Genomic DNA, 72,089 nt, shown 5'->3' with positions numbered 1-72,089 from the left:
AGAACAGTTTTTACTTACTTTGTGCAAAGATAATCCTGATTTTGAATCTTAACAGGAGCAAGATAATGGTGGTTTAATATTTCCTGCAGACATCTTAATCAGCAAGTCATTTAACCCAATCAATGTATGACTGAAGATACTTTTAAAAGTGTCCCATTTATGAATAGGCAAGAACCGTGTTTTTGTCACATTTTATCAATTATGCTTTCTAAAAGAGGAGGGTGTCATCACATTTGCAATAGTATGTTAGGAAGCACACCTTTTCACAATGACTGTTAAAATGGCACATGCTGAGGAAAACAGTGCTTATTAGGATTAATTTAAGACAATGAGCACTAAGCATGAATTGTGTTCATTCACTTCCATCATTAATGCATTATAGTTTCTCATCCTTTAAAAAGAAATAATTATATATTTAGGATTTTTTTCTTCCCCCGACATAATTTAAATCCCAGGCCCAAGGAAGGGGAGCGGTGGCTTGTGACATGCGGCACTGCTGAGCTGCAGCAGGACAGTGCAGCCGGCAGCTGAGGCCAGCAGGAGCTACGAGAACACTGACAGCCCTTCCCTTCAGGAGTTTCAAATAGTAGGCTGTGGAAGACAAATTGATGCCTGAGTGCCTAAGCTTGCGTTGATCACGCAGGTCTCCAGCACGCTAAGAGCAGAGGGGCTGAAAATGCTGCGTGAGAGGACACACTGCTTTTGCTGCGTAGGACGCCTCAACAGGAGATCATAGTGCTTCATAGCAGCTGAGGGGGCTGATACCCAGTGTTAGCAGGAGCGCAGGGCTGGAAACGATAGTGAACCTTCAGGGCACAGAGCCACCAGATCACCAGGGGTATGTTAACCTTGGCCCTTTTATATTCCTCCTGCTGAGATGGGTCACTGTAAAGTACAGCTTAAGGGGAACAGCTAGTGGGAGAGCCCTTGAGTGCAGAAATGCTGGGGATCAAGGTATCTGCACAGGGGTTGCCCCTCCATGCTGTGTTAGGTCTCCGGGTCTCTTAGGCACATCTGCATGGCACAGCAATCGAGGAACACCTACCCCACAATATCAGCAGAATACCACATGAGGCCTTTCTCATACTCATGTGACATCAGCACATTTGTACCACGTACAACCTACGCACCCCTGCCTTTATATAAAAAGCCTCACGGATTGCCACCCTTCTGATCTTGCTGCAGCAGCCTGTTGATCCCTTCCCTGGGACAGCCAGCACCTCTCTGGTCTATCAGTCCACTCTGGGATGATTCTCTCAGGCCTTCACTTCAGAAACAGACTCTGAGGGGCTCTCCTTTTGCTTTACAGACAATATGGAGAAGGGTGTCACGCTTCCTTCTGGGAGGGAAGGTGGCTGCTCCTCCTCTGGAGTAACAGACGCAAGAAAGTCTTGGCTTGTAGCTGTGGCTTCCCAAGTGTGGAGTAAGACTGTCAGCGAGAAGGTGTTTCAGATGGCAGCTCAGGGGACACGATGAGGACATGTCACTGTAAACCAGAGGGCTGCGTGGCCAGACGGTGCTGAGCAGCCCTGGCACACGTACAGGTGCAGTGCTGCAGTATGAGGGCCAAGCCATATGGCCCTGTTAGACAGGTATGGGAGTGCTCCAGGGAAAGGCACTGCCGAGTGCATGGTCCAGGCTATATGTGTGTGGGGGAGGAAAGAGAAGGTTTCTGAGGAATTACCTCCCAGCATCCTAGCTGGGGCACTCCCATGGCATGAGGATATTTTACTTGCAGGGAGGCTGACTGAACAAATCCCATTTCCCAGTAGGAGCAGGAAAATTAAATGGCTTGGGGAGCTCTCCACTGCTTATTTGGAAATGCCATGCGATTACCTGTGCGCCTAATACAAAGTGTAGTATGTATCAATGTCAACTGCAATGCATCTTAACCATGGGATCCTTTCTTATTCCAAAGGTTATATGATTTTCAAAAACATGCCTTTGAGGCAGTGAATGAAAAAAATCTCAAGTCCTGTGCTCCACTTAATTTAGAAATTACAATTTTGTGGGTTTTTTTCTTTATTCTTTCTTCTTTTAGTGGGGAGGGGGTGTTGTGTTTTGTTTTGTTTTACACTGGGCTGGATTTGAAGGGACTATGAAAATAGGAACTATTCATGAAAGAGCTTGTAGAGGAACCCAAAATTTCTCCTTATTTTTTATTTTACTTCAATGGAACTATAAGAGGGCTGGCTTGGTCCAGATTTGATCATTCTCTTTTAGAGCCTGGGAGACTTGCAGAAGCATAGCCTATGCTTTACATTCTGCTTTATGGGAATATTATTTCAGTTTTCATTTTACTACTATTTAAAAGCACTAGAAGTTCCTGCAGCTGTTTGGTCACATAATAACAGACAGACGCTAATTTCTCATGCATAGCACCCAGCATGGTGCATCAGAAAAAAGGCCCCTAACCTGCTCCTGCATTCTAATGTGTTTGTGTCACTTTGTAGGAGATCAGAATCCTGTCCAAATTCTGCAAAGTCTAATAGAACAACAGTTGCCAAATGACAAATCCTATCAGAAGAAACAGAGTAAAAAGGCATGTCTCTGTTTCTGATCTTCACAGCTTCAGCACTAGCAAGAGAAATGTCAAGGTTTCCAAAATAAAGCCAGTTAACCACTGTAACTGCTATTAAACATAAACAAGGACATAAAAATAGAGAGGATGGAAGCCAGGATATGAACATTTGAAACAGTAGCTATGTATACAATTGCAGTTTTGTTGACATTGGCGGCTCCCGGGGCTGTGCTGGGAGCAGAGGCACGGACCTCTGGGGCCTGCTCCATCTCAGCAGCGACAGGGAACCCCAGCGGCAAAGTGGCTGTGCAGCCATGCTGTGGTGTGCTGGGAGGAGAACAGGGGCTGCAAGACATGCAGCCGCTTCCCCTTTGCTGTCGCACAGGACACACATTGCACAAGGAAGCAGCAAGGGTGCCTTCGCTGTCCTTCTCCCCAGCAACTTTCCTCATGTTAGTAAAGGCAAGCAAGTTAATTCATGGCAGCGGCTAGTTGTTCTAAAGGCTCATAGCCAGAAAAGAATGGATTGGATCTATTCTGCCACTGTGGCAATAAGGCAACGTGTACTGGCACCCTACACCAGGTAAAATCACTTGGAAGATAATATCAAAGTGAGAACTTAATGGTCATTAGTTAGCGTGTTAAAAATATTAGCATTTTTCTTGCATGGACACAGCCATCGAATAAATGCACTGCTCAGCATTGATCATCCATATGACATGGTAAATGAAGATGGCATATTCCTAAGTAAGAATTATGGTCTTGTCTGTGCACAAAACCTGCATCTATTTAATTTAATCAGTAAAGAAATGGATGCAGCACAGCCAACACGTAGATGAAATGCAGGAGGTAAAATGACATCGTATGCATCTATTCAAGACTTAAAATGTTAGCAGCTTTGTTTTCTGCAGGTACAATGCTGGTATTTTTTGTCTGAGCACAACACACAATGATCAAGATTCTGGATGTCAGGAAGAGGAGGAACAAAGGCTGTGATCCATGACTTGCTGGAGTCCATGCTGGTCTTTCAGGGAGCTGCTAAAAGAAGCCAAACAGGATTGTTCATCTGCAGAATTGCACTGAACTGCTGTCTGAGACACGGCCATTATTGGACTATTCCTGGTGCTTCAGTTATACAAAAGAAATACACGAAAATAATTAATTGATGTCATTAAACTACTGTGGTGTTGAACATATATTGCACTTGAACATAATGAATGTTGACAATTCATTATTTCAGGTTTTATGAAAATACCTCTGTCATAAATATTTCCACAAATTCTAGAAGTCAGATATAGGAAGGAGAAATCTGCACATTATAAATTGCCACAAAACTGAAGACTTGTCAAAACAAAGTGAGCTATAAAATAATAATATTCAGGCAACATCACTCTCATTAAACACCTAGTGATGCCACAGGCATTTTAGTGGGGAAACGCTCATGAGGATCATGAGGAAAAAATAAATAAAAGCCTTACCCCTAAAACTGCTTGCCGAGCTGTTTGTACATTCTGCCACAGGCAGTTTCTTGAAAAAGATGGAGACAATGACTATTAGATGCTGATGATGGTGAGGGCAAGCATAAGAACTGATGCTAGAGATTAAGGGGCTGCATTTTGCTTTCAGTTATGTCTCGCGTGTCTCAACATTTCATAGTATTTAAATGAATCTGTTACATAAGGCATTTCTCCTGTCTACGCCGCTCAGCAGCCATATTCTCCTTTCTGGTATGGATTGTCTTGGGAAGCTTGCCAAGCTGTGACAGAGCAGTGCATAAAAGGAAATCACGCTCATAAGCTGGGGGTGGGGAGAGCTGCAGGTGAACAGATTCAGCGCAGCAACACATCTACAGTCTCCTGTCTCAGAAACTCATGGCTTAAATGAAGCCGGAGCCGGGATACTTCTTTAAAAAAGTGCATAGGGCTGCTACAGCCCCCCAGGCATCCCATTCATTTGCTCCAAGGAGGGTGTGTGAGCAGAGTGCAGTAGAATTGCTCAACACTGCACTGACTGCTGCTTTAGCAGACTGAAAGAATAAGTAAGAATTTCCTCTTAAGGTGCTATAAAAGCCCCATCCAGTTTTGGAGCCCATTCCTGCCAGATGCTGAACATCTCCTTTACACCTAGGAAGGATCTGGACCTTTTAATTAAAGACAGAGCAAAACGAGGGTGGACCCAGCCTCTTGTAGGAGTAAGCTATTACCTGCCTGCCAGGACCTGCCCAAAAGATCTGGCGTTTTCTATGGAACTCAGTGAATGCACTCACTGTTGTTAATATTCATTCTTTTATTTATTAATAGCCAAGCTCTCGGGTAGTTTTTGGCCTTTCATCTCTAGACCTCAAAGTGCTTTACGAAGGAGATCATTATCAACAAAGGAACACAGACATCTACATTTGGGCTTTGGCATGTAAAGAGCATCTCAGTTCACCTGTAAAGGAGATTTGCCAGTTGAGCTTTACTCTGGCCACCTGCCCTGCAAACAGTCTCCAAATCTTAAATGACCGGGGGCAGGAAAAGGGATTTTCAGCTGAAGTTCAGTAACACAAACATCTCCAGGGGATTAGGCAATCCTGCACAACACTGCGCCTGGCTGGAAGATGTGGAGGTCAAGGAGACTCTCAGCTTGAAGCCTGTGACACTGGAGCAACCTCCAGGCATCTCCAGATCAGACCAGGATTCATTACTACAAGGTACTGCTGTGGGTTACAGCACTGAGCACTTTTAACTGCTCCATCCCTGAAGACAAGATTTAGTGTCCTTTCACCATCTTCAGTTATAGTAAAAGACAGGTGAAGAAATGTGCTTAGGCTGATAAATTTTTTGGCAGTTTTGCACTGCACACAGACTAGGATTTTTCATCTTAATGACCTGCAGCTGAAACAGATGTTTTGCTTTAGTGTTTTAAAGCACTTCACAAAACTTAACACTAATTTATTCTTTCACAGTGCAGGAAAAAAAAATGTTTGATATCGTTACTCACATAACAGAACAATGTGAAAAATGGAAACAGATGTTTCTCATTTAAGCATGAATAAGAAGGAAGTGAAAGAAAAAAGACGATGTAGTAGTAGTGATTACGAGAAATATGATGGCTTGGTTAAGTCAAGACAATTTCTTATGGATCTCCAGTCAGTCCTGAAAGATCTTTCTAGCACCTTGGTCCCTGATTCAGCAAGCACTTGGAAATGCTTAACTCCAGCTGTGGAGGTTGTCTCACATGCTTCATTTATAGTTTTAAAAGCTGTATAGCCAAATGAATGCTCTACAGTTAGGAGCCGAGGGATCAATGGCAGTGCTCCTGTAGACAGTAAAGCACTGACTGTTTTCACAAACTACAGACATCTAAATTTGAATATCAGAATAGAAATGAAGTCAAACTGAAAATACATTGCTTCCTGGAACATGAAGAAGTGCTTTGATTTTACTACAGCACAGACAGAGGATGGTGAGACTCAGAAGCAGCAACCGGGGACCCATTACGTGCTCCCCACTGAGGGTGCAGCACCCGGCAGGAGGGACCTGCTCTGCTTGGCAGCCACCTCTCACCTGTCCCGCTCTGGCAGGAAAGGTCCGACTTCAGCTGCAGGGCCTTTCCCACTAAAAATCTTTCAGAAACCTCCAGTGACATGGAGGGAAACACAACCAATCCACCGCTGAGAACAAAACGACTCGCTAGGGTGTGAACTGAACCTGGGGAAGGGGTGTATGTAACGTGCCCCAGTATTTCTGCATCGGGCAGGATTTGGGTGCGGACCAAAGAACCCATCTTTCACTGCTGGTACTACTTTTTGTCTTGAGCCTGCCTTGGAAGGTGAAGGATCCAAGTAGGCCAGCGCAGACCATCAGGCTTAGACAGGATTGTTCGCCTTCTTCCCTCCCTGCCCGTCTGCCTGCCTTCCTCCCTCCAGAGTAAAGCCTTGGTGAGGAGACGGGTCCCTGCTCCAGAGCCACCGCAAACAGCGTCCACAGCCCTCCTGGCTGCCCCAGGGCCCTGCCAACGCTCACGGCCAGGAGAGGCGCAGACGTCGGCCCCACCACACGGAATCCTCCTGGCCATCCCATCCCCCCAAGCGCCTGCTCAGACAGTTCTCACTCTGTTACCCCTGAGAAAACGATGCTCTCTCCAGCCTCACTGAATTATTTTTGGCCCATCTGCACCAGCATGTTCTGCCCTTTCCAGGGCAAGCCAGCCCCAACTGGCAGAAGTGACACTACCGATGTTCCCAACAAGGAGGAAAGGCAAAAGAAATGTTCACACTCGCCATGGATTACAGCACTGTTAAAAAAAGAAAAAAAATCCTTTTGTTTCCAGACCACACTAATCTATTAGGAACCACTGGCCAGAAATATGGAACAGTATAAAATTCCTTTTACGGAGGAGTACTTACACAAAAACTTGAAAACTAAGCTTCAGCTCCTCTTGTTTGAGTGTTAAGGACAGTACTTCAGTTCTAGGAAACTGTCACTTTCCACTCACCATTTTTAATATGAAAATAATGTTTCTGCAATTGTCACTGATTTCAGCATGGTTGCTCAGAGACATTTGGCCCTGTATGCAGTCCACAGACTGTGCATGCAGAATTAATAATCTCGTTAACATTACTATATGCAAACGCTCCCAGGATGCAAAGAAAAATTTGTATTTCAGATTAATATTTTATGGGAATTTTGTGTGTACATGATAAATGAATAAATGGAAGGACACAAGGGGACATGCAGAACATGTGCATCATGTGCGAGAACTGCATTAATTCTTAAATGTTTGCAATGGCCGCAAGATGGTTAAGGAACAAAAAGATTTATTATTGTAATTACATAGGAGGAGAGAATAAGAGAAGAAAAATGAGAGATCAAGGGAGCCATTTCATGTTACAGTTTCTCCAGCTGCAGAGCTGGCTTGAGAGGTTCTCCAAACCCTCCTGCCCCCTTCCTTTCCGGCCTATGCGCCTTCTCCTGCCTGTAGATTACCATCCCTTTAATTCTGCCAATTCAACCATTTGCATGTTCAAGCTTTAAAGCGGCTCTTAATTACAACATGGAACTACACCCTTTTAGTCTGCTTGGTCTCTCATTCGTTTTTAGCTGCTATATAAGGAGAGGCAATACCAGACAAAATCTCAGCACTAATACAGTGCTCCAGATACAAAAAAAAAGAGGCACGACAGGGAGACTGAGAACAGGTCTCTGAATTTGGGAGTTAAAAAGGAGAATGATTTGGAGAGAACCATCACTGGTTCCCCACTGTTTCAGCTTCTGGGTCATCCCCTTCCTCACCTCTCCAGTTGTCCTTATTCTATTGAAGTTTTATTGCTACTGTGGAATGACACGAAGCTCTCTCATGCTTTAACTATAAGAAATGTAATATTGCATTTGTCCAAAAACCTACATGAGTAAAAGAAGATCCCTGAGGGGATATTATCAACTGCTGGCTACTTATCATTGATGGTTATTCTCTGAGACAACTCTCCTGTTTAATCTTTATGCTCTCGACAATAACCCTTCTCTCTTTTTTATCAAGTGTTTAATTTTCTTGAAAGATTTTCTCAGACTTTAGTTATTATTGAAGGGGATTTTAATTTTACCCCAACTCTTTAATGGCTAAATCTTGCATATCCACTATTTCAAATAGGGGTATTTCAGTTACTCTAAGTAAATAGTTCAAGGATTTTGTCTTGATAGGTAGCTGGAAATTTTCAAATCAAAACACAATTGAAATTGCAGTTTCTTTTCCACTTCAGAATATAGTTTTTAGTCTCCCTGAGTGACCTGTCAGTGTACTAGAATAAGAAATGGATACTGCTAGAGTGCTCCAGAGCATACTCCCATGTCAGCAGAGTTTCGTCAGGATGAGTGGCAGCCCTGTATGTGAAATCAGTTAGCTGGTTATTTCATCTGCAGCTGATCAAAGATAAACAAGACAAAAAAGACAAACAAAGGGAAGTGGTGCTGTAGAATGCATTCTTACTTTCTTAGTCTCCACAAGCAATATTATTGCTATGTTTCCTCTAAATGTTTATAGTCGAGCTTTAATGCATAACAGGAGAGAAAAATAAAGAAAAAAAAGGTTGAGGTTCAGCAGAGAGCAAAGCCCAGAAACCCTTAAAATCTGCTCGCCTTCCCTTCTCACAAGCATCCTCAATCCTTCCCCACTGACACTGTATTTCCCCAGCCCAGTGGAAGTCCAGATCATGGGTAAGCATCTAATAATAGTTACATTATTTAGGGCAGCCCATAGAGCAGGGAAAGATCGCACCATGGCACTGAGAGATCTTTTTGGGAGGCTTGTTTTGTTTTGTCATACTGGGCACTCCCATTTCCACTGGCCGTGTTGTCCACAATAATTACAACAGTTTACAGTCTGCTGAGCCAATAAACTATTAGATTGGGCCCATGATTTTGCAACTCTAGCCAGAATTCCCAATATTGGCTTATTGTCTCTGCTCGTCTGATCTGAACATGTGTGAGTGGAAAGGACTGAGCCTGGGTCGGGTCCTTCCCATGCAGCTGCTCTCCTTTCCTGGTTCCCAGGTTCAAATGGGAACTGGGCACTACAGCCTCAAGCAAGATGGTCATTCACGCATCTTCCTCACCTCTTTTCTGCAATATCCCTCGCTCCCAGCAGGGACCTGTGCACAGGATGCACTCAGAGAGGTGCCAGGAGCTGCGCAGGACACGGCTGCTCCGTGACCAGGAATTCAGGTGAGGAAAAGACTTGACTGAAAGTGAGCAGGGCCAGATGTCTAGTTACTAGACACTATAATTTGCAGATCTAAATCTGTACGTCTGAGCTTTAAGTTTCCCCGTCTGTAAAAACAACATTGAAATTCCTATCTGTTTCTCAGGAAAGTCACTAGGGTTAATAAATTAATGCTTATGCAACACCATATTGTCAGAAAAATCTTTTCCCTAAATCAACACGTTTTCAAATATTTGAGTTGATGACAGAAATTAATTTTACAAACAGGTACAACACAGACTATAAACAGTGGCTAATAATCTCAAGATGATGCCCTTAAGATTAATCCTATATTGCAAAACCTTGCAGAGTATTTATTTCCCCTGTTGCATTTCTGTGGAAGCAGTTGGACTCAGCAGCCCCATTTGCTTTCTCAGTATCTGATGCCAGAGTACACAACAGTACGGGTGGAAAGAGCACAGTGAGACATGTAAACACCAAAGCAATGTCGCAACAGACTTAAAAAGAGCATAATTCTCACAGCAGGTCAGCTGAAGTGGCAGCTGGGCATTTCTGGGCTAGTACCAAGTGTCCGCTACCACCTTACAAGAGCCTTGTGGCTATCAGTCTCCATTGACTGAAATACATAAACATTTTCTAACAGCATCATCGCTTTTCAGAAAGCATAATACTGGTGCAGCCCCAGTATCAGACGAACTTTGTCCAATACTTCATTTTTCTAATCTCCAAGGCTCAAACAAGAGATGCTGCCCTTCACACTTGCATTCAAATCTTCCCTGCTTAATGAGCCATGGGCTGTTGCTCTGAAACAGAGGACATTAACAGTTCAGGAAAAATAGACCCCTGCAGATTAATCACCTGGCTTCTTCATGGGCCCAGTTCCAATCAGCAGACAGTGTGAAAGCAGAATATTTCCATATACACTGCCTGACTGATAAGCATATTAGCCAATCACTACACTTGGCTTTGACAATCCTATAGCATGAGAGTCTTATTTCACTGTTTATTCCAAATGAATATCAGAGGTCTCCAAATGTCACTATATTCACAGAAATTAACAACTGTGCAGCCTTTACATGGTTCTCTTAGCGTTTCCCCCCTTCTCTGTGCCAGTGAAATAATATCTATTTCATGCTTCTTGGTTTTTGAAGCGAATGTTTTATTGCTTTCTGAACAGCACTTAACTGCGAGGTATCTCTTCTGCGTCCACCATGCAAAGAAAAGGATCTCAATTCATATTGAGAACTACATTTTGCTAGAAACTGGCCACTGACTGATGGTATTCCTGCTCCTTGGTAAACCACTAATAGCTTTATTGTTACTTAGCCTGACCACTCCATTTTACTACAAAAGGATTAAGTGTTGGCCAAAAGGACGACAAACCCATCAAAAGCCCTTTACCCAACCTTGAACATAGTATAAGCAGAACACAGTGCTTAATTTTCTAGAAACACAGAGAAAAGAAACAACCAAATAACCAGTTGTGCTGTCAGCACGATTTCCCGCATCCCACAGCAAAGTAAGTTCAGAAAAGACAAATGGCATTAAACAGTTAAACAGACCTGAACTGCTCCAATTTATGTAATGACAATACCCTCCCATCACCATAACCCACCTCTTCACCCCTGCCCGCCCCCGCTCTCCGTGCTTCGGGAGACTGTTTGAACAGAGTGATTCTAGCATAACATGAAGAAAACACCACTCTATCTTTTGATCATTTCTTATTCGTCTCCTTTCTCTTGTTGGGTCAAACCTCAGTCCCACTGAACTCCTGATTTAGCCTATTAGCAGGGAACAGTGAACCCCCATCCTCATTTATTTCCTTCGCAGACCTACCAGCTTGTTTCCCATGTTTCCACTTTTACAGCCCTCAGAGGCTACAGGAGTGTGCCGCTTTGATTGCCTTTACCTTACCCTTCCTACAGGTCACGCAGGTCAGTGGCATACCTGGAATAAACTGCGACTGTTATTTCGACCGTCAGTCAGGCTTCGGCTGGAAGGCAGAGTCCTGTTAGCAGGGAGACTGCAGTGCTGCAGAGCAAAGCAGAGGACAGTAGTGTCTCTGATGGCAACTGCGTGCTTCAGCTCCCGCCTGCTAACAGGTCTCCATGGGCACCGCTGCTCCCCTGGCGCCGCTTCCCTTTGATCCTGTTGTGTTGCTGTCGGAGCATTTCAGTCACCAGGGCCCAGAGCAGGATGTATGTGCCCCTGTGACCATCCACCACAGGCTAGATCCTCCACCGATTAAAAATTAGAAAAAGTTGTGGTGTCTTCCTAAGTTGAGGATTTGGCCCTATATTCTTAATGTTCCTCTGCCACCAAGCAGGACCTCATCAGGCAAGATGCTGAGCAACATTGGATTCAGACCAGTGTGGAGTATGCGCAGCATCCCAGATTCCCCAGAAATGGTCCTTTACAAAGAACCACCTGAACGCTACAAAATGAGCCACACGTGGGGGCCCCATAAATACAATGGCACCTCAAACTGGATGTCTTTGTAGTCCTTAAGCCTGTGCTGGGGTTGCAAGCCCTGGATTTGGGCACATTAATTCATCACTTCTTCAAAGAGGCAAAAACACCGCTGAGAGAGATACCAACACGTTTGCTTTATGATGACGCATAAAGACTCTGCCTGGAGTCTCCCAGACAAGCCTTCCCTTTCCTTTAGTGGCATGCGAACAGTGCACACTACATGCTTTAAATGGGATTCGAGTCACTTTTTTCATTGCTACTAGAGCATGTACTGCTGGAGATAAAAGTAACTCTCAGAAGAGCAGGTATGACATCTGGTACATAGCACCAAAAATAAATCTTTAACTTCCTCTCATACCTGCCAAATCTGCTCCAAGGAAATAAACCTGGGAAATATTACAAATACACACTTCCGTCTGATTTCAAAGGAAGAACTGACCTATTTTTTCTTTGTCCATTTTAAACGTTTCCTATGACAATATCAGTTTGCTAAAACAATGAGCTATGTTTGGAATAACCACAATCATAAAAGAAAATTGCATGCATATGAAAAAGGTAAGTGGCCTGATGTTTGCACTGGAGGTAATTCACGCTAATACCACTATTTATAGTGCAGCAGCACCTCAGGGACCCAGCCATGCTCAGCACACCTACTCGGTAAGCACTATACAAACACGAAATCTGATAGTCTCTTCCCTGCAGTGCACTCATACTTGTGGTTTATGGAACCTGGTTGTGTAACATCATATAATTTGGGAGTGGTCCTTTGTTAAATTATTTTCTCTGGTCATACTTGTGTAATAAATATTTTCCATATCCTTTCAATAGCTGACCCGGCTTAAAGGCAGACAAGCGACTTGTGTATGGGCGAAGATGACCTACTTAAATCAGGAACAATTAAAGACCCAGTTCCCATTTACAAGCTTGACTGAGGAACCACACACACAAAATCAAATTGAAGAAGCCAAGAAACGTTTTTCAGTACTACAATTCTGGTCATAAGGGAGGGTCTATGGGGGGAATCAAAAAAGGAAGCGCTTGTGATCCATTATTAGCAATGTAAATAGGACACATTTGGAGGCTGTCACCATCCTGATCGCTCATCTGCTTTTATTAGTCCTCATTCTTTATTCTTATTGTCTTTGGTTTTCTGTGCTTGTCGTTAGAGTTAGTTATGTTATAGGCATCTGTTTAGCATATTCTATATGAAAATGCAAATGAAGATGAAAAAAACAGTAAAATAAATATATGCAGCTTCCATATCATGTATATATTTGACTGCAGCACGTCAAATACAAAAGAATTGTTTTTCACTTTGGAAGTCTGCTTGTTCATTACATGCATTACTTTTTTACCAGCAGATGGCAGTTTACCATTATTTTAAATAGGTTCCTTCGTTAATATCAGAGGTCTTAAAGTTCTAAGTGGTTAGTAAAAAGACTTGAGCTCATTTCAAAATTAATTTTTAATTCTATTTCCTTCTGCATCATCCTGTCTACAAGAAGTAATCAGGACGGAGCTGTTTGTTTCAGTTTACAGCCCTGCCGTTGACCGAGGCTAAACATTATCTATGCAGTTACCTGACAGCAAGTTCATCCAGCACCAGTGGGCATTATCAAGCCTCAAACATACACTGCTGCAACCATCCCCCTGAGACACACTTTACACTCCCTAATTCCCAGTCTGTGCTTGGGGAGTTGCACACAACATTACTTACACCAGTAGCAGAGGCAACATGAAGAACGTGACTCTCTACAAAGGGTCTAGTGGTTTATTTACTGCTGTGTTGCTTGGACACTGAATTTTAGGTAACAAAGAGTTAAAACTACCATCCAGGCAATGCTATGCTGCCTCCTGCGCTGCAGCCGAGGAGGACCAAGGGCACAGGGAGTCTGTGCCAGGAGACGTAGCCTGCAGGGCACTTTCAGAAATCCTGCTGCCACCCAAGGCCATCCTTTAACCCAGCTGGTGGTGCAACTACGAGACCTTCTCCCCTGGCCTAACATAGGGCTGAGAACAAGAGTTTTGCTAGCAAAAAACTCCAGCTGGGAGCACAAGCAAAATGAAGGGATGGGTCTGTCAGTTCAACGCTGCTTTAATGCCTGGGCACGGATTCACCCTGAGCATCACCTGCCAAGCGCAGCCCTCACAGGCACAGCAGTGCCATCCCCATCCTCGGGCCAGGCACCAGGGAGAGACTCATGCACCAAGAGCCTCCCTCTCCACTGACCCTGTGCTGACACTGCTCAGTCTGCGTGAGCCCATCTTTCCATCCTGCACCAACAGCTCCCTCCTTTGTCTCAGTATCAGCATTCAGGACGACCTGAAGAGGCAACGCAGTAGCTCGCGGTGGATTTATTCCCTCATCCAACTCTGACACTCACCACAGCGCACAAATGCTTTTGGCAGCATCAGCCAGAGAGGTTTTTGCTGGATTAAAGCAAGCCTGTGACTCCCGGCTTCTCACAGCAGCACCAAAATGGCAACAAAGCGCAGAAATCCTCTCACCTTTCACAATGTATTTCAGGCACACATCAGTTTCTGCCAACTCTCCAGCCACTGAGCATGACGATCAAGTTGAAACAGACTGTACAGAGAGTGGGAAGGAGGAAAGGGCTTCCCTCACCTGCCCACAGGCTGGGGATGGACTGGTTTTGTGGCTGGGCTGGGATTTTATTCATTTGGGTTTTGCTTTGCTTACATGGCAAACTGCCTTTTCCCTAGGGCTGCACAGCTCCTTTCAAGTCCTGCAACTTTGAATTTGTGTTCCTTGTATTCTTACACTGAAGTGGCAAACAGGAGATCCAGAAATAAGTTTGCATCTGTTAAAGACTTAAACAAAGCTAAAAGTTCCAAAACAAAGAGTACTGATACACACCAGCCTGTGACCTGTCTTGGGAATGCAGTGTTTCCTTTTACAAGCAGTCCCGCATAGTCTCTTTCTAATGATCTGCAGAAAGACTGAGAAATTCACCAGTGGCATTAAATTAGAAGACAAAAACAACAGAGAGAGCAAATGTGTTATACAAATACGCGAAGGAAGATGAAAAACACTGGAAAGAGAAAGGAAACATAACAACATTTGGGAAAACAGGACAGCATTACAGCATGGGGAACAATACGACGGATGTATACATGGCATCAGGTGCAGATTGACCAGGGGAGATCAATAATGTGCCAAGGGGAACAGTTTGGCAGTAGTGGGGGAGACACTGACAGGTCTTTTCTCTCTAACGCTGAAGATTCCTGAAGATGCGGTATGTCAGGTGCTCATCATGGTGAAGTCCTCATGGCCAGAACTGCACTTAAAACACTGATACTGTTACAACAGCCTTTTGTTGGAACAAATAGCAAACGGAAGCATTTATGAATCACATAATGACTCTTTAGCCTTTGATAGTTCCCAAACAACCAGGTAGCCAGAAAATGCATGCGGATCAACCTGTCTTCCTTGTGTGGGCAACTGCATAAGCAAAGCAGATGTTCAAGTGAACCTGACACCATCCTATCAACTTTTGTTTCATCTGAGAAGTACTTTAAATAACATTCAAAGTAGGTTTAACATCAGTTATTACTTTGTTAGATTATTGCATTCCTAAGATAATGGATTTCAAAATTGTATTTTCCAGTTGAAAATTAAAGAGCTACTTCTAGGCTTCCTACCTTCTTTAATAAAGTAAGATTCATTCTAGTCTCAGAAGTTGAACATTAATATAGAGGAGATTTGCTGTCATCTCAGTAAGTGTCAGCAGCAATCAGTTAGCATTCCCATGACTTTCCCACCCAAACCTCACCTACTCATCTTGAAAAGCAGACTGGATTTCCTATACCCACACGCCACACTCATCTTGCAGATACTCAGGGATACCTACTGCTGTTGGACCCCAGCTCTTCTGCTCTGCTTCACAGAGTGAAAGCAGGTTTGTGCCTCAGGGCAGACAGAGGGCAGCTTTTCACTCCTGTGATGCACAGGCACCCCCTGACCTCCTGAGCAGCCTGCTCACCCCAGGGAGGTTGCCGTGAACAGGAGAGCAGGGCTGGCTCCCCGCATGGCCGATGCGCAAACAGCATCCAGCCACGTTATGCTGTGGTACATACCTGGCACTGCAGAGCAACACACATTCCTTCAGCGTGCAAGGCAAGAAGGGAATCTTAATTGTCAGACCAAGCACATCAGCAAGCAGTGGAAGTCCATTGCATTTCTTGTATACCCATTATCACCTTCATATTGCAGACACAGAGCCCCAATGCCTGCCTATGAGTACAGCACACCCTTCCCAGAAACCAGGGTGGAAGGAAGACAGATGAGACATATCTCTTGGCAAGAGCTGGGCTCTCCCAACCTCACCTTGCAGAGCCAAGAACAGGTTAGCTCCTGGTCCCGCTACTGGAGAAAACAGAGGGAAAAATCCCACATCCTGATGAGATCCAGAGCCAAACTACACCCCATGGATTTTGTCTGAGATTCGGCATTGCCTAAACCAGGTCTTACTGCCACACAAAACAGGATGGAGAATCTCAGTTTCCCCAGGATCTGTCCCAAAGGCTGAGCACTGTTAGCTGCTTGTGCACTGAGTCATACTGAAAGTTAAATCGGGAGCAGGACTCAGCCTAGGTTTGCCACTCTGTGAATGTGCACTGCACAGGGAGGAAGGAAGAGTTGCAACCTGAGCCTAAAAGCCAGGGTGTGCATTTCCTCTCCCCACTTTCCCCTAGCTTTATAGTAAAAACAGAACAGCAACCAGGTGACTTGTCTGCTGTCAGCACCTTCTGTTTTTCTGACTTTCCTATCAGGGCACAGAAAAACCATGATACTGAAGAATTACATTATCTCTCTTTGAACCAGATTTTCCACCTCCATCTGTGACATACCATGCCGAAACCTTTGCCACTTAAGTGATAAGGAGAGCTGGAGATGAAGGCTCAAAATCTGCAATTTTGCCTAGAATATGCAGCCAATGTCTAAATAGAAATTAATATTTATGAGCTACGTTCCTCTACTATAATCTGTTCTGCCCCAAAGTATCACCACAGTGTCACTTAGAAGACAAGAAGGGTTGAGGTGAAGCCTCTTAACAGAGAAACATAGCAGAGAACCCTGTGGGTAGCAGGAGCAGGCTGGAGGCTGAGAGAACTGGGCTCTGCAAGGGTCAGGGACAGAGGAGCCCATGAACTGGAGCTCCAAGACATTAAGTACCTGGTGGCTGAGAGCTGGTGCAGCTGCAGCAACCAAGGAGTCTTCAATTGCTGAGCATGGCTGTGGGCTCCCTCCCGGCGCAGGCGGGTGGGTGATGTGTGGGGTGTCCCTGCAGCGGGCTCCGGAGGGCAGCAGCTCAGTCAGCGCAAGAACTGGAGCCAGCAAAAAAACCTGCCTGTCTCACAACACATCTTAACTATGAGGATGTCCCTGTGCAATGTCTCTGCCCTTGCCTGCTTGTTTCTGGGTAGAACTAACGCCTAGAAATGAGCATCTCAAACCCGGCACCACAAAATGGAGCTTCCAAATAATTGGACGCTTTAAAAAATTGCACTACGACGTGTATAACAAAGTTGGGAATTAAACACACGGCAGATATTCGGGTTTTGACTGTGTGTGCAAAGGAGGCCATATCCCATCGGAAGCCAACCTATGATTAAAACTGGGAATAAAACAAGGCCTGAGCTCCTACAGAATGGGGAATACCCTCAAATGAAGCAAACAGCTGAAACAAAAAGAACTGTTAGAGACAAATCCCCTTTCCCCTGCTAGGTCCTCAGACCTTCTGTCAGTGTGGAAAGGTGAAGACCAAACTTAGACAGAACTGTTGGGTTTTGTGGTAAGTTTTCTCTAAGAGCTTGGGTGTTTAGTCCAGCATCTGAGACCTTTGGACAAGCTGCACAGCACTACATTCTCCGCAGTTCTTCTACTTGGCTGGGTGTGGGACAGAGAACTAATTCTTCAGCCATGACTCATCTACTGTGGCAAATATGATGAATTAAGAATATACTCACTAGGTCAGTGGGTCCTATAAATTACCAATGTTGCAAGGGTTACTAACAAAAGAAATTGCAGGATATACTGAGTTTCATTTACAGCTTGTATACTGGAAGTAAAAATCCTTACCCTGGAGTGAATTTTGCTCAATGAAAACTCAAAGTTTAAGTAAATGCAAATAGCCTACACTGAAAATGTGAAAAATAAACAAAATATCATTTAATTTAATTTGAGCACCCAAGCAAGTCATTCGCAAGTCTGTTTAATGTTTAGGAAGAAAAAGCCTTAGTTCAGTCTCTACAAATGTTTTTAGTTACTTCTGTGACTTTCCATCTCTTGAGGGTAATCTACTCCTAATAAGGACAATTGCTTAGATTTATTACCCCACTGAGGTCTTGTTAAAGATCTAACAAAAGTCCTATTTAAATAAAAAGGACAATAGAATCTTTAAAGTCAGTGTAGAGTTTAATTAAAACCTGATACAGAATCCATGTCTTTATGCATAAGAAAAGCAAAACCAGATTTCAAAGCTGTTAAACCACATGTAATTGGCATAAACTATCCATTGAGCCAGAGTAAAAAAAAAAAAAAAAAGTAGGCTATCGTATGGAAATTGGAATCTATTAATAAATAACAAACCTGATACATGTGCATAGCACCATATTTTGCATGCATTTTTTAATTTGCCTAATTTGCTAGGCATATCTTAGAGCAAACATAAGACACACTAGCTGTTAAGTTGAACAAATCCAAAAGGGACAAAAAAAGACTGGCTGAAATCAATGCATTAACATGCACCAGCATTTAAAAATGTTTCATAACGTTCCCAAAGAGAGCGCGTTAACTGCAGCACTCTCAGTGCAAAACTGCTGTAATTTGTGTTCCCATGTAGCCATTATTCACACACGGGAGCATACAGTTTCCTACAGTCATTTTTCATGCATGAATAGTTTAAAACCCCAAATCACTGACATAAATACGTGAGGGGCACCTCCCTTTCGGAAGTTAACGTCTCATGAACTCTGAAGGGGAACGCGGAGGCAGACGCCAGCGCGGGTGCCGCGCAGGTCTCCGTGAGGGGGGATCTGCGTGCGGCCCCCGTCCCTGCAGGCGCGCCCAAGGCGGCCCCAGGCCAAGAGTCACCACCAGCCCCTCGGCCGCAGAGCCAAACCCCGCAAGGTCAGGCCAGGACAGGGCACAGAGGGGAGGTCGGCCCAACAGCTGCTTTGGGCACGTAGCTTCCGCTTCAGGCGATAACTCTGAGACCAAAAGTTAGAAAGAAGAAATAATCCCATAACCTATTTCTGCATCAAAGGCACCTTTCCGTCTCTTCCACGCGACAAAGGGCAATCAGCTGGCTAGGGCAGGCAGACACACAGACAGGCTCTGTGCGGAAAGGAAACGCACGTGAAGACGGACGGCTCTGTGCAGCAGGGAGTGCGACGCAGTGGCTGGAAAAGGAGGCGACAAAATGGTGGCCCTCCCCTCCGCTCCCCTCCCGGCTGGCTCAGTGAGGAGGACAAAGCAGAACAGCCGTGCGGACACCCCGGCTCTCAGGTGGCTCACACGACTCCCTCGACGGCAAAAATCCTGAGAGGACGGCATGCTAACCTTCCCTCTGCAGCACGCCAGTCTCGTTTGATTTTGTTAAAATAAACGCACTTCAAGCCACCGCAAGCAGCCATCTTGTTACTTTGGTTTTTCCCCATTTAAAGTTACAGCTCCTGCCTTTGCTTTGAAATTGCGCTTTTGTACGAGTGTTCAGTATTTAGGGCCACCTCTTCCAAGAGCAGAAAACCCTGCCCAGGGCGGCTGCGTGCTCAGCAAGCTGGTCCCCCCGAGGCCCGGGAGGCAGCAGCAGACCTCAAATACCCCACGGTTCGGTTACAACGTAAGCTTTGCAATACCTCAACTCACCCTGCACCCGGTGCTACTAACCCCAGGGTGGAGGGCACGGTAACACGCGAGTGCCACAGGATAATTCAACCCAAAGCGGCGCACACCCGGCGCTCACCCCGCGGCGAACATGGCGGCCGCCGCGGGCCCCGCCCGTCTCCATGGCGACGGCGGCGAGAGCGCGGGTCACGCAGGCGGGGCGCGGCAGCGGAGAGGCCTGTGCCGGGCCCGGCCGCCGCGGACAGCGAGGGCAGACAGGACCCCGCGCCGGCGGGTAACGAACCCCGAACTGCGCCCCCGAGGCCGGGGCGCCGTACCCGAGCGCGGGGAGCGCGGCGCCCGGCGGCGGCCCGGCCGTTAGTGCGCGGGAGGGAGCGGGCGGCACCGCCGCGATAGGCGGGGGCTCCGCTCGGCGCAGCGTGCGGGCGGCTGCGGGGTTCCTGCGTGCGCCTGCGGGGTTCCTGCGTGCGCCGCGCGCCGCCGGCGTAATTAAAAACGGGAAATGCCCAAGGTGAGGCCTCGGTGAAAGACACATGAAAACGCTTAGTGTGCGGTGCATCCCTCAATGGCCTTTTTAAAGAAATACGTTCTGAAATCTCCTGTCAGTGTCTGTGGGACGGCACAGATGTTTACAGATGTTAGCCAGTACTTGAAGCTTTATTACTGATTCCACTCGGTGGCAAAGAGCTCATTACCCATTCCATCCGCACAGCAGCTGGAAATGTAAACGTAATGCTGCTCTTTTTTCAGCTCTTTCACTAGAGATACAAACCCCAGCACATTTGCAAGGCAGGGTGGAAGGCTGTGAACCTGGGGTTAAATTTTGGAGCATCCCAAACACTTTCAACCTCCTCTAAAGCTATCGAGCAGAACTGCACCTTGGTGAGTTTTTACTAAACTACAAATAAAAATTACAATTGAGAATACATTAATAGCTGCCAATGGCAATTCCAAGCAGGATTTAGGATCTCGGTTTTATTAACGTTATGTAGTTCACTTGTCATACACATGAAACAAAGGCTATTTTCCAGTTTAAGGATGAGCGAAATACAGCTGTGGAATATAACATTTCAGTCTGCTTTGCTCTTTGCACACATACACTTTTTGCTAGCAATAACAGCATTGCCAAGATTCAAGCTTCTCAAAAGGCAGGGGGAGGAATAGAGATTACGTATTTAACTAATTTTGCACAACAGCCCTACAGAACCACTGGACTGGCCCAACAGCTGGTGGCACAGGGCAGGAGCAGAGCTTTTCTGACAGAACATGCCTAACACAGAATCACACTCTCCGTGAGTACTTTCATTACCAGTTAGGTTCCCATGTCTTCGCAAGCGTGTTCCAGTCACACTAACTTCCAAAAATGTCTGGCCAGCCAGCACAACCTTGTCTAGCAATAGAAAACATGGCATCTGCACAAAGCTTGTCCATAGGAGACATAGCAAAAACCAGGCGATTAAGGTGAGGAATGTCCCTAAGTGAACATGCCAGCATTACTCCGTAAGCCCCAGTGCTTCATGTAAGCAACAGGTGGCTCCTAAAGCTGTGCCTGTTAAGAAGGCAATACTTCATCCAGTACTTCTTCCTCCTGTTTTGTTTCAGATTTTTTTTTAGTTACAAGATGCACTGAATTAAAAGTCCAGATGTCCCACTCCCATATTGAAAGTTACAGGAAGGACTTTTTCACAAGAACACATCTATGAGAGGCTTCCATGTAATCTTACCTGGTTGGGGGAACAGATTGTTGTCCTTGTTCCTGGGCAGGCTGCTCTGAGGAGGGGGATGCTGGACACGTGGCCACGCTGTGCCTTCCCCGATCCACAGCCCTGGGACTCTCCTTGCAGGCCCGTATCATGATGTTTCCATGTGGGACACCAGCTCTACCTATGGCTGCAGTTACAGATTCAGTCAACACTCAGCTATACCACCTGACGCTGTCAGCTGAGCACTGCCAGAACATATAAAGGGTTTGGAGTAATAAAGATAAAGTACTTCCTTCTGTGCATCATCCCACCTCAGGAAAGGAAACAATTTCTCACAGAGCTTTGAGTAAGGAAAAGGTGTGGCCTACAATTATCTCTGGCCACAAATACAAATGTTTTGATAATTACCTCAATGGATAGATGAATGTTTTAGTGCTAACACCTGGAACCTTGAAATTGGATGACATTTATAAATCAGCCTCGGAGTGACAAAAAACCCAAAGGAGAATAAATGGCTACTTTGCAAAGTGTTAAATGCAGATTAAATCCAGTCAATAGCAGAAGTCAGAGTTACTCATAAACTCTTCCGGTCCTCAGATCGGCTCTTTCAGAAGAAAAGCACTTCAAGAACACGACAGACACTTTACTTTTGAGCACACTCCAGCAGACCTCAGTAGAGCTCGTACACACCTGAGTAAGCAGGAGTTCACTCAAGTGAGTGAACAGGCCTGTCTCACACCTGTTACAACTTACCCACTTGCACAACAAGCACACTATTATCTCTGTAAAGCTAAAAGCAAAAAAAACCAAAACCAGAAAAAGGCAAGGTTTAAGAGTAGTTAGCTTTTTTTCATCCTGTCCACAGGGACCCTGAATTAGCAATTGTCTGTAGGTGGAAGCTTTTCCTTCTGATAAAGCACATCCACGTAAGCCAGATTTCTAAGAGCAAATGTTATTAGAATAGCAGACAGAGTTATTCTTTCAATCATGAGAAGTCTGACCTGTTGGAGAGCTGCATTAAACAGGAAAGCCTGAAAATTAACCTCCCCATTGTGTCACTGCAGGGTAAATATTTCTTTCCAGTCTTACTTCCAATCTGAAAATTTCCAAACGGTTCACAGAGCATCACAGACACCCCTCAGCCCGCTCTAGGGAACTCTCCTCTCTCCTGTCACTTCTAAAGCTTTGTTCTGTCCCACAAGAAAAATCCCAGCTCCTCCATGACACTGCCTACAAGATCATGGCTCATATGCTTCCCTTCTCTGCCCCGCTTGGAGTGCCAGACGTCCTCACCCCTGAGCACTGCTCAGCTCCTCTCAGAGGAGGAGGCAGCTGCCTCTTTCCCCAGTAACACAGAAAGCAAGGGGCAAACGTGCCCTCCTTGCAGCCGCTTTTATGCCCTGCAAAAGCGCCAGCAGCACAGTGCAACCGGCAGCACTTCAGCAGTGAACTAAATGTTACTCACAGACACGAGCAGGGAAAATCCCAGACAGTGGTTAACATGAGGAACAACTGAAGAGGGACTTGGGTTTTTCTTTGAGACAATCCTTTTTGTTTAGAAACCGTAGAAAAGTCAATTTTTCTTGAGCACAGTTGTTTTTAAAAGGCAGGAAGTATTTTCTTTGCTCAAAATTCAAAGGGACACTCAGCCGCACTAAGTATAAACATGCTTTTAGCATTTTATTAGGTGAGCTGCTTCTACTGTCACTACAACTGGTCCTATCATACTGTGACCTTTCCCCTGTTACTTGCTAGTGCTGCATTTCATACACATGTGCGTGCAGATATATCCATCTACTAAACCAAAATGCAACAAAGCCTCTACCCAACTTTGGATCTGCCTAAACTGACAGCGAAGCCACATGGTATACTGGGACCTACCTGTAAGTATTCTCAAGAAAACAGAATTAAATAAAACAACCAAACTAGAAAAAAAATTACAGCCAGTCTTGTAAGAGTGTTCAGGCAAGAACTTGAAGTAATACCTTGTTTCTTTTCAGGTTACCATTTGTTTTCCACTAGGTTTAAATACTGAAGAATGCTGGCAGGAAAAATGTTTATGTTGTTATACTTCCAATGTTTCTCTAAGTACCGTAAGACAGTCATTTGCCAGCAAAACTTGTGCAGAGGTAGGCTCTGATGATAGAACGCTTTTAAAAATGATGGCCAGATGGTGGCACAGTAAACGCCCTTCTTTTGAAGGGCTGTAGGTGTCTGTTAGAAATATTCCTCGTTCCATATCCATATCACAGAGAATTAGACACATACATTCCTCACACAGAACAACCGCCTCCCAAAACGCGTCAGCAGAGTATTTACTACCAAATCCAGAAGGAGTTTCTGATGCTAACATTGTCCCCGTTAATGAGAAAATGTCGCTATACAAAAGCTCCTTTTTTTTTTTTTTTCCTTCTTATCAAATCCTTCCAACAGCTGATAACTAGCTTTTATAGATTGGAGAGTCGGATAGAATTCTGAATCTATTATTTTACTAAAACCCCAGGGGTCAACTTATCACCTGAAAACCATTTTATATGGACAATTTGACTTTCATGTGGAGTGTCAGAACATACCCTAGATGGAAATCTAAAATAAATTATATGGAATACTGCCTTCTTTGTGCTGAAATTTATCGGTCCCACACTACAATAATTTTGAAAATTGTATCCCTTAAGCTACTGTGCTGAGATATTATTAACTGCTTGAGCTGAAAGAGCAGTTCTGATTGGCTGCTATAAAGTCTGTGGACAGAGACTAATTTCTGGTGAACCACATGCTTATCCGAAGCTGTTCACCATTTCGAGCTGCCAACTTTATTTTCTACTAGAACACACTACCTATTTTATTACTATCATCTTCAGTATGCACTGTCACTTTTGTAAATCTGTTCCAGAAGCTAAAAATGCATCTAAGCTCCTGCTAATATGATTGCCCGAGACAATCACACCCGAGAGAGGGAAAGATCCACTTGTACCTCTTATCTTCTTAATACGGGTTATTTTCCTCACTGAGCAAGCCTCCAGTTTCTGAAGTGCATCTCTGTGATATATCATGACATAAGCCAATCTGTTTCATGGCCCACACTTTCTTAATCACTTCTACTGCCATACTTTAGAAATAAAATTATTTGATAATGTGTTGATCCTCTGGTGAATGCTTCTTTTACATCTATTAGTACAATTTTTAGAAATCACCCAACTGACCTCAGAGCCTAAAATCTTTATATAATTGAGGAGATACTGAAAATGTTAATGATCCAGCTGCTGGATGACTATTCTTTGAGTAGAAATTCCCAGCTAGGCAGAAAAACCTCCTCTAGGCATAACATGTAAGACACAAGAATGGAGCCCTGGGCTAAAAGTAGTTTATTTCCTGCACCCAGTAACCTAACAAGTCTGGACTACAACAGGTGAAGTATTACACCACAACCAGGAAGAAAAAAAAAAAAAATCAGAATCCTAGCAATGAACTCTACTGCCTCATTTTCATTCAGATAAATAGCCTTTATAAACTGAAAGAAATTGCTAAAAAGGAAGTTCTGACCTGCATATCCAAGCTTCTAGACAGTACTACTTCAGTTTTTTCTTCACAGTATCAAGCCTCTCCAAGATGCAGTCAGACTAATGACAATCCACTGTGGCAAATCCCTCTGAGCAGACCACCTATCGCTTCTGGCAATGGGATTCAGCCCAGTCAGGGCTTTGCCAAGCAGGGCTTTGCAAACCAAGGTTTCACAGGTCTCTTCCAAACTCTTTATTGCCTGACTCTGCAACATCTTTCTTTTATGTTAGGATATAATGTAGATGCAGCAGGAGCCTGTCAGTAAATGAACACTCCATCGCAAAGTCACAGCCTTTCAGGGAGGGAAGCGGCTGTTTGACTGGAACCCTGTGCTGGGTTTCTCTCACACGAGTTGACTTCCCAGGGGTGTTCCTCAGGGACGTGGGGAGCTCTGCCAGCTCCCCTGGGCGCACGGGGTGTCTGTTTTGCAGAGCTGGGCTTTGCTGGTGCCTAAGCTCTGTGTGAGTATTAATGCCGAAGCCATGCTGAATAGCGAAACATTCGAGTACAGCAATTAGATGACTACTACATATAATACAGTTCATTATTAAAATCATCTAGAGTTATCCTTCTGCTGAATTAAATATATTTTAGAGAATTTTGCAGTGAGCTGGAACAATTGTGATAAAATTGCATATATAGCTTTAGCTTTCAAATACTTGGGTTTTGTTTTGGCCAAGCATCTCAGCTGGTCAGTGGTGGCCTATGTCAGGCAGAAATTTCAGAAGCATGACCTTATCTTTAATAGAAAAGATAACCCGAGGAAACTATTTGGGAGGGCAAAAGTGATATCTCTGTGTCTGTTTTAATTATATTCTACCATTTATTAAAGTGACTAGACCATGTTAGCAGGGCTTTTTCTGTCTTACCCAAAAAATAGGAATTCCCCACAAATTCAGGGTAATGAAGATAAGGAAAAGTGCCAAGTTTAGAGTCGTCCACTTGTATTGATAAATATACTGAGCACTTTTAAGTGCTTAAGCTGTTGAAATAAATGTTTTGTAACCTGTTTCTACAAATGATAACTTAATTAGCTCAAAAGAAGAAATTCACTATTTCATAGTGGGCACAACTGATAGAGCCTGAATCCAGCTGGAAGTGTGATCGGGTATCAACATGCGGCAGGTTAAAAAAAGTTAAACAAGCTGACCTTAATATGTGTAACAATCAGGTTTTCACTGTAGAAATATATATTTTTCAATATCCTTTTCTGAGCAGAAATCATGTCATTTATATGCAAATCAGACTATATTCTGCAGCTCTTTCTTCTGTGCTGAAGCCATGGGAATTATTTGCACTTAATAAAGCCTCATAAATAGGTTTTGCCTCTAAATGTGTGTGGGAGCAGCAAATATACCATAGCCATTTACAGTTACAAGTGCCTTTTTATTTTGAAAGTTAGAGGCATCCTTTAATAGGAAGTTTCACAGTTCCAAAAGAAACATTGTTTCATTTATGTAAACAAAATACCCTTACAGCCTTCAAAACAAAATGTTTTGCATTTTTCCCTATGCTCAGCTATCTAAAAATGTAGAAATTGCCATGTAGCATCAATCAAAAGGACAGTCTGTATCATCATTACATGCTGGCTCCACGCAGCATACGTTAAATACAGGAAGAAATTCCTTGAGGGCTTGGACAGATACAATTTTATCTCATACAGGTTTAAAGAACAAGTACAGAAACATGGTTCAACCAGGGTGGCCCTTATCTCAGCTGAACAGTGGCAGACAGTACACCACTGCCCTTTTTCTATATTATTTTTTTCAGTCAAGCTGAACTTCATCACTGCAAACTATCAGCACACTGTACGTGCCTCAGTTTATTCTCATGTAAGCCTTCAATAAAATCAATGTGGTGTTAGTCCTCTGCAGGAAGTGAATTTTACCCCAACTAGTACCTCCTTTTCTATTTCCTTGTTAAGCAAAGGAGCTAGAAAAAACCCAGGCTTTCATGGATCTCGTTTCATGGATATAATTTAAAGATTGTGTCAGTAAAACAACGGACATGATACTGCTCTCTTGCTCCCACATAAAAAGCAGAAGGGGTGACATAGAGAGGTAATGCAAGATACCCTTCCTTTTAGAAGGGATACCACTGATTCTGTCATAACAATGCCTTGGAGAGGTATCATTTGTGCTCTACAAAATAACTAAACTATTTTTCAGGTGCATATTGGTTCCATATGGTGGCTTTTGTTCACTCTTTACCATTACACTGACTGCCTTTAACAGCACCAACCTTTATACCTCATGTAACTGCTGTGAAGACATATCTAAGTAAAAATACACCTAAATAACAGGAGTCTGACTTGTCACAACTGCTGTTATTACTTTAACAATTACTGTAATGTTTAACTCATTAAAGTCTTCAAATACATGAATAAAGTCTACATAATTAAAATTATCATGGGACATGCTGCATACAATTAAAATGACACAATACATTTAGAGTATTCTATATGCTACAAACGTACCTTATACACAAACACGTCTGGCAACATGTTTAAACACTATACTTATTTTTCTGCTAACAATTTTTGAAGATCATGGATTTTGAGTGCATATTGCATTTTCTTCAGACAAAGAAATGGCTGACCTCAGCTTATATTTTGAAACCAATATATGTGACAGCACAAGGAAGCATATAAGGAAGATGAAGTTAAATTAAAAGCAGGTATGAGCATGTATTTTATTATGAAGAATCAGACAAGTATGATGGTAAAATCTGACTTCCTGTCACACTGAATTTTCTTTCACTACTCCATTATGGGAAACAGTATTTTTATAATGTAAATTTTATAGAATCATCTCCAGACCAAAGTCTGGGGCATTCTGCTGTATCCCCAAATAATTACTTATACAATCCTGTGATTCAAACTCAAGCCACTCATCTAACGTTACAACTCTATGCAGAATTAAAAACAAGCATCGTTTCAGACTTTAACAATGTTTTTATGCATTTTAGTCTGTATTTTATCTATTAGTAATACCTTAGTGAAATTGTCTGATGTTACCCTGTGGAATTTAATTAGTTTGTTTTATCATCTGGGCAGCACCTGAAAGGAAGCTGCACGCAGCACCACCAGTGGAGCACAGCCATCTTTTGCTGTACAGAAATGAGATGATCCAAGTTAGAAAAGTCGAGTCCTTATGTGGATAAACGAACTCAGGCATCTCATGCACAAGAAAGGCAATATTCAGTGAGCTTGGCTGTGAATTCACAGCACACCAGCTTCTCCATGCTAACTGTGTGTAGTCACTTTCATCACAGGTAATTTGGTGGGTTCCACCAGAGAGCAATCCAGGTCCCCCCAGTCTGAACCATCTGACAGTGTCTGCCTCTTTCTAGGGGCTACACAGGGAGTCAAAGTAAAGTGGGTTTCTCACTTGAGGTGATTCAGTTAAATGACTAACGTCACAGCTCGTTGTAGCTATGTCTGTACCTACCTCTTTGGGTATGACCTGGGATTTTGGTTCCCCGGTCATTCGTTTAAAGCATCTGTAGAGAAATACCACAGTTCCTGACTGGGAGCCATCCCATTTCCATGGAAATCAGAAGATGGTGATGGGCAGAAGGTAAACTTCTGCATTCTTAAATCTTACCATGACATGGAACTGGGATGTGACTAGGATATACATGACAAGGACCACTGCGTTAAACACAGCAGCACAGTAATTTTGAGTTACCTCTGTCTGGAAGTTTAATTTAAAAATAATTCGGATTTGACTAGGTTTTTCTAATTCTGCAGTCAATTTGCTCTTTCTGCCTATATTTGTTTTGAAGTATAGTCACTGTGTACCTGCAATTAATAATTGCCATAGAGACCTACTATGGTTATCACTTTTGATCTTTCAATTATTACGATTTGAAAAACGAACCAATAACAAATGCTACCATATAAAGAGTTATTGCATCTCCTGAGAGAGAGAACACTTCAGCATATCAGTACTTCCAAACTGTTTTTCTGAAAGTGATTTAGACTTTAAAAAGTCATAGAGCTAATACAAATAATGAAGCAAAACAATGCCAAATAAAGCACTTATGTCTAGAAAAATGTTTTTGCACCAGAGGTTCAATATTACTGTCAAGACATTGCAGTATTGGAAGATTTATATTCTGAAATCTGTGAAATGCTGTCAGCAGCAATAGCTCAATTTTGTAATTTTCCAAGGATGAAAAACAGAGATAGGAAACGATCTTATAAACCATCTGCAAAGTACTCTGAATAGCCTTGAAAGTACAGAAATGCATTTGTTATCATGTGTTCTGACTATGGATCAAATTAGAAATTAAAACCTTTTAAAAATCAAAAGGAAAAAAATTTGAATACATAAAATTAACCAGCCTGCATCTTGAAGAAACCCAATAATAACTACTAAACTCCTGCACTGGGGAAAACTAAGAGGAAAACAAAATACCTGCCTGCAGGGATAATCTTCTTTGAAGAAATAGTCTAAAAATAAACCTATTCCTATAAACTGACTAAAAACAAGTGGTTATATTTAGACAATAAAAAAACACAAAGCAAAAATGGCAATAATGTCAATTACTTTCTAGACACTATATAAAATACCAAAATATTTCACAGAAAAATGGAAATACACCTAACACTAACTTCTAGGTGGAACAAAATCTTTGAAGTACAGCAACATGAGTTATAAGCTTGGGCCTGCTGGAATATACACAGTCAAAAACATATTGAATGGTGAGTGTCGAGGCTGCTTCTGCTCTGCCATTTCATATAGAGAAAGAGTTATATCAGAAAGCAAGTCAAAAGTGTAAGGAAACCTTGGAGTCAAGTAAAATATTACTAGCTGAGAAAAATACAAACAGGTAGTGCAGCAAAACATGGTTGCATTTGGTTGCACCACAAACAATGTTGCAAGAACAGACAACTGAGATTCCATGGGCAATTTTAACATTTTAATTACACACATTTTGAATAATTAACAGTGAAAATTAACATTCTCTTGTATTTTAGGCAATATCATGTATTTTTCTAACTATTGAACTTCCATGGTCTACTGTTCAAACACTAGAGCTACAAGAAGATACCCAAATCCAATGCTTGGTTGCCTAGATTTGTACTATGATGCATAAATGTCCATTTTATGACCTCGGGTGTCAAAGTGAACAGTCAAGCACAACTTTAGAACATTGCTTATAGACATTTCACAACTGGTTTGCTGAGTCTGGAAACACATTTGTTTGAAGGAAGTTGCATTTTTTAATTAACGAGTTGATAGCACTGTCAAAAGGAATATAGTCTAAAATAACTTACCATTCTATTGCTTTTACTTGTAAATCTAATTATTTTACAGAACCATTGCTATGAAAAATTCAGCATTACAGAAACTGAAAGACAAAATCAAACGATCACTGAGAAATTTCTGAAGAAAGAATCTTTCATTCATTTAAAGAGTCCTTGTGAGCAGGGCACATAATAAACAACTTGCTTTCCCTTATGTGATTTTTACTTTTTCTATAAAAGTACCTTCAGATTGAGAACTATTCTCCTTTGACATATTCCAATATTTTTCTTTGTAATCCTGAAAACACAAGGACAAATACTTAAATACTTTTCAAAATAAGATAATATACCTAGAATTCCACAAATCAGACATCAGTTTTGTTATTATCTACTCCATGCGGCAATCCAGCTATTGGTAAATAGGTATACAACAGAAATCAAATTCTCTTAACTGAATTTGAAGGCTTCACTCTGTAAAAACAACTGTAACTTTTTTTCCCCAGCACTTACAATATATTTTGTTATATATTTTACAAAAGGCCATCAAATATTCCAAGAAAGGGCTTGACATCACTGATTTCATCATCAAGAAGATATCTAAGGAAGATTAAGTAAACAAAAAAATTAAATTAGGTAGATCAAAACCTATGAAATCAGGAACATTATACAAAGTTTAGTCAAGAGATACCACTACAAGCAACATAATTTTAAAGTAAATTTTTCTTTCCAAGAAAAGTTAATTGCTACCATTATTGTTAAAACTAAAATTAATCTTTTAAAAATGAATGTTATAAATTAACACATCGCCTAAACATCTGTGTTCCATGAAGAAGTAAGCACTGGAACACTGAGGCAACAGAAAAACATACATAACCTTTTATTACCTGGGATCCACTTCTTTTTCATGTTCCTTTGTGAAAATAAAAAAATCATCTTTCCTAGTAAATTTAGAAGAGTCTGAGATTATTTTTGAGATCGAAGAACACTGTACAGTTTTTAGCTCTTGTGAAAGATTTGAGTGGGTTTTTTCTTGAAAACTGAACTGCAATGTAAATGTTAAAAATTGTATATGATTAAAATAACTAACCAAGAGAGGAACTGCCAGATTGTTGTAGTATGTAGTACAGATATTTATACTGTTATTATGGTATTTGACAAGGACCAAGAAAATGATAAATATAATTACACACTGGATGACTTGCAGAATAGCAATCAAATTGAGTAAATATTTTTGAAGTCTGCTATATAAAGTAAATTCAAGTCCTAGTTCTTTGTATCACGAATATCACCTAACACAGGATGCATGTGTATTTGGACAACACAGTAAGGTTCAGAAATTCAGTATGTCCAAACTAATTCATATGTCAGATATCATAAATATATTTACACAAGAAATTCTCTAATTACAGGAAATTCTGTTATCAAAATATTTTTACTCACCATATCTGCATTTCCACTCTGTACAGATAAATTCACTTTTGATGTGCTATTAATCACAGAAACGACTGAGTTCTGAATATTGGTCTCATCTTGTAATGTGCATAAGCTGAAAATATCAAGTTGAATAACTTAAGTATATTTACAGAAGTGCAAAATTATTTACTTCTCAGTTCAGGATTTTCTATTTATTTCCCTCCATACTTACATTTTTAAAAATTCAAATCATTCAACAATTCATACAGTTTGTAAGTTGACATTTCACTCACTTTTATAACTGAACAACCTTCTATACATTTAATCATACAAATACATGTGAAATACAGACAATATTTTTAACTGAATAAAATTGTAATAAATTATATAATGCTTACTCTATTGAAATGTCATTTGTGGCTTTGCCGCTTGGATATTGGCAAAGTGGTTCACGCTCATCTGGAATTTGAAAGCAGATATTTCCATGTTTCATAGAAGAATGAAAGTTTTAAAAACTGAGTCACAAAACAGCCAAAACCCCTTGTAAACATTTTACATAATATGATAAATAATAATTTGAAAATTATCCAAACATCTTAACACTTGAAATATTCCTTCTGTGGGTTTTGGGCTAATGTAAAGATAAGCAGAGGCAAGCAGTCAGATAAATTAACAAATACGCAGTTGCAGGCCAACCAAAAAAATTTTAATTATGACTTTCTCAACCCTCCCTTCTGTATTAGGTTTGTCCTAATATAGGAGACATTCGAGGTAGAGTAAGAAACCCGGTGGTCAACCCAATTAACCAAAAAATTTCAGGTAGAACGAAAAATTGTTCTCAAATAACAGCCTGTGAAACTATTTGTAAGCAGGAAAAAAATAATTTTGTTAAAATAACCTTACCTAATTCTCTATTGGCAAAGTTGCTAGCAAATACTAATTTCTCATCATCAATATCATCCCAAACATCATCTCTCAGTTCAAAGTCCACATTCAACGCACCTGAAAAAAGAATATCTGCTTTTATCTGTATCAGTTGAGTTATGAAGTAAAGATTTTAAACTTTTTTTTTTTTTAATGCCATTGTCTGTTGGCTCTTCTCATTCACTAATACTGAATGTTTCCAAGAGAAAGCTGTAATACATTTGTAATGGACAAGTACAACATAAACTGTTCTATGTTTTACGACCAGTTGTTTGATCTGTTGAAATGGTCACTTCTGTCAACTACCAAACAAAAGCTCATATTTCACTAACTTATTCCAGCAGAAAGGGAAAAGAATAAAATATATAGATATAGGGGTAAAATGCCATTTTTATTACAAGTGGCTTCAGTGGAAATACATTACAGTCACACCTTTAAAGAAGTACTTATAGATTTGGAGCCTCATATGTTTGATTTAGTCATTACTGTTTTATTTAAAAGTACATTTGGATGCTTAGATCAACATTAGAAATTGTTACTGTCACCAGAAAGAAAGCCAATTAAGGCCACTATATTTCCCTATACTTTCAGTGTTCTATAATGCTATACTGCTTGCTGTAGTGATTTCAGCAAGTCTGAGTTTACCAGTACATTCAAGTCAAAACAGTGAAAATAATAATTTCAAACATTAGCAATAACTTACTACTCTTTCCATAATTCCAAGATTGCAGTTGTTTCTGAGATACTCCTAAGCTATTAACATTATCTACCTGGTCCACTGAAGGTGATGAAGACAACTGTTTATTGCTAGACCTATTAAAAAACAAAAAAAAAACCCCCACAAACAAACAAAAACAGTGACATGTCAGTAAAACAGCAGCAGAAAGTTGCAAAATAATTTCATTAAGAAAATGGGTTTTAGTTGTTACAATGTATCATACCACCTAAAATAAGACAGATTTATTTTTCGTTACTTATATTAATCAGTACCTTGGCAATGCCGGCAATGAAGGTTTAGGAGTAAAACCAAATTGTTTGAGATCCACATTTGGAGCTTGATTTAACATCTGCATCTAAAGAAAGCAGATTATTGTAACTAATAAGACATAAACATATTAAACCCCATTGTTTTTTAACATTCTTAATGACATCATTAATACTGTATTGAGTTAGCATACTTTTAAAGATAATATATAAAATCTTTCTGATGTCTGGTTATCTAACATAATCAGTTAAAAAGGTTTGAATTACATGCTTCTAGTGGAGTTATCCAAGTACCCCAGCAAAGTCAGACTGTTTATCACTTTCATTACCTGTAGGGTAAATCATTCTCTACTGCAAACAAACAAGCAAACAAAACTGCAAAGAGGAAATAAACCACTCCAATATCTCAAATGCCATTCTTGCTGCAGAAAGAACTAGTTTAGTACCACATTCAAAGGGATAAAGTGTAAGCCATGAAATCTTTCAGAGGTTAAAAACTAACATGGTTGGTTTTCTTATAAACTAGTGGATCTACCTGTCAATGCAGAAAGATCTCTTAGTAGCATTACTCTGATAAATACCACTACTTGTTTTCCATTCAGGTCATATTTTGCCAAAACCAAGTTGCACTACATTACCTTCCAATGATGTCTCTGTACCTCACTCACCAAACACTATAAAAGTAAGAACAGAGAGTACATGCACAGAAGTGCATCACTGGAAGCATTCCTAACAGCAGCAGAACCTCTCAAAGATTCCTGGACCTTTGGTACCCTTGTACTTCTTAGCTTTTTGCATTCCCATATCTAGTTATAAGATTATCTCTGCAAACAATAGATACAACTACATAACAGATTAAAATAAATCTGTTCAATGGCAGACTGTATTCTAATGAACCTTTAACCGTTTTACTGGGGGTACAGATGAAATTGAGTTCCTGCTCCTTAAATCAGCTAGGTACAAAGAAACCTTTGAATCTCCGTTCATTTCAGACTTTGGAGGTACTCCAGTTTTACCTGAAAAAAAGGAATAAAAGTAATTTTCAGATTAGTTGAGATAAAACCTAATTCTTTCCAGATCAATGGAAACTTTGCCACTAAGCTTAGTATCTTCTATTAAAAGATCCTAAAAGATGTAACATACCAATATTTATATAAAATCTAATAGGCTTAACATCACTCTTGAATCACATGCTAGACGTTCTGAAAAATATTATTAATCATTTAGTGCCTATACAAGTGTTACTAACAAATCTTTTTATTACTGATTTTATGACTGCCTCATAGCAACAACTCAAGCCTCTCTTGCTTACATTGCTTCTGTTAACATAGCTATTGGTGTAAGTGAAGCCATTCTACATTATATTTGTCTGGATGTAACAGAAATAGTAGATTTAAGAAAACTCACAGCAGTCATGTCCACATGCATCTTTATTTTTACAGCGATGGCTGCATTCTCTGTTTCCATATTTCTTGTAAATAATCTCTTGTTTAGATCTGCCTCCTAGATAAATATAATACAGAAATGATAATTTTTTAATTTCATATGTACTGTTGAGTGAGTATTTCATGCAGTGAAGGATGGGCTGAAAGTAATCTGGGTCACTAGAGTTTTGTTGCCTTCAAGCAAACTTTGGGCTGCTCAAACAATGTAATTGGAAATAAATCAGTGCTATTGAAAAACAGAGGCACTACCACATTCCCAAATTCTAACAGTAGTATTAGATACCAAACACCCATGATTTTTCTTACTTTCAAATTCATCAAAGAATGGCACTGTAGTACTTGACGAGCAGAAGCAGTAGCATTGTATTTTTATTATACTTGAGAAAGAAACAGTATGGATAAATTAAGATCTAGCTCTCTACTGAAAGGAAAATTCGATTTTCTGTTGACTTTGGTATTAGCCAGATGTTGTGATCTGTTTACCTGTATCTACTTTTGCTGCTGACAGACTTTGCGGTGAGCCACAACACACATCAAGTGAAGACTCAGCTTTCAGTTTTTGATTTCTAACCTCTTTACTTCCCGCTGTTTTTGGTGTTAAGTAAAAGGCTGTATATACTTGCTGTATATCAAAGCCAACTTTGAAAAAAAAAGACAAAAATATTTAAAATTGCTATAAACTGTTTCTAAACTACTGATTACTTTCAGTTTTCTAAAGAGTTTAAGAAAGTATAAACGTTATTAAAAGACCATGGACATTTGCTAAAATAACGTACCATTAAAAGCACACTACTACATGAATGGATTCTTTATGATTCAGATTAAAAAACCCAAACAATTTCAGAATTAAAGACATGGTTACTAGATGAGTAGCAAAATTAGTCCCTTTAACAGAATTTTTCTGTGTTCTTTTAAAACTACACCTTTCTACGGCTTTGCACTGCCAACACAATTTTAACTTTAAAAGTGTACTACAGGCTGTGTTACAGGAGTATCAGCAACTCTCTACTGGCAAAGGCATAAAATGAGTATGTTGATAGCACTTTTGAAGCTGAGTGCTAATAATGGTTCTACTTCTAATTAAACCAAGTTTCATACTAATTTATGGGAGACAACATTCCTAAAAAGAGTAGTTTTGTCTTCTATTAGGCAAATATTGCTGGTAAACCAGACAGGCTTTAAAAAAAAAAAGATATTTCCTTCAAGTGTGAAACAGAAGCAGACTTTAAAATAAGTAGAGACAAGGAACACCTGCTTTTGGTCCAACTCCACTGTTACCAATTTGAGAGAAATTAACTGTTACTGAGCTCAGTACAACATGTAGATAGCCAAGTAGGAATAGAGGGACATTTTTTTCTTCATCTCTGGTTAGAAAACCCTCAATTTTCCTGAGCCACAGGTTTAGCAATAGGAATATAGACTATTCCAGGCTTGACAGTCTCAACATTCAATGTTTACCACGGAAGCACCAAATATACTTCAGTTAATCTAGCACACAGCAATCTTGCTTACAGGTGGGGCACGATGACAGAATTTATTTAATACAACCAGTCTGTTTTTAAATTGTATTTCAAAGTTCTGTTTCAAGGTCGTCACTGTCTCTCCTCATCAGCTATGATAGTTCCAATTCTATGGAAATTGACACTGAGGGGACCAATGTTTAAATCTACACATGTTAAGGCACAACATTTTCCACCGTAGAGATTTCTTGCTACTGAAGTGGAGATTAATCCATATCTAATACTTTTTTAATCACAATGCGAAACCTAACCATTCACAAAGACAGCTCATCCCAGCATAAATAACCTACCAAGCTGATAGGTTACCCTTACTTAAAGTTAATTCAACTTGAAGATGAAGGGCAAAACAGAATCATAATCTGTATCAGCAAAGCAAAATAATATTTTCTAGCAGCAGTTTTGGTGTTTCCCAGTTCATTAATATGCTATTACAGTAAATGAAACAAATAGATATGTAATTAGGACTATTAGATAATACTCAACCCAGTAAAAAAAACATGGAATAGAATTTTGTTTCCTAGATCAGTTAATTTTTTTTTCGGTTTGATACAAAGTGTTTTATTAATTTGTTCAAAATTCTTATGCACTTGTTTTTGAATTAAAAGCACACCAATAAACCTACCATAATCAGAACTGATTAAGTTTATACTAATGTCCTCTGATTTGTGAGCTCTTTTCACTTCAATTTTCTTCATCCAATTTCCAGTTTTCAGCAGAACAGAATCCCTGTAGTGTATCAGTGAAGTTTTGTTAGACATGGACAATGAAAACAAGACTCTATACTATGGCATTTGTAACCAAGTCAAAGAGCCTTTATTTGGTCTTAACTATTGGCTTTTGCTTGGTAAGTGGCCTAAGAATAACCTTCCAACAATATATGATTCATGGCCATAAGAGAGCCAGGATCCTGCAGATCAGTTTCAGTTCTGCCAAAAGTGCCAGACTTCGGCCAGAATGCACATGAAGGTCATGCAGTTGGAAAAAAAATGTTTCTCTTTTCCCATTTGCTCCAAGCATATCTTAGCTAGCTGGAGAATTTAATTGCATCTCTTGAGTGAAGAAACATTTTGACAGTATGACATAATTACAGAAATCTAGCTAATAAAAGTAACAACTTGAGAATGTCTCTTTTTAATAGGTATTTTACTTGTTTTATATTTATGTGGAAATTGTTATGACTTCCATAATATGACATCAGTGTTTACACATGCTCTCCATACTGACAAGCACACTGGCATGTTTTGGGGGTTTTTGAATCTTGTGCAGCATTTTAAATGACAACAATGACTGGAAAATGCTGTAGGATAAAGAAAAACTTTGAACCATCTGGTATCAGTAGAAAGTACTGCAAAAACTGCAAGTTACAAAAAGGATTAAAAGCCAACACCCTTAAAAGATGTGAGGCAAAAAACTGATCATACATACATAATTTTCTGATTAAAAATGACTTGGTTGTCAGCATCTCCTATGACCAATGTAACATAGTGAAAGTCTGTCGCTGTTCTCTTTGTCAGTAGCTGCTCATAGTTTGTTAATTTGATGGTTACTAAGATTTCAGCCAATGTATCACTGTATTTTGGAAGCTAGGAAAAAATGATATAGAAGAAGACATAGCTGCTAAAATATGCAAATTAAAATATATGTCCTTCCATAAATTTTTAACTGTTGGTACAAGCTTGATTCAAGCAATTTCAATTTGTGGTACAATTTTTATTTGCTATTCTGATACACTATTATACCGTACGAACTTGCCCATAGCTGAATATCCTATATTTGATTAAGTATTGAGAATAAAAGACAGTCTACATTAAGCCCTTGAAAAATTCTCCTCTGTTCAATGCAAACAGACTCAAGAAGAAAACTAGGTATATTTTAGTATCCCAACATTCCTCTATAAGATATTTATAATTGTTAAACCTTTATTCAGAGAATAACTTTAGCAATACACGTCTGGTATTATGTCAAATGAAAAACTAAAATAGAACTGATAATTATAACAACATTTTCACACATTTATTGAGTTTTTACTTCAAAGGTGTCTTCATTTGTACCAACTTCAGGAGACACTTTAAGGCTATTTTTCAAATTTTGCATTTCAGAAAGGTAGAGTGGCTATGTGACCTGTTTAAAGACAAAATGCTGTCAGAACCTCAAAGCTCTTGATTGCACATGGGATTGCACCCTGCCTTTGAAAGGGCACCAGCTAGGTTAATGTAATAATTTACTGGTTCTCTGTTTTCGTAAGTGTGATGTAGAAAATAAACGAGTTAATGCTTCTTCAGTAAGTTTTATATGTATGTTTTTCTTTCTCTAGGGTTTGTTTATATTCAAGATAGAAGAGACGTCTCAGACTCCCATATAATGCTGGAATGTGCCGGTTTGCATCTGTAACATAAAATACTATTAATGAGAGAGAGAGGCCAATGTATTATAGGGAATGTCCATTCCAGGGCTCTCCTTCGATGTTTAAGAGTTTGACTATACATGTTGAGATGGGAGAAGGCCACGATATTGTGTCATCTTCTACCAGTGAAAGCTCAAAATTTCTTTAAGTCAGCATTTGCTCTTTCGTTTAATAATATCAGCATACAAACATAAAATAAAAAAAAAAGTATTTACCTGTTCAATGTCAAGTTCATATTTTGGAAGGTGCAAAACAGATTCTTTTATCTGGTTTCCAAAAGGAGGATGTCTGTTTAAAATCTGCAAAGATTTAATTTCATTTCTGATACATTCAGCTGATGAGAGATGCCAACAAAAATGTAACTCCAAGGAATCAAAGTCACCAGAGTAACTATGCTATCAACAAAAGCCCTTATCACTCCTTGTTATCTACTTTCAGTGATGCCCAGAATAGCAACATAACCAAAAGAAAGTTCCAATACTTTTTCATGTTGCTATCACTTCTGTTCAGGTGAAGAGCCAATGAACTAGCCAATCACTTCAAAACCTGACTACTCAGGTTTTATACGAGATGACCCTTCTATCTTGCCCTAGCTTTAGTCAAAACAAAACAAACGACAGGAAAACTGCAAAAGGGGGCAGAAAATAGAATTAAAATTCCTATAGCCAAAACAGAAGAACCCAAGATTGATTTCCTTTAGAAATCTGTTGTATCTTCCAGAACGCTGGAAAAACAGTTTCCTCAGAAAAGAAGCCAAGAGCTAAAGAACTTGTCCTGGGATAAAATCTAAACTTTCCAAAAATAAGAAGTGCTTTATAGATTACTCAGAAAAATTTTGTTCTATTACTATCTTTAACTAAAACTAGCAATAAAGGAAATTCAGGATTCTCATCGTTAACATATATTAAGAGAAACTGTAAATATATATTCCCTTTTATGTTTTCTAACACTACCAAAAGGGAAATGCATATTGTGCTTTGTTTCAAACTATGTTGATGATGGAATTCTACATCCACATTACATTTGCTAGAACAAAACATCATACAGATTTTCAAGGAAAAACAGCCGTAGCCACATTTTTTAAAAATTCACTGGTATAAATGAATAAACCACTTAAAACACTCAATTTTGTTGACATTCATATAGCAGATATATATTAACCATAACACTTTCACTGGTAACAGTATTAACACTCAATATTTTCCTTATCATACTTATCTGTGTACAAAATAATAAATTACCAATTCAAGTTCCCTTGGATTTGTGTCTTCTATTTTTTGAAATGATGTCAGCCCAGCATTTACCATAGCGTTTGACAGTGATACACCTGTGAAAAATTTAAGTTTGATGCTGTTAGATGACAACAACTAATCTCAAATTATTCTCAACAACTGCATTATAGCAGGTAAAACCAAAGCAGAAATCATTTTATAGTATGTTTTCCCAGCTTTTCACCCAACAAATCACTAGATTTCTTTTCAGTTGATTCAAAATTTTAGTATTATTTAATTTCACTTATCCATTAGTAGAGAGGAAAAGAAATGCAATACAAATCAAACATGAAAATATTCAGTATTTTAATACTGACAATTTTTAGTTACATTTTCTAGAGTAAAACAGACTTCAGATCACTTTCTACAAGAGTCAAGAAACACGTTCTCCCTATATATAATGAAAAAAAGCATGTCACAGCATTCTTTGTCTCAGAATATTTTCCTTATCCAAGGAATTATTTAACTATGTTAAAATCATAAAGATTTCAACGGTTTCGAGCAAGCTAACAATAAAATTCACTCCAAAAAAAATCTTATTATAATCTTCTAGGAGTCCTTGCACATTTACAACAAAAATTCCCATGGCATATCTGCCACAAAAGCAGACTGGCAGAGAATTCCACATACAATGTTATTCCTCTTTATGATTCCCTGTTCTTTCAAACTTCCAGTGAGATTTAGAGTCATCACAGCATATGAGAAGGCATTTCCCTTACCTGGACCTATAGCCTACTACAATAACAGCAATAATTTAAGATAAAAGATAGTACCAAATGCTTAGAATGACTATGTGGATTCTTCATACCTAAGTCTGTAGAAACAGTAGAAGAGATCTGAAAATTAAGTAGGAAACCTCACATGAGACTTGAGGTTGCTTCTTGGCAGATATTACAGCAATCTTATAAGAAAAGACTCGCTTCAACCCAAGACTTCAATGATTTAGATAAACAGAAGACTTTTTGTCCTTTTATGTACATTTGAACAACTTTTGGGTCTCACTTAGGGAAAGCATCTTCTACCATCTCCCCTCTCCTTTGCAGAAGCTCTGCAAAGAGTCTGAAGACTCTCACTTATTACTTCTACAGCTGCTTCAGTTAGAGCTGTTGCCTTATTTCTTTATAAGTGAACCTGAAGACTAGTTCTTTTGTCGTAATTCCTAAAATGGCAGAAGGGTTTCTACCAGTCAAGAAAATACGAGATATAAATAAGACTCTCTGTCTTCAGCTATTTCTGAGCAAGAAAAAAAAAAACAGGTAGAAATGAAACTGAACAAGTAGTAAAGGTGATAAAATCCTGTACAGCAACTGATCTTTATCCTATCTGTCAGAACAAGCAAACAGAAATCAAGCATATGATACAGCAACGAGAGGGAGCATCATTATTGGACAAAAGTAACAAATTAAGGTAGTTCTAGAAGTGCAGTAAGAATTCAATTGAATCCTCAGTCTCAGTAAGACCAAATATCAGTTAAAGGACAGTCACTCTTATAAAAGAAATACTGACTACTAAGGTTTTTTTAAGATTAAAAAATAACATACTAAGAGTTTAAAAATCAGGGATTTCCAAATATGTTACATGGTATCAATAAATTTCTGTGAGCTCAAACAATTCATTTCACAAACACACAGAACAGGCTTTGTAGCCATAGCATGACAGAAGTCAAGAATCAGACATCGTAATACAGGCATCAATTAAATATTTGATTGAGGAAAAGAGAGTGAACTGTCAGCAGATGGTTCAAAAGAAGCCTGTGAGCGGAACAAATGGTACTTTGAAAGTTAGCAACTCTTTTTAATATATGCTGCCAAGAGCAATGACAGCATAGGAGAAATTCTGAACACGAGGCAGACTTCTCAGATGACCTCAGATGACATTGGCACAGATGCAGTAGTGGAAATGAGTTCCCACCACGCTGCACTGCACACAAGCTGACAAGCCCTGTCCCTTGTTTTGAATTCACATGAATGAAGCAACACAGCTTCTGCACTGAGCTGGCAAGGTTGTAGCGTACTGTACCATATGGATCTTTTGGCTTAGCTGTTCTCCAGCTTGCAGATCTCTGTACTATATTGTTCTGTACAGAGCAGAAGTGTCTTTAAAGAAACAAGAAATACAGAGAAGTGATTTCTGAAAGCATGAAGGTATGATAAGAGCAGACATGAGAGCAGAAAGCTATAGTATTACCTCATACAAATATAACTACATTTTTGTAATACACAGGGCTGCAAAATTTCTGAACTTCTTTTCAAATAATTATGACAAGTCTGTACTTCCAGCCAGAAGTTCATCCAGTAACAGGATAGAGTGACTGGAAGAAGATTACTAGAAACATGTGATTCTCCTGTGTAAGAACATCATGAACAATAAATTTATTTCTATTTCATGATTCCTATCCATGTCAATGCAAATTAAAGGGCTTTCATGCACATAAGTAACAGGATCTACAGTGACAAGTGTTTGGAAAGGAAGGCATAGCCTAGTCAGAGATAAGCAACCACACAAATGTGGAATATGCCAAAGATACTGAGATGAACATTAAGAAAAAACAACAACTCTGAATCACTTTGAAAGCTTGAAGAAAATTATGAAACCGATTACATTTACTTTTATCATGACAGACTATTCTGGCAACTGTGCTACACAATTGTGGGAAATGAATAATTAGGAGATTCATTTAATTGAGTAAGCAGACACCCCAGAAATTAGCAGGCTAATTATGAGTTTTGATTCTCTATCAGATTACACTTTTATAAATTCTGACTAGTACCTACCAATTTTTTCCAATTGTTTAGACACGTGAAGTGAATTTTCCCAAAGTTTGCACCTGAAACACTTTGCTAAAATCAAAGAGTTTAATAAAGCAGAAAAGTTGTTCTTACATGATGCCAGAAAGTCAGATAACCCTGTAAAAATAACATTGACTTGTATTAATCGAAGAAAACATGGTTTGTTATTATATGTACCAAAAAAGGATTAAATTTTACCATACATCTAGTAACTCTTAAGCCATTTCTAAATATTCTGCCAGTATCTTGTGTCAAAGTAAAGTCTTGAATAGGAATGCATCCTAGCTGAGCCTGAATAAGACTGGAAAAAAAATTTGGTATATAAGTCACACTATAAGCAAAGTGTAACAACATAGAAGTTTTTACTGGAAAATTCAGAATAGAAACAATGACATGCAAGACCTGGTTCTCTATAAAATGACAGAAATTTTAGGAGGGACTTCAACAGCCATAAAATGAAAGTTTTTCAATAAAAAGTAACAACACAATATAATATTTACCAGTTTATTTTCATTTCTCTTGTTTTTATCTTCCCCTCCATTGGAAACCTACACATGAAAATATACATATTTTCTGCTATTCATTTTATTTATTGATAAAGAGATACTTTCCTTTTTCAATGTATTTTTTCTACCTGATAGTTATTTTGTCCTTGTCTTTATTCAAAGTGTTCAGTATTTTCTTTTCATTTGTTCTTAACTTGACATCCAGAAATTCTGTGCAATTGGAGATCATGGTGATCTGCAACAATTTAACTTTTAATTTGCTTTGCCATGTTTTCTACCACTTCTTCCAACATTAAAAAAAAAAGATTTGAAAAAAATTGTCTCAACACTATGACCCTGAAAAGACCATCAATCATTTCTTTCTAATACCGACTTTCTTACATCTTCCTATAAAGACTATTATGTAACAAAAGGGGAAGATTTTTCTTTCCATTTTCAGATTACTATTCTGCTTGAAATTATCCCAAATCAACCACACTGCTAACACTTTATGACATACAAGGCAAATATAAATAGTTTTTGCTATCTGTTACATATTTCACTTTACTTTCTACATAGTTCAGTAACAAAGATAGGAGAACAGGCATTCCAGTTTTTCATGGCCAGTTTGTTCCACTATGGTATTTGCATGAAAACAAAACGTCTTTTGTGACTTAACAGTAGCAATAATAGCCTGTCATCTGACAGAGGAAAATTACTTAAAACAGACAGACAATAACATTCCTTTAAGAGTAAAATCTGCTGTCCATGCAGCTGTTTTTTGCAGTAAAAAATAACTAGTCGACCACAAAACATAAACAGAAAAGCTTCAGCAGCTTCATATCTTCATAAGCAAGGTTAGTGAGGGGAGATAGATTTGGACATCGAAAAGATCTGAGTACATAGCCTTAAAAATACTCCATATGGAATTTATTCAGATGTATTCTTTAAAACAATGCCTGAGTTCTTTAAAAGAAATAAAAACTTCTGCTTCTTATCTTTGACTCTGTTTAAAATCAATTGAACATATGTAAATTTTCTTTAAAAAGTTAAATTACCAATTCCTTTAAAGTCTCTGTTCCCTTAATTGTGAAAAATTGTTTCACTGTATCAAATGCAATATAATACCATGCCATTAATCTTCCAGTCTCTGTAAAAGAAGAATATACCTTAAAAAATAAATATGCCAAGTATTTTTAGAGCATTTTTAAAGTCACAAAATTGAATTAATTTCCTTATTACAGGGCTCTCTGAGATTCACCACCACTGAACCAGTATGTTGTTGTCCCCAGCTGTCCAATTGATATTACTGATGCCATCACAGAGTGGCAGAAAGAAACACGTGCCAGTTACAGTTTTCTCCAATGGAGATGAATTCATGCTAATATACCAGACTGTGAACCGTAGCTGCTGAGAAGCCGAACACCTCTACTAGAGGATTGCAAAGGAGAGCAGGTATTGATAAGACCTGTCCTTCATTGTACCATGTCACATCCAATTATCCTGAGATAATGTTCTGTAATTTTCTCCTAATCTGCAGTAGAATTTCCAGTAACAAGACAAGATCTATTCATGGTTCAACATTAAGAGAATGAACTTCCATGATGTGTTAAAGAAACTTGTTCGTATATTCTAGTCAATCTCTCAGCTTCTACTCTCTACTACATCTGTGTACTCCTACTAAGGGGTCACAACTACTCTTTGTAGTTCACTACTATCTCGACATCACTTCTGAAAATTAGTGTATTTTAAAAAATTGTTACCTGTTGGTTTGAAATTATTTGCTTCATCCATCCTGATCAAATCAAAAGACGATAAATCATTTAAGTTCTTCAAACACAGTTCTGTAAACAATTTGAAAATATATGTATTTTTAGCATGTGCAGAACAACTTATCTATGTACAAACCAGAAATGTCATAATCAAATTGGAATGAATGTACACCTAAGTAGCTCCACTGAACTCAAGTAAATGTTTTAGAATAGGATCCTGCTTCTACTAAAGTTGGTGGTTAACTTCTGCCTGGGGAAACCTCACTCAAATAGATATTTGATACAGAACAACCCAACTCTTTTTCAGTGAAGCAAAAGTAGCAAAGTAAAAGAAACTATTAAAAGAAACTAATAGATACACAGAACGTAGGCTGCCGTATTCAGTTGTGAATGACAGACCAGAGAGCCCATAGTATTTACAAAAAAACATTTCCACTACACTGTTAACAATCAAATGGTTAAAATCTATTTATGAATCCTTCATCAGAAATTTTCATGCTCTATCAGGTGCATTTGTATTTACTTCACTAAACCTATTTAGTCAGATATGTGCATGAGGGTGACAAAAGTATTTCGGTTTTCTCTCTTTCAAAACCAAGGAAATTAAAAGGCAAAAATTACATTAATACAAAGTCCAGTTAAGGTATAGTTCCCATAGCAACCAGAAATAATTCACATTGCACATGAAATGTATGAAAACATAACTATCCACGTACATACAAAACATTTCATGTGTACAGGGAAAAAGGGCTAGTTTCTGTAAGAACTTTACAAAGAGGTTGTTTTTAAGATCAGAGCACTTCAAGGAAATATAATCCACACCTAAAAAGCATTTGTAAGTGAAACCTTCTACTCTAGCACTCTGTAGAGGTGATTTCAAACCACTCCTTTTCCCATAAAGGCTTACTTAGGTGGTAACATGCTTCATTCCCTCCATTTCTTTCAACCTAAATGCCAAAAATGGAAATGTCCTGATCTAAAAGACACCAAAAGGTAGAAAACAACTGAACGATCATATGAACTACGTAACTTTTACTGATAATTACGCCTTTTTTTCCTATCTGCAAACCACAGTCAAAGTCTCTCACATTTCAAGACTTTAAGCAGTAGTGTATATACAAAGCGTATTCCTGGAGATGGGTCCTTGAAACCCTTACGCAATAAACAGCTTCGGCGTAGTCCCACCAAGCCCAACATCAATCACAAATTTTTCTACACAATTCTGTAAAATTTAATAAATGTATAAGTGGATTCCAAGTATTGGTCAGAGAGCGGAGTTCTCAGATAGCAGTCCAGATGTCTGAATAGCAAACCTATACATGAGTACTCTGACTTACCTGTAAAAAAACTACAGAATTTAAGATTTGTTCCTATCCTCGAATTCACTAAGACCATCACTGGACACAATCTGCCACACCCATGAGTTCTCTGAAATTCCTTTTTCAGATTATTTTTGCATTTTTGAATGACTAGTGCAAAAATATCTGTCATAAAAATAACATGCTCTCTCTCTCCACCTACTCTTTATTATTGCTGCCTCGCATGCTATAATTGCACAATTTTGAACTGTTTCTGAACAAGATGTTTACATTTTACATTAAGATGTTTACGTTTTGCATCCTTTGTTTTCAAGGCTAAATTTATGATGAAGGGAAGATGACAATTTCTGAAAAGGGCTTTTTTGAAACTATAGTAACAGAACTTAGTGAAAGCAAATGAGATCAATCAAGGAAAAAATAGGAAGAATTACGAGCAATCAAAATTAAAGTGCTCTGCTCCATACTTCTGAGAATGTATATGGAGATGATGTGGGTAAAGGCATTTAATTTTTTTCCTCCATACAAGAAAAACTTTTCCACCAGTCAAAGTGTACAGATAATGTTTCAAAAGTAATTAAAAATTAAATAAAATAAATAGCACAACATAGTAAATTACATTTGTTCTGTAATGGATCTATTGAAATTAATGGAGATATATAAAAACCTGGATCAACCTGCCCTAAAATGTAACAATTTACTGAAAAAAATTTAAAAGCCACTTACCTTGTAATTTTGCTTCAATTCCAATTTTATCCAAGCCAGATGAAAAACCTTCATGAAAAGACAAAAAGCTTTTTAACCTAATACAATTATATACTTCCTCCTCGATATGATTACCCATCAAAACTGATTTGCTGATTTTTGTGAGCCAGACCAATACACTAAAGTGAAAAATTTGTAAATATTTATTATACTGGGAACAAGTCAAAAGCCTTACATAGTGTAAGTATGTAAGTATCAATAAGTGGCTGTTAGAACAGATGTGCAAAGGTAAAAGCTGCAGATATTCTCTCATGTAAAATATCAGAGACCTAAAAGTTGCAGAAATGTCAGGGAGCAAATTCACGTGTAGTTTTCCTATTTTAGAATACAGGAGGCAACCTAAATCGTAACATCCATTCAAGTACTAGATGGTCTATGTTCCTGTCCCATCTATAAATCCTTGAAAAAAATTGTCACCAGCAAATGCCCAAGGACTTCATGATCAGGTATAGAGCAAGTGACCAGAAACAAAGATGTGATCAGGGCTGGGTCTGAGAGGCTGTTCTGGACAAGATAAATTGAAAACACCAACATTAAGATTACTGAAATAGTGTTTTAGAATAACTATGAAATATTAGACATTTTTTCTTTTTCAGCAGCAGATTACAGATTCAGTGCTGAAAAGTACCTTATGGCTTGACACTGCATTAATACATGGTCCAGTATATTAAGATCAAGTAGATCGTGATGAAGCTGTAAATGGCATCTTCACAGTTTTTAAATGTTATACCATGCTGAAACTCCTACTACTTGTATTAAATTAAATTAAACCAAAACTGTTGTTCCTAAAAATATTACAGGCCATATTACACATCTTGTTTTCAACCCCTTACGAAGTAATAGTCTGCAATAAAACGAAATAAACAAATAACATGGATCTAATACATCTTAGTGTCATAATTTAGATCAAATAAAAAACAAACAAACAAAACAACAAACCATAATGCGTTGGATTTTTTAAGGCTCTAATGTATAAGAATGTTGATCGTATCCATTCCAAAGCCACAGTAACATCTGTGACAGTACGTAGCACTATTTCTGCATTTAAGTGCTCAACAAGATGCCTGTGCAAGCTATCAAAACAAACAAAAAAAAGGTAAGTACATTTACCAATTAGTAACACAGAAAGTGCTAAACCTATTTTTTGGGAAAAAACAAACAAACAAAACAAACCCCTCCCCCAGAGCCACAACAATTTTCTGAAAACAGTAAAGAATATGTAAATAATGAACAATTTAACTTGTTTATTATGGCTTAATGTCCAGTAAGCAAAAATTTAAAAAAACTCTGTCAACTGCGAAGTTTCACAATTATTTAGAAAACGAAGCCACATACATTTAAAAGTTACAGTGTTAGTATTTTGAATATATTTGAAAAATTGAACCTTAACAAAATTACATGTGCATTCCTGGTTTACCCTTTCATGCCTTAGCTTTCCTACATATTTCTCTTCATATTCTGTTCACATCAAGTGAATTCCAAATTCTGGTATTTTCCAGACTCTTACCATCTAAAAATTCAGAGACAGGATCTGGGTTCACTTCTAGCTTTTTGTCTTTGCAATATGTACCATTTCAGTCTCTTCAGTTTTCCAGCAGGAATCTACAACTTTTTTTTTTTTGTTATGATTAAGATGTTCTAAGGATGTTTTTAGCTGATAAAACAGAGGCTGTTTACTTCTGAATAGCTTGGCTTCATTTTCCTTAATATTTTTTAAAATTTCTTTTAAATAGACCAATAAAACACCCCAAAACCCACCTGAAAAAATACATTCTGTAGAAACTATGGAACATTGCTACTATCTGTCTAGTCTTATAAAAATACTTGGTTACCTGCTCTCTATTATGTCAGCACCATTTAACATCTGTATATACTTCTCCCTTGTACTCCAACGAGTCATAATAACTGCTGTAGCTGTAGTATCAAACTGAAAAATAAAACCACAAACAAAAACTGCTCTCTAGCTCTCCAAAAAAAAATCATTCCAGTTAAGTATGCATCACATATCTGTTGAAATAATGAAAACTGTTTTCTTAAAATCCTTGTTGAAACGGCTGTTGAATGCCAAGGCCTCTCTAACATAAGAGGCAAGTTCTAAATCCTTTGAGTAGCAAGCAGGACTCGGCATTCCAGCCATTGCTGGCATGCAGGTCTGTGCACCAGCCTGTATGTGCTAATGTACATATAACAGAGACACGTCAAGAACCAACACAAATGTGAACTGTTATTGACCTCCTTGCAAGGTCCACAGCTAAGGAAAGGATTTCTAACCACAACCATAGAAAATTACTGACACGAATTCTCATTTGTAATCCCCAAACATTAGAAAGTCTTGAATGAACAGTCAAGGTTTTATAGTAATTTTTTATAATCTTCATCATCTAGTCTCAAGCCACCTCACTTAGATTATTTTGTTTTGTAATGGAAAAAAATATTATTAGATTGATTTATTGGTTTTTGTATGAGAAGTTTCTTGACTTCTGAATTTTTTAGATCATGTAAGTGTATGCAATACTGAAAGGCAGATCTTGGTAAATGTTTTAGGTCTTGACTCAGTAAGTTAAAGTGGCTTAGGATTCTGAGTAAAAACTTTAAAAATCTTACTGAATTACAATCTCTAGGAAAAAAAAAATCAGTTAAGAAAGTTACGAATATAGGAATTTCCATACTAGTTTAGATCTTAGGTCCAGATGAATGCTCTCATGTACAAAATATATCACAGTGGCTAATATAAGCAGCCTCTGGAGACAGACATGGGCTAACCTATCTCCCATATTAGGCTTTCTAAAAATTAAAAAGACTTAAAAGCATAAGATTTAACATAAATGATTCTGAGACTTTAAAGAGGTATAATTAAAATAACAATTTTTAAATCTATCCCCCCTTCCCTTTTACAGCCAAAGCAATGTCTCAACCCTTTTTAAAACATCACATTCTTGACATCAGCAACCTCTTGTGGAAATGAATTACAGGTTTTGAAGGCAATGTTTCTGACTCTCTCTCTGTATTCTACTTCTAACTTAACTAGATGTTTTCTTGTTCTGATGTTATGAGAAAAAAAGCACATTGCTCTCTATACTAGTCAATATTCCAGAATTTTTATCATGTAATTTATAAGTTGTATGCCAGCTTCCTACTTTCTCACTAAGTCCCATTCCTTACATAATCCAAAAGTAACTTTCAGATCTTTTTCCACAGCAAGGTGAAACAGTACTTTTTAGTGGACCATACAAAAGCAAGCAGATTTTTTTCTCGGTTAAAAAGTTACTCAGGAATAATTTAACTATTAATAACACCCTTTAAAACCCAAATGTTGCAGTAAAATTTTTGGCATTGTAGATTCTTTGCCAAGAATAGTTTCTACTGATCTGCCTATAGATAGTATCAATATAACAGAGCATTAACTTACTTGAGGCCTTCCTGCTCTCCCAATCATTTGCAGAATATCAGTTTCACTGTATTCTTGGAACACTCCTCCAACATAGTGCATCGTGGATTTTATAACCACCAGATGTGCAGGTAGATTGACTCCCATTGCAAGGGTGCTAGTAGTAACTACATTAGATTAAAGTATACTAATTGCAAGATGAACACCACTGAAATGTCTGGCAAACATTAAACAAGCAACAAATAAGCTCTTGATTCCTAAGAGCTCTTATCTTCTAGTGAAGTCAGTGGGTGTTCTGCACCACAAAAGGATTAGATGTAGATTACAGATATGTATTTGCATACATTCCGTAACGTGGAGATAATCCAGAATACAATCCACTTTCAATACAACATACACACTGAAGAAACATTATTCATATTTCTTCATCGATATTTGAATACAGACATGACTTCAGCTTTGTACTTATCAATATCTTTGATTTTTTTTTAAATCACCAGTCATTAGCATTGTTTATAACCACGGTACCAAACCAGAATCACCACCAACATTATCACAATACTTTACCAATACACATTCACACAGGAAAAACACCAGTCAAGTTTGTGACAGATTATCTCACACTCATGTTTTCTAATTCACTTTCTTTAACAAATATATAGGGTGGCAGGAACTGAACATGGAAAGCCAGCTATACTGGCCAACTGACATAACTATTTCACCAGGAAAATAAAATATTAATGAATTTTCCAATTCTTTTTCGAAATGAAAGAAGAACTGAAATTAGTAATTATAGGTGCATCAGGAAAGACAAACTCTATCTAAAGGCATAACTACACCATCTTGTTAGAATATTATTGGTTTTCATATTATGATGGTATGCAAAATGGGAAATTTGTCAAAGCAAAATGACCTAACCATTAAAAGGTTGCAAAGAAAGGTTACTTACCAGTGCAGAGCTTCAGTCCCATGTATGTGTGTGTGCAAACATATATACACACATGCTTGTGAGTACACATACACTCCAAGACCAAAGAACTTTTCCCCTCTGCAATATCTGTGAAAGGTGTGTTAAAACCCTACCCCCATCATGCTCACAGACATAGAAAGTGGAATATGCCCCTTACTCTCTCAGTTTCCCCTCAGTTGTAGAAATGTAATTCTAGTATCTCAGATGATTCTGAAATATTCATACAAATAAGCGAGTTTGCACTCTTTCAGTAGTAGTCCATATGCAGGTTCACATTGTGCTCAGCTGTGACACAGGGTTTCAAAGTTATCTTTCCAAAGAGCAACTGTAGAACCACCGTCTCCTGAGATTTCAGAACCGGCACTGCAGTTGGCAAAGCCATACACAGTGCACCAGGCAGCCAAAGCAGAGTAGTCTACAGTGATGTGGAGGCTTTTTACTGCCATGGACATTGCAACACTAGCAAGGCTGCCAGATCAAAGTAAGGGCATCTCCCTAAAATTTTCAAAGAGAGTCATGACCATTGTACAGGAAAGAAAAGATCCATGAATCTTTCAGTGTTGTACATGAACCACACAGACAATTCCCCATAGGGTCTGAATCTTTTTTACAGAAAAAGGAAATCTAGACGAGATGAGACCATCACGTCTCAAACAGATACCTTCCCAATTCAGATAACAGTGGACAGTGTATTTCTTAGGAACCTCCCCACCCTTCAAAGCACCTTGCATGAGAGTTTGAAAACAGTATCATGCCCATCTAAGCATAAATGTGAAAGATTACCCTCAGGGAAGCCACTGCTGCAAAGGACACAAAGAAAATGTGAAGACACACTAGCAGAGTTCCACCTCAAGAGGATGGCTGAGTCGTATGAAAAGGAAATTAACATGGCCAGACCTGTACAGCCATATGAGGGAGGATGACCTCCGTGTATGTTGAAAAGAAGAAAAGTTCCATGGTCTTTGATACCAGTGCATATGTATATTCACAGGGTAAAAGTGCACATGGAACACAAACACATCTTTGTCTAGCTTTCAGAAAATAATTCCAATGATTAAACAAACTATAGAATCATAAAATATTACCGCTTCCAAACTGCAGTCTTCTTAGAATACATTAACAACATTTTGACCTTCAAAGTTAAATTTACTTACAAAGTACTGGTAAGTCTCCTACAGTAAAAGCTCCTTCAATTATTTTTCTGTCAGATACCTCCATACCCGCATGATGATAAGCCACACCATACATTAAAAGATCTGAAAATGACATAATTATAGCCATCACTTGACTAAGCATACTCAAGCAAGTATTCATTCACAGAGCAGAGGAGTAGTAGGTTATATTTACCTCTCAGTTTGGCATCTTTCAATGAATTTGCAGACCTCTGTAGTCTATGCAACACACACACAAAAAAGAAAAGAATACTTCAAAAATCACCAGATTCACTAATGTAAGTGGAACATATGAAGATGCAAGTATGTTCTTAAAATGCAAAAATAAAGCTTCACATGAAACTAGATACACAATTACCTTACTAGAGACTGTAAGATGTATTCCTTGACATGTACATTTTTTACATACTTTCCCATAGTTCTATTGCATTTGCACTTCTAAGGATGTTCTTAGTTTTCAACTACGTTTGACTATCAAAAGGACATAGTCTTAAAACAACTTTTTAAATATACATTCTTTGGGTATTTTCAACTGCCACCTTTCCCATCTTCGCAAAGCAATCAAGCTGAGTCTCTGGGGCAGCTGTTGCAGCCTCTCCAGCCCAGTCATCTTTTCACGTCATGACCTACAATCTAGATGTGCTGTTCACGTAAGGCAAAGACGACCATGTTAGAGATCCCAATCAGGAAGTAGCTTCTGCAGCTGCCATGACTAAGCAACCCAGAAGTAAATTATGAATATAGGTCAGGGCTGCATTTATTAAAGGTATCTGATAATGCAAAGACGACTTCTGGCTTAACCTAAAACACCAGTAAGACCACATCCAATTGAACTGTTCATATGCTTAATCGTTGCACTATATGGCCTTACAGGTCCATAGGAATTAACATTTGTATGTTTAGAAAGCAGCTTTTAGAAACAACTTAAATGTTGTGAAAAGTACCCTAAAAATCTGAGAAGCAAATAGAACTTCCCAGTTCCGTTTTATTGAAAAGAATGTCAACTGTGATAATGATTTTGTTGTAGACACTCCTCTGCTAGAAATTGTATTAACTCAACAGCTTTCTTCACAGATGTCGCAGGTTTACTAAAACACACAAACACTTATTAACAACTCAAACATAAAAATACCTTTGTTTCTGTTCTATACTCAGTAGAAACTTAGCATCTTTTGCAAGAACAGAAGCAGCCTGCTGTACTCCTTTTCTTGTGGCACAAAACTATAAATAAGAAAATATTTTTTTGCAATAATACTTTCAAGAAAGAAACCATTGTGAATGTGAGAAAAAAAAGCTGCTGTACCACAAGTGCTGGTTTTTGTTCCGAGTATGTTTGTATAATAGTCGCTATCTTGTAGTTAAGAGTTAAGTCAAATTTGAATTCTGTCTGATTATCACTGCAAGGAAAACCAAGAACAATTTTGCGCAGCTTCACTGGTCGTTGATCCTCATCTATTTTCAGACATACAGCAGGCATCTTACTATCTGAAAGCCATTCTGCAATCTTTAAAAAAGAAGAAATAGAACAGAAATGATAAATTCATGCTTTTAATCACTCTCTTCTCTAACTGCATCACACAATAATTAACTTAGCTTTCGTCATATGTAAACTATTAACACATTTGACATTGCTTTTATCATTAAAATCACAGGTGAAGTTCTGCTTTCTACAGGACCAATATAATTCAGACTGAAACGTTAAGTCTGTTGTGATTTGTACTGAGACAAAAATCACGAACAGCAATCTAAAACTGAAGCATGTCCATACTTGGCTGATACTTTCATATGGTTGCAGGTAATTTGCTACATTAACATCAACCTGACAGCTGGCTTAGGTTGACAGCTTCAAAATGACAACTTTGTTATCAATTCGCATTTGTAACTCCAAGCAAATTTTATAAAATACAACTACATTAATTAAAATAGAGTTAAAATGTAAATCTTACATCTTCAGCATTTGGGATTGTTGCAGAAACAGCTACAAATCTCAAGGGAGGAACAGTGTCATGATTCTCTAAAAGACGCCAAAGAGAAGACTGAACAGTCTTCATCCGACTAACTACAACTTCTAATGTTGCACCACGGCCTTCATCCTTTATAACATGTACCTATTAGGAATTTTAAAAGATTTGCTAAATATTTCTCCAATCTATATGTGTTAAATAAATGTTATATTTTCTAAGTTTTCTTTTTATCTTCAAGAACAAAACCAGTGCATATAAAACATTAATTTTCTTACTTCATCAATGAGAAATAGTCGTACAAGCTGGACTATAGAGTTGTCCCTCCACCTTCTAGTCATGCTATCCCATTTTTCCTAGGAGAAAAAAACCAGAACACAACAAAACAACAGAATGTGAAAGATGTTTCAAAGGCCAACACATGCCAGAATACAGTACAGGCAGACATGCCTAAACTTTAATAAGTCTTTAAATAAAATCAGTTAAAATAATTCAGGCTAATGCTGCTTATGTTTCATCTGGCACATGATTATATTACTGTTGTTTATATGAACTAACAGTATGCACAGCAGTATGCAGGAAAGCCTAACGATCATAAAATTACTACTTATTACAAAAAAAAAGGAGCAGTCTTAGTAGCACACAATTAGTAGTCTACTAATGTCTGCTTATTTTAGGTTTTGTAAGAATTGGGACTGAAACCTACAGGTGTAGTAATAATAATATCAGCATGATGTATTTCAAATAAATCATCCATCACTGTATCTCCTGTCAGCTCCTTGCAGCTGAGTCCTATAGGTCCAAATTTTTCTTTCCAATCATCGAAACGCTGACTGCATAGAGCTTTTATTGGTGCCACTAAAAATAACACAAAATAATCAGTTATATCAGGAAACCCAAATCTTCAACTGTATTGATAAAGATGCTAATTGCATATATGTTTAAGATGCCTTCTTTAATTTAATTTCCCTAATTTTCATCTTTGCTCCCAGAAACATAAAATTTGTAACTGGTGTTATTATCCTATTATCCTATTCCATGTGCACAGATCAATATTGAGCTTTGGCCTCCAGTTTTTCCCTATCACAAACAGAAACCTTTAATTAAGGCTATTTACGCCCTCTCTTAATCCTGATTTTTTTCCTCAGTCCCACATGGAAACAATCATTCAGCTATCAATTTTTTTTCTCACAGACAGAAGAAACCACAGGAATCACACCTTTTCTAATGGAAGATCTTACAAATAACAACCTTTTTCCAGTTGAGAATGATTTGAGCACTCTGTATTCAGAGAGAAAAGGGGTTATAAATGAAAAACCATCCACGAGCAAGAGAGAGAATACCAGAAGAACCCAAAATCTATCTAAACCAAATGTACAGTTAAGTTTAGTCATGGTCATACTGAGCAGCTAACACGGCAGGTAGCAGTTCGGATGATGGTCCTCATGAATATCCTGAGGACACACACTATATTTCTGCAGATGCAGGTTGATTTCTAGAAATCAGAAGTAATTCTCTACAAGGACTGATACTAGCAACACATGTCAGTCTCTATTGGATGGGTAATCTATATGGAAAATGCAGTGATTTAAGCGAAAGAAAAAGTGGTCTACACATGATCTGAAAACAGCACCTCTGCTTCAGAAAGAGTTGTAAAATCTTGTAAGTGTATCAGTGGTCTATAATGCCAGTGGAATCACTAGCTCCAGAAAACTGATTGACCTGCCAGCAACTAATTCACGAAATTGCAAAAGTAAGACTATTTCACTATGCAGGAATGCAAGAAGCTAGTGATTGCTCCTGGAGCTTTGCTCACCATTCCTAAGCATGTCTTAAAGCTGATTAACACATCTCTTCCAACATTTGGAAAACTCATGTCTCCTTCTCCATCATTGTCGAACCTGTAAAGGTCAGCATATCTAATTCCACCAGCAGGTATCTGCTTCCTTACTGAAAGTTCCAACCAGCCAAACTGCATCAATCCTACCACGGCAATCAAAACCGTTACAGTACACTGAAATGCTCCACTTCAATCTGCTGGGATGCCTGTTCATAACCAAGATCTGTTTACATTACACAGTAAACTCTAAATCAACACTAGCTTTATTGTAAGGATTAGTACACACTGGAATAAAAAGAAAATAAATAGTCTGAAACTTTTGAAAATATAAAGATTAACCATTAATAGCAAGACTGACAAATATATCACTGTATGAATTAATTAAAACTTGGACAAAGACACCAATTTAATCTGATTTACGTGATACGAACTCAATTCTCCAGGAGGGAAAGAAAAAAAGTGTAATAGCTGTGACTATCTTTAAGTATTCCCATTAGTTCCTATACAGATCAGTTAAACTCATTTAGATCAGAGCTCTTTTGCCTCTGAACTAGTAGACGGAAAGCAACAGCACAAGAACATGCCAGGAAAGTGAATATTGGAAAATTTGATCCTCAGAGCAACAGAAAGGCATACAAAAGATAGTGCGTGATTTCTGGCTCTGCCACGAGGATTTTGTTTGTTTCCTTTGCTTCCCCTTCCCTTTCCATGTACATCTTGTGTTCTTAGAGTACAAACACTTTGAGATTTTTTTAGTTTTTATTTATACAGGCAATGCTGAACATTACAATTACACATTGCTGTTAAATACTAATAGTAGTTAAAATGGTATCACAAATAAACCCTAAAAGAAACGACTTCTTAAAGAATGATGTAGGTCACAATTTCTTAAAATATTTAATTTTAATATTATTAAAGCAATCGCTCCAGAGTTCCACATTTACAGAATGACATTTTCTACTGCTGTCACCAAAACATTTAAAGCTGCATAATACTTACTGTAAACAACTTTAATATTTATCCAAGGCAGTGAGGCTTCCATGAGTAATCTGGTAATAGCTAGCTCAAACATTACAGTTTTTCCAGAGCCAGTTGGAGCACAAATCACAAAATTCCTGTCTGTATAAAGAAGCTAGAAAAGAATTCCAAAGTAGTAAATACAGCACAGCTACGCATTGTATGTAATTCATGCATTCCAAAAGCACTGTCTAGGGGAAAATGACACAAGGAAATTATTATTACACTAATATATATAGTCCTCTAAAAGATTTTGTATTATAGGTGAAATTGAAGTTATAGCAAAAGAAATAACATTTTCTGCTACACACCTGCCACAGAAATGTAAATGAGATACTGTTCATCTAAGGTTATTGTGTAATGAAGTTCATCATTCTGTGACAAATGAAAACCCCAGTATCTAGCCTTAGATGACATTAACACAGAATCACTGCCAATGTCCAACTGCAACCAAACATAGGCTCATCACAAAGATGACAGGCTGAAATTCAAAGTGCAATTTGTTTTCCTTCTGTAATTCAATCTGCATTTAAAATTCCAACATTGTCGAATATATGTAATTTTAACAGACTGTTAAGTTTTCAATAATGACAAAAGTAGGTTTTGCATGACTGCGCTTCCTTCCTCCCTCCCTTCCCGGACACTCTGCTCCTCTATCTCAGAAACCAGGTATGTCCATGTTGGGTTCCCTCATGTTTCTCTGACCAGGTTGACTCTGCCCTCCTCCCTACTCCTCCGCAGTGTCACTCACCCATACTGCCTCCACGCAGCACGCTCCGTGCAGCTTCATTTCTCTCTTTCCCTCCCAATTCCTGACGGATTATACTATTCTCATTTTTGTGTCCTTTCTGGCTAGCTGTTTATGCTCTAAAACTATTCTATGACTGTTACGAGCTCACAAGGATGAATGGGAATCACCTAGTACTTGATTTATAAAGAGCTGTTGCAAGGACTGACACTGGCAGTACCTGCTGAATAGTTTCAGGAATTACCTGGGCTCTTCACCTACTATTCCCAGTTTTCCAATGCTCACAAAAATCAATGAAATACGAATGCTGTATGAATACAAAATTTTCCCTGATTTTTGTTAAATAATCCTTTGTAACATTAACTGTGAATCAGAGAAATTCTACCAAGGTGAATGCTTACAACTCATTTCTTGGAAGCAGAGAGCTTCTACCAAGTTGAATTTTGCAGGCTTAACGAATTAAAACAAACAAAAAACAACAACAAAACACACCAAAACCACAAGACCATCATCTTTTCCTTACGACAATTTCTCTTAATTTTTTTAACAACATGTCATGTCTTATACATGAGTGATAAGCAAACCTTGTCCTTCCTGGTACCCTACAAAGAAGTTTATATTTAGGAGTACAAATCTATGAGCCGTTAAAAAAAACCCCAAACAACACAACACTCTTTTTTTTTTTAAACTACTGCCCTGATTGCCTTGAGAACTCTGTTTTCATAACTTTCATGAAAGTAAATCTTGCTTACAGCTGCAGTTATTTTACAGGCCAATATGATGTATAACTCTCATCAGAAAATAAACACAAATTTGGAAGTAAGGAAAAATACCCCAAATCTATGCAAAGAATTAAAAATGTAAGGAAAAAAAAAAAGGAAAAAATACAGCCCTTGTAATTTAAATCCAAGATTATTCTGCTCATATAAGCACCATTCTTAAATTTTTCTCTTAATAAAACTTTACTTAGTGGTTAAGAAATTCAAACAAGAACATCTGCAACATCCGAAGTAGCTTTAAAAACATGCTTAGAAGTGTTTGTGAATGACACTGGCATTTCCCCTAGAGTTGAATAAAAATCTCAAATGCTGTGTTGAAGACTCTGATGGAACCTGTATCTCCTCTCTGCAATATCTATAATAAAATCTTTCTTGAATTGGTTGCTTTCAAAATAAGTTTTGAGTTCTAAAGAAAGAGCATAGCTGATAAAAAAGGCACAGACAAACATCACTTCTCCAAAAGCACAACCTTCTCCAAAGTTCTGCTTTTCTTAATCTCCCTGTGAAAGTCATTAAAAATTATTACTAATCTGTAGCCATAAATATGCATACAATTCACATCTTCACACAAACATATTTAAAACTGAGAAAACATTTTAAAAATAAGTTCTGGTCTCTTTTCCCAGCTAAGTACAACTCTGCTCAACTATTCCAGGAAGAGGATCTAGATATATTACAGTTTTCTAAACCCTTTTAAGTTCTGAATATAGAAGTACCATTTAAATTTATCTACAAAATACTCCTTGCAGCTGCAACTAACGTTTCATACTTACGTCATCCAAAGCTTTAGACTGTGCATAGTTAAAATACGGGAACTCCTTAAAAATGCTTCTAAATTGGGTTGCTTGACAGCATTAAGGAAATGAAAACAATCAAGTGAAAATTATAAAATTTATTTAGAACTGTAAATGCATCTCTTCCTTGTAATTTAAACGCAAGCTTAAAACATACGCAATCTTACACTGATACAGGCTTGTAAAAAATATATCAAAAAGTAACCTATTAAACTATTCAGTAGCTTTATTTAGATTCTTGGTATGCTCTACCTTCTACTTCACCAAAAAACCCACTACCTGTTTGAGAGATCCCAGGATTATTACCAATAATCAAGAACTTCCTCCCTGGCACAGGCTCCATGGAATGGCATAAAATTATGGAACGCGAAACTGCAAAGGACAAAACCTTTTTTCTACACTGCAAACCAAATAGAAGAGCAAGCAGAGCACTGCTGTCAGCATATCTAAAGTGTCAACAGTCACTTTTATAAAAGTCACTTTATACTTGTAATATAACGCAAATTAATTAGCACAATATTGCATAGTCATAACAGTAGCGAAGAAATTCACCTACAATCTCTTAGTGCTGACAATAAAGATATTTTCAATTGCCAATATTGTGTATTCTTCAGACAACTACATTCTTATCTAAAATATGAGTAATAGTATTGTTACATTACATATCCAAATGAGTGAGTTGATCCTTGTCTGGACTTGCATTGAAGCCACTCAAGCAGACCGATGGTAACCATACGATCAGGGTGCACATGCAGTCAGACATAACACCAACAGGAACAGGAACAATGAACTGCTGAGGCCCCAGAATAACTGAGTCCTTATTCATTTTGGAAATTATGACAGTCCTGAAAGCTATTCACATGAATTTAAGTTGCCTAAATTTAGACATTCCCTCTTCCTGTTATTTAACCTAACATTTGACAGGTTATTAGAAATAAAATATTGAAAAAAAAGTGTTAAAAAAGGCAAATAAAAGGTTTGACAGATATAGATGGATGGTTAATTATGTTATGGGTTCAAGGCAGGGACAAGAAGAAAGAAAATTATTGTAAAATCTGCTTAAAGAATGGAAATATACTGTATGAACACTACAACATAAACACAGATCTATAAGGAATATGTGAAATTTATTTTCTCCTGATAAATTGGGACAAAAAGTAAGATTCCGTTTTCTTAACAAGCCTAAATACTAATTCACTTTTTCTTTATATAAAGCGAATGGGGATATATGTGTATATGTGTCTTTGCATATAAAATCTGGCCTGAAATACATATTATGCAAACTAAAAATTTTACATTTTAAAAATAAAGTTTTGAGGATAAAATTTGAATGTTTGAAATAAGAATAAATTTGCCTAGCAATGAATGATCCATAAGTTGTCTTATTTTCATTCGAGCTTTAGAAGTGCAAAAGGTAAACATCTATTTATCATTTGATTCCCAGCATAGTGTTACAAATCGTAACTATTACGGTGTAGTGCATGAGTTCTTATGGCTACAAATTAAACACTATAATTCTGTAAATTTAAAAACATTGTAATAAAATCATCAAACCAGATACAGCAAATCCAAGGATACGTATTTCTGTAACAGCCCTCAAATTTTCCAATTTTCTTACTGTAGTTCCTAAACAAATAAAAGTAGTAAATTTATAAAATCAGATTTATTTTCAACCAATAAAAATGAAAATATCTTCCTGACTCCAAGCTACATGTTTTGTGAGGAGCTGCAAGGCTACAAGAAGGTCCAGGTGATACAGAAGGAGCTGACAGGATAGGATAGGGAGGTCACAAGCTAATCATTTGAAAGGACCATCTTGGTGGACCATCTTTGCTGAACTCACTCCAGTTTAAGGATGTCTTGCGTGTACCAGAGGCTCAAAACCTGGTGCAGTACGTAGATGTGGTCTCAAAAGTGCCAAGAAGAGCGAGATAATAATTTCCCTCAACTTTCTGGCTTTGTTCCTGTTAACAAAGCCTAGGATGCTGTGGGCCTTCATTATTCACATTCAGTGAACTGTTCGCCAGCCCCCAGGCACTTTTCTGCAGAGCTGCCCCCCATCAGTCCATCCTAGGGGAACTCCAGGGGTTCTTCTCCTTCCTCAGGGAAGGACTTTGCATTCGTTCCTGCTGAATTTCATGAGATCCCTAGCAGCCCCCTCCTCCAGGACAGACCCCTGCAGTACTCCACCTATGGTGGGCATGTGGGCAGAGTGTGACCCATCAACCACCACCCTCTGAGCTTGACTATCCAATCATTTTTTTTTACCCATGCAGTTGTCCATCCATTCCTGATGTCTTAACTTGGATACAAGAATGTCATGGAAGATAGTGTTTCTCAACTATTCTATGATTCAATTAAAAGCCTTGCTGAAATAAAAAAAAAAAAAACCCGACGTCTACTGCTCTCCTCTCATCCACAAATCTAGGCACTGCTGCTCAGAAGGCAATCGGAATTCCATTCCTGACCAGTCTCCAAATCCCATCCTAAGCCACAGCTCTGCCCTACAATTTTCTGCTACAACTATTTTTCTACTCTGCATTTGTGCAGCAGTTAGCCAGGTACACAAGGTATCATACATTCTACAGACGCAATGAGTCCCTGCCGCAAAATGCTTAAAACCTAGGAATAAGCCACATGTATTAAAAAACAAAACAAAACAAACCCCATACGAACACAATGTTATTATATACCAAAGACATACAGTTGACTACTATTCTTGAAAGAGAGCAACAATAATTACCTGTTATATCCAGAATCTCTGAAGCATTAGAAAATGATTCCATTTTAATTCCATTTTTAAATGCAATGTCCCCATCATTTACCCTATGAAGAGTAAAATCTGAGTCTTTAGTTATTGGAGAATGATGATTGTTTCTCCATAAACCTTCTTTTCTCACTTCTTTCATGTTTTCACTTGTATTTAAGTAAATATCAATTTCTTTGACCTCCACAGAACTATCTTTAAATTCTGTATTTTTGTATGTGTAACAAGATGCTTTAAATAAGCTGCAAAAGATACAGGATTTTCATTAATTTGTTGTAATGTTACACAGTTTCTCTAATACTTGAAATATATGTATGTTTGTATTAGAAGCGGAACGAGTAAAACACAATCATAAGAAAAGTTTGCATTCAACTTTATTTCATCTGACACTCTTCTACCTGAAGACTCCTTTCAAGACACATTTTAACTTTACTTTCATTCCAGAAAGAACCTGAAAGAATAAACTGCCTGTCCAGATGGGCTCTGGTTTCCAATAGCAGCCTGTCAATCTCTGCATAATTAAAAACAATACAGCCATACAAGTTCTGAGGAATGAGAACAGCTGGGCATAGAAGAGGAGTTTATCTGTAAAACCTCTCTTTCCAGGCAGCACTGAAATAATGTTGAGAACTGCTCCAGGTATTCCTGGCTGGCTGACCTCAGCTCTGAAAAGCAAGTGATCTTGGCCTTCTTGCTCGTTACCATGTGGATAAAGAACTCAAAATAGTATTTTGAAACCCCTTTAACAATTTCTTTAAAATTAAAGCAACATTATTCCTTACTGTTCTCACAAAAGAGGCGAGTTCGGGACATATTTAATTACAGTACTAAAATATTGCCAAAAGAAAACATCTTTTTTCTTATACTGAAAAGAATTTGTGTCTGGAGCACTGGTAAAGTACCTTCAATTGAATGATCCCAAACTCTGCACTTTAACAAATGTATCCAAAATAATAATATGATTCCGAGAGTTGATAAATTATCAGAATTTACTAGACACGTACCTTTTTCTGAATGTTGAATGGGCACTCTCATCATCACTGTTTTCTGGAAAATTACTTAATAGTTTATTTTGTGAAAAATTTGCACCAGGTTGATGAGAAGCCCTTAATTCTGTTTTAGATTTTTCTTGGTCAGAAGTGAGAAACAATGAAACCATTTTCAGACTTTCATGAGGAAAACTAATATTCTCTCTTTCTCCTGCGCTTAACTGGAGCACTTCTTTTTCAGAAGCTATTCCGAAATGAACAGGGCCTGGTGAATTATCATTTACTTCCTCAGTGTTACTCTTACATGGTTGTATAAACTTATGGTGCTTTCTCCCTCCTACAAAACAATAAATATTCATATTCTTATTCATAGTCATTTTATTTAATATCTTCCACATAGAATCAGCCAAATTCACATCTATTACATGAACTGATACTTCTAACTTATTACAAGAACTTTAGTGTGTATTTCATGACTCATGCTGATGAATGCAATGCATCTCTTGTCAATTAAAAGGTTATAAAAATAGGGTCACTTTCTATGCTTCCTACACAAAAGTAATGGAGCAAAACTATTCCTCAGAACTACAAAGTAGTTTGTAAGATAGAAACTCTTCACCTTGTCCCACAATAAAGACTGTATTTTAAAAAACATTACACAATGACCGAGCTTGAAGTTCCTACTACAAACAGCTGTGAGATCAACCCTGCAATCTCAACAGTCCAAATTCGTAATGATGTCAGTGACAGGCTGGTTTCATAGTCATCTTGGTTAATTATCACATTTTGCAGGGTTAGTTCTCAGTAGGATTGGTGACCTGATCTGTCTGACCATACAAGCATTGCTGTCAGCAAAAGGAAGGCAAAAGCATAAATAAGCAACTGAATGTAACAAGATGACAGAAGAGCTCTATTCCACAGACTATTCATTTCAGTGTTATCCATCTAGAAACTTAAAATTACAGTGGGCTGTTTGTGACATAACCTCGACAGTTCTAATTCTACAAACACCAGGCAACTTATTTGAATGAGTGTTTCTTCACTGAACTGCTCTTGGATAAAGTATAAAAACCCCTTCTGTCTTAACAATATAATGCCTAAATGGAGAATATCATAAATCAGCACAGCAGCTAAGAAATGCAGAAATCTAGTCGACAGAGATAAAGTAACCAAATTCTTTAAAATAAATTTCCTTAAGGTGATCCTGAATGTCTAGATGGAAGGAATACTCCACTTAGCAGCAATTAATGGCCAGATTCAAATTTGGCTACTTGAACGGCAATTTGAAAAAAGCACCAAAAGGGATGAAAGTTAGGCTCATATAAATTCTCTGTTCCTTAGGTGGAAGCCAGGTCATGAGATCCATGTGCTGCATCATGCTCTTACAGCTGCTTCCCACCGTGTTACAGTGCTTCACAGAACAATGTGGAGTAGCTGAAATTCTGATCACAGTTCTTACCTTGCCCACTTCTGGACAGTTAACCTGTAGCCTGTGTATGCCCAAAGAGGACCACCAATAGCCCAAACATATGTAAGACCATCACTCTCAACTAAAATACATCCTTTGTCTATATTTGATTGCCTAGAATATTTCATATTTCACAGCATTAAAAGAGAGAGGAGGAATTATCTGTCAAGCTGATTATTTATTAAGCCATTCAAAATAAATGTCAGACACTACGGCTTAGTGGGACTTGGCAGTGTTAGGTTTATGGTTGGACTTAATGATCCTAAAGGTGTTTTCCAGACTAAATGACCCTGTGATTCTATTCTGTTTTACCCATATGAGTGCTGGCTGCGTTTTTTTCCAGTTCCCTCTGTAACTCCTCTGCAGCTGGAATTTCAGCAATAGCTGGAGCAGGTGCAAGCCAGCAAATCTTGGGCTCTTTATTTTCTGGATACCTATTTTTAACACGCAAATGTAAGGTAAAAGCATTATTTAATCACCTTCCACAACATCTAAATAACCTACTGTTTCTCCTGCTAAAAACATTATTTAATTCATGTGATTTTTAATCACAGAAAATTTAAGAGGCAAAATTTCTGCTAACCCCTATTTCTTACAGCCCTAAGATATACCTGCATCATTCAAACCTCAGTATGCTTGGAGAAACATTACAAACTACGGGTTACGAACCTGGAAATTTCTAGCCCCACATTTCTGTAGACAGACAGAAAAGTGAGTTACAAAAAACCCATTCTGCTAGGTGGAATTCAGAGTGTGGAAAATCCTGGAAAACAATTGTATATATTTAACAATAAAGATTTACCTTTGTCTTGTATCTGGTCTTTCATAAAATAAATTATCCAATGAAAAGACCATGTCTGCCGAGTTGAACATTTTTAGATCAAATGTGAAGTCTCTTAATCTGTAAAAGGCAGCACAAGGAACTGTGAAACTGGAACTACCAAAATTTAACCTGTATGAGCAACAGAAAGTTTATTAGCTATAAGTGCCAATACTTAATTTCTACTTTTTATTTCTTTTATACCTCTTGCCTGCATCCTTAATTCTTCTTCAAAAAGAGAATAAAAGAGACTCCCTCTCCTGAGAAAATATGGTTCCTATTACTTATGACCAAAAAATCCCTTTAAACAACCTTTACATGACTCTGACATGTCAGGAGGAAAAAGGTGGGCAAGAGTGAAGATCCAGATCAAGTTTATGTTAAATTATTTAATTTCTAAGAATAATGCTAAGATCCTTTTATAGAACTGCAGACTATGTATTTTTTTTCTCAGACTGTTTCTGTTCTGATGGAAAAATACAATCTGTCTTATGATCAGATTCTGTCATTTTTTACAAAACAGAATTATTCTATTATCTAAAAACCCCCAACAATTACTTTAATTTACAAGCAAATCAGATTTGCTTTTTAACCTACATGGAAATTGCTCACCTGGATAACTGGAGTATGGGCCCACCTCCTTAATGTTGTTAACGGGTTTGTTCTGAAACATCAGGACCAGAGATTATTTCTAAACTATTTAGCGTATACACGAGTTTTAAAAATACTCTGGTTAATTTAAATGTTTTCCATTTAGTACCAACTCCAGGCATTAGACATGTTTTCTTTATGTGTTTTTGTTCAGAAGTTTCACAGCTCTTAATTTTGCTTAAGGACACCTTTAAACAGCAAAGAGCTCACTAAAAAAATACCACAGAAAATATTTTGAGTCAAAAATCTTAAATTCACTGAAACAAATGGTAAAATACCAAATCAACTTCAGAGTTTATAAAACTCAAGAAAGGCCAAATCCAGTGATAAAATAACAAAGCAAAGCTATCTTCTTTACCTACAGAGATAAGTCAAAGGTGACACTTCTTTTGTACTCCAGCATCTCATTAGTAACACATGAAAAAAATCTTTTAGAGTGCTTTGCAAATAGGATTCAAGTTTACTTAATTACTGTATGCTGTCATCTGTGAATCAAAAATTTTAAAAATATTTTTATTCCACAGAAGCTGTAAAACTTCAAATATTCCTGAGAAATGTTTCAAATTTAAAACAGAAAACATTTCACAATACTGGCAGAATACAGAACATGTAATCAAAACTGCCTGTGAACACAGGGAAGACAGGTTTTAGAACTTCAAACAAGAAATCTGTCAATGCCCCTTTTGCACTCCTTTTCACAGAAAGTCTGCTGCACCACTTCTGCCAATTCCTGTCCCCGTGCCCCCCATGCCATTGCCACTTTTTCCTTCACACTAATAAATCTAGAATTTAGAAATCACACCAATAAATCTAACAGAGCTGGTTAATTTTGCCACCATGCTTTCACATGCTTTTAATGTCAGTAATGAAAAGCAGGAGTTCTCAGGCTTGGGCTCCAGTAGCGGCAGCAGAAGCATCTGTCAGGAATACTATCAAGTTGTTGCTATTCAAGTAGTAATTATCTGCACTAAGTGCTTAACCCAGCTAAATAACCACCACTCTCCATCAGCTCCAAGAAGTTTCGAACACTGCACACCAGTATAAAACGGCTTTCATACCTCAAGTGGGGAATCAACAATCTGTGATTATGCAAGTTCCATTTAAATAATTTGGATTTATGATTCCCACCCTTGAGCAGTCTTCGTTATAGACAACATTTAATCTTCCAGGCCCTTCAGATCTCCACTCTCTATACATCATTTATTCTTTGACTGGCTGCATTAATTCCAATTGCTCGATAATGTAAATAAAAATAACAGCAGATGTCACGGTCATTCTAAGAGACTGGAAACCCCTGGCACAACACTCCTTTATGCTGTTCTGCATTAATCCACCAGCTCGCTGGCTGTCAGCTGGGACAGGCCTCTCAAAATCCCCAGCCAAGAAATGGCAAAAAAGCTCTCACACTTTTAAAGAAGATTTGAAAAAAAAAGGGGGGGGTGGGGGGAGGAAGGAAGAAGAGGACAAAACACATCTCCAAGATGGGTGTGAATCAAAGGGTCTTTTCCATAGTCTCAATTCTGTTTGCCAGCACACGGAAAATGCACATTCAAGATGGCAGAATGAGGGACACGAGTAGGAGTTGCAGGCACAGGACAGACCACTGACTCACACTTACAAAGAATGTTTACCAGCTCTTGTAAGCAAAGGCCTCTCCTGTATCTGCTTTCAGAAACAGTTTACTACAGACTTACTCCAAACTCTACAGGCCACACGGGGGTCTGCTCAGTTTTGAAGCCCCTTTGCTTTTCGTGTCCCTCCTAAAAGCCAATCTTTTCCTCAGACTACCATACTTCACCTTAGTGCTCCACACATGGGGCCAAAGTGAGGGTCACAACCCTTGGGGCGGTGACCCAAACGAACTGCAGCTGCTCACCGCCAGCTATGGAGCGGGTGTCATGAAGAGTCTGAGCGCTTCCCCACCTCACAGCGCTCCTTCCCCTTCCTGCGAGCCCCCGAGGCTCCCCCACAGCCCGGCCCTCCTCTCCAGCCCTCCTCCCTCGGCTGAGGAAGGAGAACCTGGCACAGCCGGTCCCACCTCACCAGCGGCGCCTCCCGCCACCGCCGCGCAAGATGGCGCCACGGAAGGGGCCAAGGCGGGGCGGGAGCGCCCCTCAGCGCGGCGCGGCCGGTGCCCCCTCAGCCGGGCCGGCCCAGCCCGCGGGCAGCGGCGATTACCGCCCGCTCCTCTCCCAGGGGCGGGCCGCCCTCCGGAGCGTGCGGGAGCCGGCCGGTCCGGGTCTCCTTCGCCGCGGCGGGGTCTGCGGGCGTCCCCAGGCGCGAAATGGCGGCACGGGGCCCGCTCCGGCACCGCCGCCTCTGCCCTGAGGTAACAGCGGACAGACCGCCTACCCTCACACATCCTGAAACCAAGGGGAAAGGAAGGGGCTAAATTCTCCCTAAAACGGTAAAAAAACGTATGTGGAGGGATTCCACTCGTGCCAGATTTAGGGCTTGTCCAAACATGGATTTATCGGGAATTATCTGTTTGAAAAACCCTTACTTTTTACCCTGGAGTAAGTCCGAAAAGGCAGCCAATTCTTGCACCCTATGACTGTCATCAAAAGTATTCCTACAGGATTAAATAAATGTGCTGAAAATATTGATCCTTAAAACATTTTCTAGTGGATTTCTGAAAATCATTACTATATTTTTTTTTCATTCTGCTGCTACTGAACTAGAGCAACAAAGCTGCCTCCAGCAGCTTATATGAACGGAAACAATATAATGTAAGGTATCTGTAAAATGCAGAAGTAGGTTGCATCCCCCCCTAGAAATATTGCAACTTATAATTCTGGACTTACCATTAAAGCATGGCTTTTGAACTAGTAAGCTGAAAATAAATTGCAGAACTGTCTCAAAAAGACTAAATTTTGAGCTGGTTCAAAGCTTCGTGCCGTTGAACAAATACTATGGAGGCAGCTACTGTAAATATGTATTTCCTCATACATAAATAGATGAAAAGGAGACAGAATATTTTCTCAAATATTGATTGATTTTAACATAAATAATTTTTATTTAATCAACTTTTTTGTTTTTCTTTCTTGAAAATATTGATTAATTTTTAACTTTCCATTTCAGATTCTTAGACATTATATGTTTACATAATTTAAGTATATTCTCTCAGACTGTGCAAGCCCAGGTCAATTAAAAGCATGCAGCAATAGTTATGATCAATTTTACAATTATCTGTATATGAAGTCTTTCCTTTATTATTGTTAGCTTAAAAAGACTCACATCAGAACTGTGTCATATTACAGTATTCCAAAATTTACACCACATGTTTAGATACTTCAATCCACCTCCCCATCTAATTACTGGGCAGACAGCCAAGGGTAAGAGGCACTTCACTGCTCCTTCCAACATGACAGGATCTTGGCCAGAACAGAATAACAAAAGATTTTGTGATAGAGAGCTCAGAATACAATCGGGATTGCTAATAAACCCATTGTCTGAAATTAAATTTCTGAAGCCACCAATGTTTTTCAGTAATTTGAATAGAAGTGGGAAAATGTTTGTGCTTAAAAGCATACAATAAGCATTCATTTTGTGCTTGTAATATATTCAGAAACCAGAAAGCATTTTTTCTTTCTTACTATTAGAGAATGCCTTCTTCGATTCTGGCCTCAGGCAAGTTTCCATCTTAGTTCACAACATCTGCTTTTAGCTGACCAGACTTTAAAGTTTAAAGCCATAATACAAACAGTTCATTTTTTAAAGCTATTTTTTCTTCGATTCCCTTCCCCAGGTGACATCTCCCTCAAGACACACACAAATCACATAAAATATATAGCAAAGCAGTCTCTCAACTGCTCTGAGACAGTTTAATTTTTGATTTTCCCCAAGCCTAACATCTGATCTGCCATATGTTTTGAGTCTTTCCAGCTCATGGAGATCACATACTAAGTCACAAACCTGCCTGTTCTGGAGCAATGCAACTGGAAAATCACAAACACCAGACATTGGTCAGTGAGCCATATGATAACAGAATAATACACATACATAGGAGATGCAAAGCTGTTAGATGATTCAGTTTTCTCCGTGACTTACAAATTGAACAAATCAGCTACAAACAAATAAAATGCAGAAAAATATCAAGACATAAGTGGGCTGACAATCATCACTGTATTATCTCAGTTTCCTTTGTTTGGCTTATCCACAATTTCAGAGACATGACAACACCATTGGTCTCTAAAAAGTGCCCTACCTCGTAACAGAAATCACTATGAAGTATTAGAAGGGCTTAAAAATCACAGGCAACTGCTGAACTGTATTATTTTTACCATATGCTTGAGGTGGTTGCAGTAGTTCATTTATTAAAGAAGTTGTGAGAGGCAAGACTTAAAATATTTGCAGCTGTAAGCTTTTCTAGTCAAAATTAGGAAATAAAAAACCAGCAAAAACTCAGTTGCTTAGGTGAGGAAAAAGGGAGTTTCTTCCATTTTATCTGGCTGGCTAGCATTTATAAATGTGGGCCTGATGTTGCACCCCCCTTGCAAAAACTTAAAACAGGTGAATAACTTGATTCACAGCAGCTGAAATTACTCATGTGCATAAGTGTTTGCAAGATTGGGTCTTAAGAGAGCTAAACGCAGCCCCAGCTGGGCCTGGCAGCGCCGCTCTGCGTGTCCGCCCGAGGGTCTCCCGGAGCCGATACCTGGCGCTGCTCCCCTGGGGCGCAGCTCCCAGCCAGCTCCTGCTCCAGCCCTGCCCCAACATCTGCTTCCCCGCAAAGTTTAGCTCTTGAACTTACTTTGGGGTTTATGTGGCTACAGTTAAACGTATTTAACATGACCTTTTTTTTTTCATGATGAGGTGGGGAATGTGTTGTTTCGTGTACTTTTTTACCTTTGTTTCCTTTTTCAGTTTCTTACCCATACATTTTTTCTTTTAAGAGAGGAACTCCTCCCACTGAACCCCTTAAGCATGAACTAACCACCAAGGACCATTTTCATTATGTACAGGACTACCATCTTGCTTCAAATTAATAAAACTAGCACATTTCACATTCACAACTCCACCCTGAACGAATCTCATAATGTACAAACACATTATTTTATGTCACATACTATTTAGAGACGTTAGCAATTTTGCATGTAGACAAAGAATATATACTATTGCGTATAGATTTTACAGTTCACATAGCTGATACTTTTCAATTTTTGTGTATTTAAATCATAGGCTCAGTTGATAGAATGAGACATATGCAGAAGGAAAGAAAATGAGAATACCGTGGTGATATTTACTCTTTTGGAGTGTACCTCTTAAGAGGTAAGTCACTGCTGCTTCCCTTAAAACATAAAGAATGTCCCATTGATACAGTGTCCATGGAGTCTGCTTTTGAATAAATGACAAACCTGCTAGTTTTATCTGCAACCACAGTTTTGGAAAATAACTAACTGCTATTTTAATCTTGTCTCTTCCAACAATGTACTTTTTTAAAAGAAAGGAAGGGAATGGATGTTTTTTAAGCTAGAGCTATTATTTTGAAGTTAGATCTCAACAGAAGTATAAGGTACAACAAAATGGTCTTATTAGCTTTCTGCTCTAAATTATT

At 38.6% G+C, this 72,089-nt stretch overlaps 1 protein-coding gene across 1 annotated transcript; it reads right to left on the bottom strand.

Moving 5' to 3' along the window:
- Positions 1 to 30,610: 30,610 nt before the first annotated feature.
- HFM1 (helicase for meiosis 1) lies at positions 30,611 to 65,934 on the bottom strand. Its single transcript, XM_065656913.1, has 38 exons — positions 65,864 to 65,934; positions 65,374 to 65,495; positions 63,609 to 63,930; positions 62,581 to 62,846; positions 61,416 to 61,463; positions 59,817 to 59,887; positions 57,499 to 57,631; positions 55,366 to 55,517; positions 54,938 to 55,015; positions 54,645 to 54,806; positions 54,002 to 54,202; positions 53,831 to 53,919; positions 52,874 to 52,917; positions 52,681 to 52,782; positions 50,578 to 50,723; positions 49,001 to 49,095; positions 48,108 to 48,241; positions 47,130 to 47,177; positions 45,079 to 45,159; positions 44,374 to 44,465; positions 43,465 to 43,571; positions 43,331 to 43,378; positions 43,034 to 43,131; positions 42,816 to 42,947; positions 40,012 to 40,097; positions 38,986 to 39,069; positions 37,792 to 37,949; positions 36,989 to 37,092; positions 35,330 to 35,485; positions 34,809 to 34,904; positions 34,299 to 34,417; positions 33,408 to 33,490; positions 33,121 to 33,230; positions 32,397 to 32,495; positions 31,892 to 31,952; positions 31,521 to 31,626; positions 30,965 to 31,122; positions 30,611 to 30,677 (listed from the first exon to the last, which is right to left on the bottom strand). The coding sequence occupies exons 1-38, from the start codon at positions 65,932 to 65,934 to the stop codon at positions 30,611 to 30,613; spliced, it is 4,329 nt and encodes a 1,442-aa protein (XP_065512985.1).
- Between the last annotated feature and the right edge of the window lie 6,155 nt (positions 65,935 to 72,089).

This window comes from Caloenas nicobarica, chromosome Z, assembly GCF_036013445.1.
Source record: "Caloenas nicobarica isolate bCalNic1 chromosome Z, bCalNic1.hap1, whole genome shotgun sequence".
Classification (NCBI taxonomy): Eukaryota; Metazoa; Chordata; class Aves; order Columbiformes; family Columbidae; genus Caloenas; species Caloenas nicobarica.
This window is presented reverse-complemented; position numbering and strand designations above follow the sequence as displayed.

Bases quoted from the DNA above. Each gene is read 5' to 3' on its own strand.
- HFM1 (XM_065656913.1), bottom strand. From the start codon at position 65,934: ATGTTCAACTCGGCAGACATGGTCTTTTCATTGGATAATTTATTTTAT. The intron at 65,496-65,863 runs GTAAATCTTTAT...TGTTAAAAATAG, and splicing joins AGACCAGATACAAGACAAAG to GTATCCAGAAAATAAAGAGC. The intron at 33,491-34,298 runs GTTCATTAGAAT...TGCTTTCTTTAG, and splicing joins CCCCAGTAAAACGGTTAAAG to ATGCAGATGTTAAATCAAGC.